Source organism: Lissotriton helveticus, chromosome 1_1 (assembly GCF_964261635.1).
Source record: "Lissotriton helveticus chromosome 1_1, aLisHel1.1, whole genome shotgun sequence".
NCBI classification, from domain to species: Eukaryota; Metazoa; Chordata; class Amphibia; order Caudata; family Salamandridae; genus Lissotriton; species Lissotriton helveticus.
In genome coordinates, this window is record NC_136057.1 from 1,620,925,645 (window position 1) to 1,620,997,733 (window position 72,089).

The 72,089-nt window shown below is 43.9% G+C and overlaps 4 long non-coding RNA genes across 4 annotated transcripts; 1 reads left to right on the forward strand and 3 right to left on the reverse strand.

Annotated features, from left to right (window-relative positions):
- Window positions 1–25,786: 25,786 nt before the first annotated feature.
- On the reverse strand, window positions 25,787–26,918 carry LOC144773759 (uncharacterized). Its single transcript, XR_013600058.1, has 3 exons — window positions 26,843–26,918; window positions 26,612–26,726; window positions 25,787–25,928 (listed from the first exon to the last, which is right to left on the reverse strand). It is a non-coding gene; the product is annotated as an uncharacterized LOC144773759 (long non-coding RNA).
- Window positions 26,919–31,360: 4,442 nt separating this feature from the next.
- On the reverse strand, window positions 31,361–32,493 carry LOC144773763 (uncharacterized). The gene is made up of 3 exons (XR_013600059.1): window positions 32,418–32,493; window positions 32,187–32,301; window positions 31,361–31,503 (listed from the first exon to the last, which is right to left on the reverse strand). It is a non-coding gene; the product is annotated as an uncharacterized LOC144773763 (long non-coding RNA).
- Window positions 32,494–36,936: 4,443 nt separating this feature from the next.
- Window positions 36,937–38,070, reverse strand: LOC144773767 (uncharacterized). Its single transcript, XR_013600060.1, has 3 exons — window positions 37,995–38,070; window positions 37,764–37,878; window positions 36,937–37,078 (listed from the first exon to the last, which is right to left on the reverse strand). It is a non-coding gene; the product is annotated as an uncharacterized LOC144773767 (long non-coding RNA).
- A 7,193-nt stretch (window positions 38,071–45,263) lies between these two features.
- LOC144773771 (uncharacterized) lies at window positions 45,264–46,397 on the forward strand. The gene is made up of 3 exons (XR_013600061.1): window positions 45,264–45,339; window positions 45,456–45,570; window positions 46,256–46,397. It is a non-coding gene; the product is annotated as an uncharacterized LOC144773771 (long non-coding RNA).
- The last annotated feature ends 25,692 nt before the right edge of the window (window positions 46,398–72,089 follow it).

Genomic DNA, 72,089 nt, shown 5'->3' on the forward strand with positions numbered 1-72,089 from the left:
AAGGTGCCTCCCGTTCGTTCTAGGGCACGGGAGTACAGGCATGGCGTCTACAAGAATGTGCTCATCCTACAAGAAAGAAAGATGCGACCTTGAGTTTCCTAAGTTAGAATCAATGGTCCTTTCATAGCCCAGGCCAGCCTCACAGGCTCTCTACACAGTAGAAGGTCATGTGTTTTCCTAACTAACGAAAGAGACACGGGGAAATGAAACCAAAATGGCGTTCGTTCAGTTTAGGCCCACTTCTTTATGTAGGCATAGTTCGAGTGTATTTACAAGTGGGTTTTCCTGTGGGTAGCATTAATATATTAGATACATTAAGCCAACATTATATAATATCGATTTTATATTCCTTCACCACCCCTACCCCTCCCCTAACTGGGTGATCCAGGCAGAGAGGTCAGATCGGGACGATCTCCAGGACACCATGCCTGGTCTGGGACTGAGAGACTGGCTCACAACAAAGACACCCCCCCAGGGGGGTCCCTGGCCAGAGGTGAGCTGAAGCAGCTGCCGGGGTGGGTGGAGAACAGTCAGATCCAGCTGCAGTGGGGGTGAGAACAGACGTGGGGGTGGCGAGCTTCCCCCTCGAGGTAAGGTGACATCAGCAGCGAGGGGTGTTGCGGTCCAAGGATACAGACCAGTGCGGCGTCACAAAAAGACTATGGAGTAAGACGAAGCACATGTCTGGCATTGTGGGGATATCTTAGATGGTTGACGCACGCCAGACTAAGGACATCAATGGGGCATATGAATGCTGTGAGGAACGGTGATAATGCTGAGTGCCCAAGAACCAAAAGACAGAACAGGAGCGCACCTCCACTGCTACTGCGCCTTCTCAATATCACATCCATTGAACAAACAGCACACCAAGTGACACACATTTAAATAGAACATAAGCTGGCTCACTAGCTTCCAGTAAGTAACTTCCGAACCACGTGCAACCAAAAGCGCCGACCAGTCCTGTGGTTGGTCCCGCGGCCAACCCTGCAGTAAGAAAGAAAAAAGCATAGACTGAGCTGGTTGAGAAGCTCCGTGGGGGCCCGGGGCTCTAGGAGCTCACAGAACAACTGAAAGCGTGGGGGGAGTACCAAGAACACAAGGGGAAAACGTGACAGGCCGCAGTGGCTACCTCTGCGACTACTGGCAGGCGACAGTGATTGTCCCTGGGTCCTGGCCACCCTGCACTACAAACTCACATGAGGTCCCACTCCAAGATGACAGGGGGAAGAACATGAAGAGCAGCCACTAAAAAAAACTGGATAAATTCACTCTTCCGAAAGAAGCAGAGGCCCAAGAAAGTCCCCGGGAGCACTTACCCCCCGAGTCCCCATCAATCCCCAATGAGGGTACACTATCCCTCCACGATATCATGGCAGCCATTCAAGGGTGCGAACGGCATTGGAGAGCCGGATAGACACAGTCACTATGGAGATCTCATTGATTCGAGCAGACCTACACAATATTGGGGCAAGAGTACAAGAAGTAGAGGACTCAACTAAGACTTTACTCCAAGACTCTCCAGCTCTCAAGGCTCAAGTGAAGAAAATGCAAGCACTCAACTCTAACCTATAGGCCAGACCGGGAGAACAAGAAGGTCGGTCGAGACGCAACAATGTCTGAATTCTAGGGGTCCCTGAACGGGCAGAGGGACCAGCAACTGATCTGTTAGTTGAAGAACTCGCCCTCAAGTATCTCCAGCCGAGGGGACTCTTAGAAATTCTTCTCATTGGAAAGGGTCCATCAAGTGCCAGGGGGTCAGACCCAACACGGGGCCCGCCTAGACCTATTCCAGTATGTCTCTTTCATTATAGAGATTGTGATGTGATACTCCACACAGCACGCACTGCTCCACCAGTCCTATTCGAAAATGTACATGTCACCTTCTTCCCAGACTTTACCCTAAAGACACAGAGGCTGAGATGCCGCTTCTTAGCAGTGAAGAAAGCACTAAGAGTTAAAGGGTTAAGTACTCAATGCTCTTTCCGGCACGCCTACGGATTGAATCAGAAGGTAAGGCTTGGTGTTTCACAACACCGAAGGCAGCGTGGGAGTGGCCTGAGGGCTGGAGGACAGTGGAGGGAGTCGGTGCTAAGGGATGCCGCGGGACACAAAGAAAAACAATGGCGATTCCTAAAGATTGATTCACAGATGATACCTCCCTTGGGGAGGAGGCTTAGGTGTATTCACTACCAATATCTTGTCTCTTGTTGGTGGGGCGAGGCAGGAGGGATGCCCTTTTGTGGACTAGCCAGAAATACATCCATACAAATTAACTCTTGCCTCCGCGGCATTCTCCTGGTTTACTATAATTAGATGGGGCTTCTGGCTCCGTGAGTAGATGCTGCAGGGCTGTATGACCGTTAACCGCACCAGCTGATTTCAAGCCACACTAATATTATAGCACTGTACTTGATTAAATCTATGTTTTAAAACCTCCTGCGAGATGCAGACAGTCGCCGTTGAGACATAACGTTTTTTGGACCCACTTTTAATCGGGTTGCATACATCTTTCTTGCATGTGTTACTCACCTGTATGATTAGCTGCCTTAGTCCCCGGTCAGTCACAGCGTGTGCCGATTGAACGGAGGGACGACAAAGGCAAAAACATCCCTTCCGGTTTGCCGATCGGAGGTTTGCAGCTGGTGCTCTAGTCCCCGATGTCTGCTCCTACCCTACATAAAACGGGGCAGAGCACGAATGGGCACAGCGGAGCGCGGGCAGTGCGCCGAAGGTGTGCAAAAGGCAAGCCCATATACTCCTGTCCGCGCCTGACTGCTGCCAGCTGCCAGGACCCCTGCACTTATTACCCCATCCCGGTATCTGGTTTTAGTATGGCTATTGGTGAGTAAATATTATGACACTAACAAAATACTCTAGTCAGGAGCTAAAAGGTTTAAACAACCCTTACCTTAGACCTCCAATCACACTAGACAAAGAAATCAACAAAGTTCAAGGTATGTCATGTTCATTAGAATCCTCTCTACCGAACAGAGTTCAACCTTCTCGAGGCCCTAACCATACTTTAATTTCCAACCCATTAAAGGCTATTTACTTTAACACACGCTCAGTCCCGAAACACTCAGTGGAGATATGGAGCCTCATTGATATGGAGGCACCATATATTTGCCTTGTCACAGAATCCTGGTTGCACGAGCACACCTCTGCTGATGTGCACACAGCCTTTCCACCACAATACATCATAACTAGAGTGGACATAATGGAGACAAGAGGAGGAGGTTTACTTATTGCCACTCTCGCTGGACTTACCATCACCTCGCTAGAAACCATTAACTCTGGCCAATTTGAGCTTTGTATTTCCAGGATAGAAGGACTAACTAAGGGCACCGGGAGAGGAGCTCTAATATACCAAACCCCTGGCCCAAAAAACGATTTCTCAGACAAATTATTTGAGATTATTGCTCCGCAAGTACTGGCTTCTGACATCTTTTTCTTAATAGGAGATTTCAATTATCATGCTGAGACATTACAGAACTCTGATACAGATCGGCTCATCACAAACATGAACACACTTGGATTAGCCCAACTGATAACAGGTCCCACCCACATTGCAGGGCACACGCTTGACCTCCTCTTTACAAACTCTCCAGACATCACAGTAGAATCTCCAATCCCACTGCTATGGACAGATCATTATTTACTAAAATTTGTCATCTCTGTAAATATGATCAAAGACAATCCTAGAAATGAACTAATATAGCGAAGGTCATGGGGCAAAGTCACTCCATATCTCTTTTAAAATATTTTAGTTTTTTCCACTCTAGCCAGGAGGAAGACATAAATCAGATGAATCACTGACAGTGACCTAACTAGTGAAGACCCTATTCACTGATCCAGTCCGGATCTTACTCGCAGCAGACACTACAGGCTCACGGCAGCAGGAGCAGCAGCCGCGGAGGCCGAAGGGCGGCGGCCGTGAATCGCGACCCGCGAATTACCCGCGAATTACGGCCCGGGTGCCTGGAAAGGCTTGTGGCTTGAGCATACCGTGACCAGGGTATCCGGGCTTGAAGCGGCAGGCCTGTGCACCACGGAACAACGGACCGGCGGACCCGCGGACCAGCGGACCGGAGGCGTTGGACCCGCGTCCCATGATCCGTGGCCAGGCGCCGGGGGAAGCAGCAAGTCTTTACCAGTTGCAGCAGCAGAATCAGAGGACGCGCAGTGCGGTGCGGCGACCGGTGGCATCTCCTGTGGGTCCTACGCTGAGTGGAGTGGAGAGCTGCTCGCAGGAGCAAGAGCGGTAAGAGGCAGTCAGCCACTTGGGGTCTAGGGGGGGCCGCGCCCGCCTGGTTGTTGGCTGCATCCCCCGCCCCACCCGCCTGCTCACCCATTGCCTGCTGCCGCCACAGTCACCTTCAAGCCCCGGCTCCATCCTCAGCCTCTGCCTCAGCCACTGCCATCCTCCAGCCCAAGCCCATTTCGAGCAGGGCACGAGAAAGCCGGGAGCAGGGAGGAACCGCAAGAGGCGCAAGAAGTGCGGTAGCGGCAGTGGTGGCAGGGGCTGCAGAGGTGCTGTAGTGCAAACCAGAGACTCCGGCCCGCACCCCTCCTGCTTCTTACCCACCGAGCAGACCTTCACCAGTCTGCGCCCTCGCTCTGGACCAGGCAGTGAGCAGGGGGCGGGGTGCCCAAGGAGCAGTGGTGCAGCGGTGGATCAGGGAAGCACAGATTGGCAGCCCTGCATTGCCGGTGTTTATAAGAGTCATTAAGTGACTGAATAGAGGCAGGGCGGCAGCTGAGACGAGCGCAGGAGACGCACAGACATTCTCAGTCGCCAGCCAGACCCTGCATAGCCCCTGCATAGCCCGACATTGCCAACTCTAGCGAGCAGGAGGCTTTGTTTTAGCAGGGGAGGGCGCTTTGCTGCAAGGGGCCACATGTGCAACCGGATTTGAAAAGCCTGACCACGGTCCCAGGCCATCAGCAAGAGGCCGGACCTATCTTACCAGCGAATTCACCAAACAAGGTATATAAATAAAACAAAAAAACAAACCACACTGCATCTTTCGGTCCTCAAGCAGGATTAAAGGAGGGTAATCCACCCGTTCTGGAAGTGAGGTCAGGGAAAACGCGTCAACCCGTTGAAAGAAAAATAAATAATAAAAAATCGAGGAAGCTAACCGCAGAAGCCATACTGCCTTTAGAAACAGGGAGTCCGCCAAGTCCTAGGGAGAGGTTGGTTTCTGCACCAACCCCCGAATCATCATTGAATCCCAGACGGAAAACTGGTCTTCTAAAATTCTTCTACTTAAAGCATCCAATTGCAGCGATTTACGAACCGACAGCCGAGGCTTGTAAATTACCAAGCCCCATTGTGCCACTTAATGCACTCTCCCCACGGTCCAATAGCCCGACGAACATGAACAGCGACCGTCGAGGGTCCGAACTTCCTCAATTGCAAACAGCATCCTTACCCAAGTTAAAATTGGCATTAGTCACAGCTCAAGTACATCATGCCAACACTCCCACAGTTGTAAGGGAAAAAATGGGAGGTGAAGTCATAAAGGTCACCACAGAGGATCCCCTCGCAAAGGAAAACTGCTTAAACCTGTGTAAAAATGTAACAACCGCAGAGTTAGTTGAACCTAATGACTACACAAAGGCAACCAAGGGCGCCAAGGAGGAAACTATACCACATAGCAAGTTAACCAATTCACTTTCACAAGAAGGGGACCCATGGCTCAAACCTCTTTTTCCTACAAACGACTCTCAACTTGAGGAACTTACTGAAAGGATAACTAAGTACATAGATTCCCAAGGGAGAGCCCCACAAACAGAGCCTGGTTTTATTGACCACCATTTGAGTTCTGGCATGGTGGTTTCCACCCCTCGCTGCTCTTCCTCAAAAAGAGTCCAACAAAAACTAGCCATAAATGACAGCATCATCTTGCCAACAAACCAACTTCATCCTAATAATTCAGCGCCGATTACTATTTCATCAGGGTGCACGCTGGACTCAGAATTTAAGGACTCGAGCAAATCCCAAAGAGACCAGCCCTCTATGTCATGGACTCAATCCCTGCTAAGCACCCTAGACCAAGCAATAAGGGTGTTGAATTATCAATCGGACAAAATGGTGGTACAGATTGATCTCATCAACTTAGTGGCGGGCCACATCTCGGGCATAAATGCAAAACTGGACTCACTGTCATCGCTCTTAACAAAGCGGGGGAAATCAGAGGAACATACTTGCTCCAGTAAACAACAGTGTAACTGTGGATGCGGAAGCATAATTGAAAAGTTAGCAAGCCTCCCGGACATCTTGACGGACATCCTAGGGGAGGTAAAACAAACCCGCAACAGTACCCAGGCGAAAGAATTTGAACTGAATCTGGACAAATCGCAAACAGAAAAGAGAAATCACACGAACGGGTTCTCAAGAAATAAAGCTATAACGGATCCAGAACAGATTTCAAGGGAAGCAGTTTTAGAAAGATCAGCCAAAGTAACGGACGTTACTCAGCTCACCCAACAGTCCACCATCGAGGACAAGCCAACAAAGAGACAAAGGAAAAAGGCCAGGAAGGCTAGACTAAAGTATAAAAAGCAACAAAACATAGATCCAGGCAACATCTTTCCCATGTTCAAAATGAATATCTCCCACGAAAACAAAGTTAAATCACCTAACACTTCACGATGTGGAGAGGCGAGACAAACCGGCCCTTCAGACAAAACAATTCTATCAATCTCTTTAAGGGAAAGGGGTTTGAGTTCTGGAGCCACTATCGCCCCCACCCATAAACACAACAACAAGAATCAATCCTCCACTACAGTTCATAACCATTCAAGGGAAACAAGTGCTGTCCTGACAACAAAAGAGCAAGAGCCGCGCCAAGGAAAAACGCAGCCTACAAACGTGGCTGGTTATGGCGGGTGCGTGCAAACAAAAACCAAACTAGCCCCGGTAGAAAAAACGGGTGTACAAAATGTGCCCAAAGAAGATACCAACCGAACCGGGGCCCAAAAGTAAGCAGCACGCAGCATACAACTACAACTCCAGAAAAAAACTCAAACGAAATATATGGAGAAACAGTAGCATCAGAATCCAAACCCGTCCTAATCCCCATGCGAGTTACAGTTGTTGAAAAAGAGCGCAGATGTACGCTACTCCAAAAGGAATCAATCCTGGTCCCAAAAAAGTTAAGTGACTCTGGATCATCAAACAAAACAAAATGCAATAAAATAGAGGTAGCGAAGGAAAGGCAAGAATAAGCCACCTCCACAACATGCGACAAAGAATTGCACAACTCTTTAGCTCCCAAAGTAGATTCACTACAAACGTCGAAAGAGATCCTTCATCATTCAGAATCCCTTGAGTTTAAACTAACTTTTATTCCCGAATATCCAACAAAGGGGACGCAGGATATTCTCAATCGAGGTAACCTGCTAAAATTGTTCAGGGAAATATCAGTATTGAAAGAGATAACCTCTAAGGACCTTTCAGTTGTCGAATTCCAACCAAACAGACACAATGCGGATGTTGAGGAAACCGTAACAACTTGGGCCTCAAAGGACCTGGTAGACAAGATATGTTCTGCAAGGCCCCAGTTCGAAATATGGGGCATATCCATTGCACGACACAAACAACCAAGGGACCCCTATCCCTTACAAGATAATACACGCAATCAAAAAATGAGAAACTGCAATAGAGGAAGTCAAAGCACATGCTTGCGAAGCGCCCGTGCTTCCTCGCCTGCAGCGCCAAGCACAAGGTCCAGGATCCTCTCGTCAGAAAACCTGCAAACAACTGGTCATCATGGCTTGGACAAAATAGATTGGTCTTGGATACCCTTGGCACTGTGCAACAAACCTACCTAACCCAGAGCCTAATTTGTCCTTGGCAATTCAAAACGGGAAGCCTCCTCAGAAGTTAAAAAGGCCACCAAATGTTGCGTTTTGTTCCTGGAATGTCCATGGCTTCCAAGAAATGGCTCACGACCACGAAACGCAAGCCTTTTTCCAACAACAAGACGTAATCCTGATTCAGGAGTCATGGAATCTAAAACCTATCTCAATCTCAGGATTTAAAGAACATTACATATTTGCTGAAAGATTTTCAACCTTCGGGCATCCCCGTGGCGGATTATCAACCTATGTAGCCCAAAAATATAATTGGGAAACAGAAGAGCTGAACGTGGGTCTTAACTGGGCCCAAGTTATCAGAATTTTTGAAACCCCGCCAACCAGAACTCAACAATGGCAACTTATAATAATCAATGTCTACATCCACCCTGATAGGAAGTCACAGAAAGAAAAACACGCAAACTTAATATCATTGATAAAAGTGATGCAAAGTACTTACAAGCGATGCCCACTGTTTATCTCTGGGGACTTCAACCAAGATCTCATTGGAAAAAACCGGGGGAAGGCAAAGACCGCATCAAGTAGCGGTGGACAAAAATTAACAACCACCTTAAGGGATCTAGGACTGTCAGTTTTGAATGGCAACACAAAGGGGGACAGGCCGGCAGGTATTACATACCTGTGCGGCAAGGCCCATTCAACAATTGACTATACAATTGTAAGTAAGGAGCTATTTGCCGGTATTGAATCATTTCAAATTGACCAACGCGTAGAAAGTGATCACTTTCCCCAAATAGCAAGACTGAACATCGCGCTCACCTTGGCACCAAGCCTGCCCTCTCTTCTACACCACGCAACAAAATTCAACTTAAAAAAACAAAAATGGCGCGGGGAATGGTTGGAAAAAATTCTGGACACTGTAAAATCCTTTTTGTCCAGGATATGGCCGCAAAAAGAGGAAGAATGTGTATCCAACTGGGAGCAACTGATTCAGGTTCTACTACAAAAGTTTCAAGCTAAGCTAGGGAACCAGCGTAATACAAACACCAAGAAGGACCCATGGTTCAACACGGACCTAAGATCAAAAAAAAGAAAGGTCGCCAAAGAGGTCCGAGCATTTGCTAGTAAAAAAAAAAGGGGGCTCGCAATAAACAAACGTTATCTGAAGGAAGCAAGGAGTACCTATAGGAAGTCACTGAGGGATGCGAAGTCCTCTTATAAGGAAACAATCTGGATCAAACTTCTAAGTGCGGGAAAACAGATAAACAGCCGGGACTTCTGGGGTATTATCAACGATCTAAATAAAGGGGCAATACTCCAACAGGAAGCAGGAGTCGGAGCGGAAACTTGGGCTCTCCATGTGCAAACCTTGTACTGTGACACAGGCACAGGCACCGTTAACGGCTCATGGGCGACACAGGTAAACGAAGAGGAAAAAAACGGAAATAAGAGTAAGGAATATAAAGAATTCGAGACCATGGAGGAACTTAAGGGGCCCACTGAATTGGTTGACTTAACCACCAAAAACGAACTGAGAAACATAATATCAAGACTGAAGACAGAAGGAGCAGCTGGCCCGAATGGGCTGCAAAATGCGATCTTCAAGCACAACCCGGTCCTGTGGTCAGAGACCTTAACGCCTCTTTTTAATCACGTATATAAACAAGCTGAGGTTCCTGCCTCCTGGAAAGGTAATATTATTCACCCAATATTTAAGCATGGAGACCAACGCAACCCCGCAAACTACAGGCTGATATCCTTAATAGATGTGGAGGCCAAGCTCTACGCCTCTTGCATTCTATCAGAGCTACAAGAGTGGATAGGACTCACAAACATAATTCCCAAGTTTCAAACAGGGTTCAGGCAAGGAATGGGAACGATAACGAACCTAACTTGTCTGTCACTCCTAATGGACACTGCGGTAACTAAGGGAGCTCGGCTGTACGCATGCTTTATTGATATCAAGTCCGCATTCGACCGGGTGAATAGAGAGCGCCTGTGGGGAAAGTTAAGGAGCTGGGGCTTGCCGAATCAACTTTTAAAGGCAATAGAAGTCCTATATAAAAACACTTGGGCTAGAGTGAAATTGGGTAATGGAGGCAGCACCACCTCGAGTATTTCAACACACCAAGGCCTCAAACAAGGTTGCGTGTTAGCCCCTACCCTTTTTTAACCTTTTCTTTTCTGATATCACAAGTGTCCTGCAATCGGCTGAATGTCATCCACCATTATTGGCCAATAACCCAATACATTTTTTACAATATGCAGATGACATCGTATTGCTGAGCAAAACACCTATCGGCCTACAAAGAGCAATAAATAATCTAACATCCTATTTGAAACGGGAAAGGCTGGAACTAAACAAAGAAAAAACAAAAGTTGTCCGGCTAGTAGATCCACAAAAGCTCAAGTACAAATGGATGGCGAATGGGGAAACGGTGGAAGAACAAGGGTCATACAAGTACCTTGGAATAGTAATATCACAAGGAGCAAAACATAAGGATCACAAAGTAGCAATGCAAGCCAAAGCTCAATCATTAATTTTCGCTTACCGTTTACTAAAAGCAAAAATGGATTGCCCTAATTACAAGCACCTATTAAAAGTTATGGCAGCCCAAATCATGCCCACCCTATCTTACGGTTTAGTTACTTGGTGCGGCAAGGAGGCGGATCTATTAAATGACCTACAGATTAAAATCTACAAAGCTGTTTTTAACCTCCCAAAATCCGCCTCAGCATCGCAAGTCAGGCTTGAATTTGGACTGCAAAATCAGAAATTCCGGAGCATGAGCGGCTTCGTGAAGCTCTGTCACAAACTACGCTGTGCAGACCCAGACACAATGGACTGGCTGAGCTGGGAAGAAATAAAAAAACAGGCGGACAGCGTATCCCCGAGCATCTGGGGATCGCATTTGAAATCCAGCGTGAAAGAGCTGGATCTGGAATTAGTATGGACAACGGGGTTGGACAAAGTAGGTTTAAGTAGATCAGCTAACGCAGCAGCAAAAAGGAAATCCTTTTTGGAGGACAAAAATACTCTTACAAAACGTCGGCATGGATGGACCATCATCAACTCCTTTACTGCATTAACACCTCAAGCTTATCTCTCATCTCATTTTAGCGGGTATTTAAAAAGAGCATTTACAGACTACCGGATGGGTCTTCATGTTTCGAAAGATTTATTACCATCCTGGAAACGCACACAACAGACGGAGCAATGCCGTCTTTGCGGTTACAAAACCGAAACTCTAGTCCATCTCTTATGTGTATGTCCAGCTCTTATGGCTCATAGGCGACGACATTTGAAACCCATTTTTAATGAGCTAAACATTCGATCAGGCAGGCACGCAGTAACAAGCTGGCTGGGAGGTTCCTCCATAATCCTGGCATGCCGGGGAGTCAAATTCCTGGCAGAGATGAGAAAATGCCTAAGTCAAGTCGAGCAGGGGAACACTGAGGAGCTATCCCATCGGAAGTTACAAATTGTAAAAACTCTTTAACACTCTGAGACGGCTTGAGACACCCGGGGCGAAAGTTAAAAAAAAAAAAAATTGTATTTTACATGATTATTTAGACGCTGAGCAGTAAGAAGACCTGGAAATTTTGTTTAGTAATGTTATTTTACCATGTGAAATTTGTAATAATTTTAATTAATTATGCAATAAATCTTTTTGACTTTGACACTGACAGAATAATGACCTGAAAATATCGACTTACACAAATATCGAAGCAGGAATATCGAAGGCAAGAATATCGACATCCTATCTACAAAATGGTAAGTACAAAAATATCGTAGTTAAAAATATAGTTTTTTTTCTGTTAAACAAAATGTGTAAAGTAAATTATACTTATAAATAAAATAAACATAGTTAAAATATTTAATAATGTTTAAAATGAATAAATAATACATATATAATAATACAACATTAATTAAACATATACATAAAATATATACTATATACTGACTTAATAATACGTTTTAATAATTATTATAATAATTTAGAAATACAAAGTAAATAATTATGTTTAATAAAATACAAAAATGATATATACTTTCAATATTGTTAAAACTAATTATATACTACATTTTCTAAAATAATCCCAAAATTATTAAATAGCTAAATAAATAGAACTACTATTCAAAGTCCAAAAAAACGACAGTAATGAAAACGTTGGATAGAGTAGGACATAAAATTACTATTCTCACTCCATAAAATGCAACAATAGGGAAAGTGTTGGATAGCGTAGAGGTAAAAATGACTATTCCCACTCCAGAGAGTGCAACAGTAGGAAAAGAGTTGGATAGCGTAGGGGTAAAAATGACTATTCCCACTCCAGAGAGTGCAACAGTAGGGAAAACATTGGATAGCGTTGGGGTGATAATTACTATACCCACTCCAGAAAGTGCAACAGTAGGGAAAGCGTTGGATAGCGTAGGGGTAAAAATTACTATTCCAACTCCAGAGAGTGCAACAGTAGAGAAAGCGTTGGATAGCGTAGAGGTAAAAATTGCTATTCCCACTCCAGATAGTCCAACAGTAGGGAAAGCATTGGGTAGCGTAGGAGTAAAAATGACTGTTCCCACTCCAGAGAGTGCAACGGTAGAGAAAGCGTTGGATAGAGTAGGGGTAAAAATTACTATTCCCCCTCCAGAGAGTGCAAGAGTAGGGAAAGCGTTGTATAGTGTAGGAGTAAAAATTAATATTCCCACTCCAGAGAGTGCAACAGTAGAGAAAGTGTTGGATAGCGTAAAGGTTAAAATTACTATTCCAACTCCAGAGAGTGCAACAGTAGAGAAAGAGTTGGATAGCGTAGGGGTAAAAATTACTATTCCAACTCCAAAGAGTGAAACAGTAGGGAAAGAGTTGGATAGCGTAGAGGTAAAAATTACTATTCCCACTCCAGAGAGTGCAACAGTAGGGAAAGCGTTGGATAGCGTAGGGGTAAAAATTACTATTCCAACTCCAGAGAGTGCCACAGTAGGGAAAGCGTTGGATAGAGTAAAGGTAAAAATTACTATTCCCACTCCAGAGAGTGCAACAGTAGGGAAAGTGTTGGATAGCTTAGGGGTAAAAATTACTATTCCAATTCCAGAGAGTGCACCAGTAGGGAAAGCGTTGGATAGCGTTGAGGTAAAAATTACTATTTACACTCCAGAGAGTGCACCAGTAGGGAAAATGTTGAATAGCGTAGGGGTACAAATTACTATTCCCACTCCAGAGAGTGCAACAGCAGGGAAAGCGTTGGATAGCGTATGGGTAATAATTACTATCCCCACTCCAGAAATTGCAACAGTAGGGAAAGCGTTGGATAGTGTAGGGGTAACAATTACTATTCCAACTCCAGAGAGTGCAAGAGTAGGAAAAGCGTTGGATAACGTAGAATGAAATATAACATACTTATAAATAATTTTAGTATTTAAAATAATTAATAATTTAATTTTTAAATCCCTCTACATCATTTATAAATACACATTAACAATTATTAAAACCATAATTATAATTGGATAATTAATTAACAATAAATACCAATAAATACTAATTAATAAATATTAGTTACCAAATAATAAATATTGAACAATAAAATATTTTTCATAAGAAAAAAAATATTGTTTGGTAAAAGTTGATTAACAATTTAAAAATATTAAACAATAAAATAGTTTTTGATACCAAAAATTACTTTTTTATTAAACCTTAATTACGAATTAATAAAAAAAGAATTACTAATTAATAACATTTTATTACCACGTAAAAATATGAATTACCAATTAAAAAAATAAATTACCAATTAAAACATTAATTACCAATTACAAACATGAATTTCCAATTAACAAATTTAATTACCAATTAAAATAATTAATTGGCAATTAAAATAATTAATTGCCAATTAATAATTAATTAAACATATAAGAATTAGCAATACCAATAAAGAAAAATAAATCATTACTCAATTACAATTAAATTTCTTCCCACCCAATTCCCCTATAAACCCAAAACCCGCTACATAACTTAAACGCAAACATTTATTTAAATAAATTTACAATTCCTAAAAAATAATAATCAATTTAGTAGGTTAAATTACTTCCCACCCTATTCCCCTATAAACCCACAACCCGCTCCGATACTAAAACATAAAATTGACTTAAAAATAACATTATTAATATATAAAAATAGTACACATAATTTAAAACAAGTAAAATGCTTAACAAAAAACATATAACACATACATAATAAATACATAATGAAATACATAACAATAATGCAAATATCGATATTAGTAACATCGAGATTAGTAACATCGATTTATTTGATATCGATATTACCAACTTCGATATTACTTACATCGATATAAAAAAAATCGATATTACTTACCTTAGGGTCGATATTCTGTCCAGCGATATTCTTGACCTGGATATTCTGTACCTTCGATATTTCCAACTCAATATTACTGTAGTTCAATATTTAGTACATCGATATTTTGACTGTGCACCAAATCAGATAGCAACCTCCCTTGATAAAGCAATAACAGCTGGATTAGACAAAATTGCCCCTCTTACCAGGGTCAAAGTCAAATCTAGAACCGCCCCATGGTTTATGGAGCAATTAAAGACAGCGAAGCTATCCGGCAGAACATCAGAGCGAAAATGGAGAAAAACCAGAGACTTAACCGATCGTGAATCAAATAAAAACATCCACCACAGTTATATGGAGGACATCAGACATGCGAAAAAATTGGTTCTCCTAAACAGAATAGATAAGGCGGCAAACTTGTGTAAGGAGCTCTATCAAATTCTAAAAGAATTTACAACACTTCCGACCCAGTCACTGACCTCCAACTCCCAAGAATGGACTGACTCTCTCTCCAAATTCTTTGATGACAAAATTATTGCCATCCATAACTCCTTCCCACCCCAAGTAAATAAAAAACACTCAGAAAATACGCTCAGTGTGTCTTCTGCCCCCTTCACATCTTGGCTGATTTTTCCGAGTGTAACATCGAAGCAGTGGGGAAAGTTATGCAGAAAATAAAATCAGGCTCACATACCGATTCTGTGCCACCAAAATTCTTCCCAATCATCGCACTGGTACTATTAGATAGTCTAAATGATCTATTTAACAGATCACTATCGCAGGCCGAGTTCCCGAAAGAATGGAAAGCTGCCAGGGTCAGGCCAATTTAGAAAAAACCTTCTGCCGATCCCAAACTCCTTCTAAACTATCGGCCCATCTCATTGCTCCCCTATTTTGGAAAGATGCTGGAATCTCTAGTAAATCAACAGCTCGTCACCTATCTCGAGAGCCATGGGCTACTGGATCCCTCTCAGTCTGGCTTCAGGGCTGCCCACAGCATGGAGACAGCAGTGGTCAAGTTAACAGATAACATCAGGTTAGCTTTGTACAAAGGTCAATCATCAATCCTGGTCCTGCTTGACCTATCCGCCACCCTTGGCGCCATCTCCCACAGCATTCTAGAACATCGGCTCTGGGAGATTGGTGCCAGGGGGAATGCCTTAAAATGGCTCAAGAGCTGACTAAAGATGGGAGTGCCACAGGGCTCCATTCACAGCCCTACTCGTTTCAATCCTTACATTACACCATTGGCCAAGGTGATCAGATCTTACGGCTTTGATGTTGTATCATACACAGATGATGCACAGATCTTGGTCACTCTTGGCCCCTGACCCAGCTGAAACAAAACTGTTTTTCAAAGAATGCATGTCCCACGTTGATAGGTGGATGAGCACAAATCGCCTTCAATTAAATGGAGGAAGGTCCGATAATTGTACTCTTTGGCATGCCTAGGAACACAAACACTGGTCCCATGACTAGTGGCCTCTTAACCATGGGCCCCTGTCCTACCCCAAAACAGACAGTTCGGAATCTGGGGTTCCTCATGGACAACAAACTATCAATGCAAAGTCAGATGAACCATGAAGTAGGCACCTGCTTTGGAACAATGCGTAGCCTACGAAAGGTTTTCAAATGGATCCCAACTGAGGCCAGAAAACCATTAGTCCAGGGACTAATAATGAACCATTTGGACTATGGAAACGCTTTGTTGTCCTCAATTAATGAAGACCTTCTCACTCGGCTTCAGACTCTACAGAACGCCGCGGCTAGGCTGGTTCTCAATCTTCCGCCTAGATCCTCTTCGGCCCCCAGCCTAAGATTTCTACACTGGCTTCCAATTAGAAAGAGGATTCAATTAAAAATCCTCTGTCTAGTACATAAAAACGTGTACGGATTCGGCCCGGCACATTGGTCCAAAATACTAAATTGGTACCAGCCTTGCAGGTCCCTGAGATCCTGTAATGAATCATTACTTACACCTTTCAGAATCCGAGCCGTCAGAAGCGGAGGAAGATCCTTTTCTTTTCTTGCCCCGACATTTTGGAACAAACTGCCCATAAATCTGCGCACAATCACTGATCACAATAGCTTTCGCAAGAAGCTAAAAACATGGCTGTTTGACAACTAATCAAGCAATCTTTCAGAGCTGTGTGCAAGCACCATGAGACTTCCGAGTGATATGTGTACTGAACAAATGTCCCTGATTTGATTTGATTTGATACTTTAATTGAAGCCCACAACTGACTCAAGCCAAAACTGACCTAGAAGAGGAGAGATATAATCAACCTTTACAGCACTAACTATGTATTCTCTGGCGATCAAACTGAGTGCCAACATGGGGAGGTTGGGAGAGTTGGATGGTAAGCCTCTGTTTCATATGTTTGTTAAGTTGGGATGGGCCGTCAGGCACTCTACTGAGTTGAGGGGGCGGGCAGTTGGGGGTCCATCATGCAGGGATGCAGGGTGGTGGGTGGATCTGGATCGGGAAGGGAGGGAGGGAGCTCAGATCTCTTTAATGGTTTTGTTTTATATGTTTGTATGTTCAATGAGACAAGGGGTAAATGTCCATCACCATGGTTCAAGTATGATAGTCAATACCTCTCGCTTGACAGTGACTTACTGGACAAAAAATCATGAAGAGCCGCAGAACAGGGTAAGAGTGGATTGAAAGAATACTAGTCACCACATGACAGGACAATCTCCAGCTGACCTTAGATGAATGACCTGGAATGTAAATGGGTTAGTAGATAAAGTCATAGTACTCCAATTTATTAAAAGACACTCCCCTGACATTGTTCTTTTGCAGGAAACCCATCTTATGGGTAACATGTGTAACGCCCAAAACCGATGGGGATACAAAATGAAAGTACATGCAGGTTACAAGTCGGGGTCAAAGGGTAGAGGGATTCTACTAGAGAAAGGACTCCCCCTCATAATCGATAAGACTTGGTCAGATAGACTGGGTAGATATGCAGTGCTCTCAGGGACTTGGGCAGGTGAGGTGATTAATATCCTTTCGAATTTATATGTCCCCAACTCTGAGGGACTTGACCCTGGTCGACTTGGGGGGGGACTTTATACTTGATCTCCTGCTGGGCCTTCTCTTAATGGGAGGTGACTTTAACATGTCACAATGTATTTTCTGGATCGCTTACCACCCAGGGTCACAAATCTCACCTGAACATGCCTAATGGAGTTTCTCTTCGCGCTAGGCCGGATTGATATCTGGAGATCACTATATCCCAACACACAGGAATACACCCTTTCCTCAGGGGCACATACTTAGAATAGACTTCTTAACATTCCCTGCTTTACATCTCCCACACTTCACGGATGTGAAACACTGGGCAAGAGGCATCTCCGATCACTCCTCCTATGGACAAGATACGGGGGGTATCCCACACCGCAAGGGCCCAATTGCATTTTAACCTTCAGTACATTAAAGTGCCAACAATAAGGAAAGGGTCCATTAAAGCCACTGAACACCACTTTCAAGAAAATACACATTCAGTCTTCGGCACAGGTACTTTGGGAAGCTTAAAAGTCAGTTGTCAGGACACAAATGAGAAAAGAGAGCAAAAGTGACAGAGCTTGGGCAAGACATCCTAGACCAATTAGTGTGGAATTACAATGAGAGCTTGCAGCATTCATTAAAATGTAAACAACAAGACTATATAGACTGGGCGACAGAGGAGACCAGGAACAAAATCACAGGATCTCAACACTGAGGGGTCGATTCCGATTCGGATAAAACCACTCCGAATAGCCGCATGGAGCATTTTTCCTGTACGAATCGTACCCTGCAACGTCCCCCGTATGTACCACGAAGTAAGATTCGTACCATGAGCAGGACTCCGTACGAATTGTACAGAGTCCATACGAATCAAATCCCCATACGAATATCCCTCGGAACCCGCTGTACACTACATCCGTACGGTTTGCTGCTTGTTTTTCCGACCCAGCAAGTACGAATCGTGTTGGGTACGCACCATACGATGCTTTTTTATGGGAGACGAAAACATCCGGAGAAGCAGAGTTCCCCTCGAAACAGGTACGGAACGCCCCCCCTCCCCGGGTACGGTGCGTACACCCCATGATTGAAGGAATACGCACCATACACCTGCGATCATGGGGTGTACGCACCGTACCCCATGTTTGCTGGGTGTACGGTGCGTACACCCTGCGATCGCGGGGTACGGTGCGTACACCCCATAATCGCCGGGGTACGGTGCATACCCCTGCGATCATGGGGTGTACGCACCGTACGGTGTGTATGTAAATGTGTGCTTTTCCGTACGAATCGCCCTTACCTGACGTGGACCGTACGAATTGCGTCCTCATCCCCCGGTCCAGATCGTACTCGCCGGTTCGTACTGCATGTTCACTATTCGTACGGAGAGGGCTCCGGATACGAATCGTACGGACAATTTTTTTCCCGAATCGGAATCGGCCCCTGAGTATATGAGCTTGGCGACAAAGCAGGAAAACTGATTCCCTGGTTCGACCAGTGCGATAGAGCAAATCGATAGGTTGCAGCCATCAGCTCGACTACCAGGGAAATCCTCCGAGATCCTCCAGAGATCGCTAAGGCCTTCGCCAATCATTACTCTCAGAACTATTCTGCATAACCGGTATCTTCGGAACATGACTCTCTGGAGTTCCTAGCAGATATGACCCCCAGAAGAAAATCAGCTACTTGATAGTGACCTCAATGAGGACGAAATAATTCAGGCGATTAGAGCCCTTAACTCAGGTAAGGCATTGGGTCCAAATGGTATACCAAATGAACTACACAAGCTCACAGCTCCTGCTACTGCATCACATCTGCTGGCAAAGTTTGATGAAAGCAGGACGCTTGGCAAGCTCCCCATAGATCAAAGGCTGGCCACTAGAGTAGTAATTCACAAGGAGGAGAAAGCACAGGATCAATGCATGTTTACCAACCTTTCTCATTGTTCAACACAGAAGCCAACATTTTAGCTAAGCTATTAGCCTTGAGATTTCTTACTATACACTCAGCTTTAGTTCATCCGGACCAATCTGGCTTTATGCCAGGTCGTAACACAGCATTGAATCTAAAACATGGATCACCCTGGGTCCAATATTAGCGAAACGCAATATAACCCATTTTAGGGGGCAGAGGCCCCACCAACCCTTTGAGACTATAGGTAGACATGGACTGGTGTATGATGGCAAAAAAATTAGTCTATGGGAATAGAGGGGTACATTCTGTCAAGACCTAAAGGGGTGAGGAAGGACCCTACCCGTCTGGAAGACCATCGCTGGGTGCTGGGGGATCACACCGTCAGTTTACTCCCGCCGCCGGTGCCACCACCAAGCCCGGCTTCTGTGGGGAGGAACTACGGTTCCCAGCGACCCCTGTGCCGGATCCCCGATGCCCACTTCCTGCCTTGCGCACCCGGAGGCGCATAAACCCTCGTGGCTCCCACTGAGGAGCGGGGACATTCTGTCAAGACCTGAGGGGTGAGGAAGGACCCTACCCGTCTGGAGGACCAACGTTGGGTGCTGGGGGGGGGTCACGCCGTCAGTTTACTCCCGCCGCCGGTGCCACCACCAAGCCCGGCCGCTGTGGGGAGGAACTACGGTTCCCAGCGACCCCTGCACCGGATCCCCGACGCCCACTTCCTGCCTTGCGCGCCCGGAGGCGCATAAACTCTCGTGGCTCCCACTGAGGAGCGGGGACATTCTGTCAAGACCTGAGGGGTGAGGAAGGACCCTACCCGTCTGGAGGACCATCGTTGGGTGCTGGGGGGGTCACGCCGTCAGTTTACTCCTGCCGCCGGTCCCACCACCAAGCCCGGCCGCTGTGGGGAGGAACTACGGTTCCCAGCACCCATGCGCCGGATCCCCGACACCCACTTCCTGCCTTGCGCGCCCGGAGGCGCATAAACTCTCGTGGCTCCCACTGAGGAGCGGGGACATTCTTTCAAGACCTGAGGGGTGAGGAAGGACCCTACCCGTCTGGAGGACCATCGTTGGGTGCTGGGGGGGTCACGCCGTCAGTTTACTCCCGCCGCCGGTGCCACCACCAAGCCCGGCCGCTGTGGGGAGGAACTAAGGTTCCCAGCACCCATGCGCCGGATCCCCGACGCCCACTTCCTGCCTTGCGTGCCCGGAGGCGCATAAACTCTCGTGGCTCCCACTGAGGAGCGGGGACATTCTTTCAAGACCTGAGGGGTGAGGAAGGACCCTACCCGTCTGGAGGACCATCGTTGGGTGCTGGGGGGGTCACGCCGTCAGTTTACTCCCGTCGCCGGTGCCACCACCAAGCCCGGCCGCTGTGGGGAGGAACTACGGTTCCCAGCGACCCCTGCGCCGGATCCCCGATGCCCACTTCCTGCCTTGCGCGCCCGGAGGCGCATAAACTCTCGTGGCTCCCTCCGTGTCGCGGACGCGCGCGGACGGCGCCGGGCGGAGCCCGGGCAGAGGGCGGGCCGTCTGCGGCCGTCAGGGGACGACAGAGGACAGGACAGGCCATATCCCTTGGTCGTTACCATGGGGAAACGCAAGCTATTGAGACAGGAACATGACTGTGAAGGTAAGAAAGCGAAGGTGGCTAAGAAACAGGATACGATAATCTCTTACCTAACCACTGCCGTGAGGGCTTTAAATGAGGACATTGCTATTGCTGGAAAGGAATTAGGCCTGGGTGCTACAGATACATCTCCCACCGTGTTAGACCAGGCTCTACCACCAGTTCGTGTCCTCCCTATCCCTCTTGAGCCTGCTGTTGTCATCATACACCCACCTCAGGCTCCCATACCCCCTCAAGAAACACAGTCTATGGATCAAGAGAATCCTGGACAAGCACCAGTTCAAGAGCATAGAGATCGTAAGGGGATGAAGGGAAACCTCAGGCACGTAAAGAAGGGCAGCAGGAATAATAAATCTACCCTGGATCCGGACCTACCTGATAGAGCTGAACTGAATACAAACGATACTTGGCTGATATAGTGGAGGGGATGTTTGAGTCTCGTTTGGAGCCGGCTCTCATAGCCATTGCCAAGGACATTGTGGATACCCTAAACTCCTGTGTACACAAACTATTGGACAAATGTAAACACATTGATAATTTCATAAAGGAGTATAAAGCAGATCCCTGTAGGCCAATGATCTTGAAGGATGGGGGGCCAAAACCTAAAACACTTTCTAGGCCGTGTGTAGTAAATGAAATACCTGGGGGGCAAATTTGTGAGGACAGAATTGGGCCCAGAGACTCACAGGTAATCATAGGTGGGCAGTCTGGTCCTCCTGTAATTGCACAACCTTACATAGGGGACCAGAAGACTAGTTTACCACCAACTACTCTCAGCAAACCTACTGTGAATAGGAACCATATTTTGAATCTTCCACCAGATGCGGCACCCTTAGTAGCTGTCCTAACTGGAATTCCTCCCCTGAAACCGGGAATGTAAGAAACTGATTATGATCTGTTGACTAGGGCACAAACATGGTGTTCCCAATTTTGTAGTGGTGGAGATGATATTTCTAAGAATATCATCTCAGCAAGGCGGACAGAGTGGGTAGGCAGGCGGCAAAAATGCTTACCAGGGGACTGTGTGGTTATTAATTTTAATTACCCCAATGTTGCGAACAGAATGTTTTGGGATGGGTCTGAACTCACGGGTACATGCATCAGGCCTTTACCACTGGGATACTTTTATCCACTCCAAACTGATATTCAGAACAATAGGTCGGCCCCCCGTCCCACCAGTGGTTGTACTATAGGGAGGTCTTATATAAACAATTGTTCCTACCAGGCTAGACAGGCTAACTTAAGAAAGGGGGGTTGGAATACAGTTCCCCTTAGTAAAAAATCATCCCCTGTCAATGATAGCAGTACACATATACCCTTAGAAAATAGATTTATTCCACTGACAAATATGGAAACAAATGACTGACTAGTTAATCATGACTCAATTAATGAGGATAGAAGACCGAGGTCAGGTAGCAGATGCTCACGAAAGATTTTAAGTTGGAACATTGCAGGTCTAAAAAATAAATGTAATGATGCATCATGGATTAATTTCATTCAAGGCCATGACATAATAGCCTTTCAAGAAACCTGGGACTTAGATAATAGCTTTTGCTTAGATGGCTTCTCCTCCTTTTTCGTGAAGGCTGTCCCAGGCTTGGGAGGTCGACCCAAGGGAGGATTGCACTTGCTGACCTCACTAGACCTGGTAGGATCATTTAAAAAGCTTGACTTTGCCTCTGATAATCTATTAATTGTGGAATGGGGTGGCCCCAACCACACCACTATTTTGTTAATTAATTTTTACAATGTTTTAGAGAGAGAAACACGTAACTTTCATCTCAGGGCCGTAGAGCGCTTCTTAGACGAATATAAAAGTCTGCATAGCACTTCATTCGAAACCGTGTTAATGGGAGATTTTAATATTCACCCTTGCAGATGGGATTGTCTGGCGGAACAGCAGATGGGCCCCGTTGGGTCCTCCGCCGTACATTTTGAACACACTCAACAGGGGGAAGCCCTGGAGGCACTGCTAGCCAGTTTTAACCTTTTTGAGGTAGATGGGTTTAGGGGTGAAGAGAGGATAGCGACATTCAAAGGGAGAGAGTCTGGTACCATCATTGATTATATATTTGTTTCAGTAGGCCTGATTTCTGTAGTTACCTCATACAAAGTTCAGGACTCGGCATATAGTGATCATAACCCCCTTATCCTGGAGTTGGATCTAGGAGATGTAATAATCAGACGAGATACCACTGGTATGACTACAAACACCCTGAAACTAAAAGATCAGTTCAGGAGGCTTAACTGGGCAAAGATAGTTCCTGACTCGTTTTTGTCAGAACTACTTATCAAGGCAGATTCAGATTTTGCGGTCTGCCTTGATATTACGGCTTGTGGAACCAACATCATTGAAGCCTTTATTTCCATCTGTAATAGGGTCAATCAGGACTTAAAAATCAAATCCAACGTTCTAGCATCTAACCACCCACGTTGGTTTGATGGTAACTGCTCCAAAGCACATAAAGCACTACTATATGCTCTGAAACAGAAACCAAGGAACAGGGAGGTTGTAATTAGGCTGAGGAGCGCTTATAAACAAGCTGTAGCTGCGAGGAAGAAGGCCATTAAAATTGCAGCATGGAATGATCTTAGTTCAATAGATACCCAGAAGGATAGCGGTAAATTCTGGGGCATAATTAACCATCCGTATTTCTCCAGTACAGAGAATGCTGCCCTGGACTGTGTGATTGCAGATGATCTATGGGTAGCTCATTTTAGTAAGATTTATGACAACGAGGATGTTACTACAATTACACCACCCGATCCCATACTCACACATAGTTCCCGACCGTTACAATTCGAATTGGCTGATGTTGAAAGGGCAATTGTGGACACATCAAAAAATAAAGCCCCGGGCCCTGACGGGGTCCCAGCAGACTTATACAGGACTCAACATACTCTATGGGCCAGGGTCCTTACAAATGTTTTTAATTCAGTTAGCACTAAAGGTTTCCCCCCATCCTGGTCTACATCAACTATAATACCGGTGTTCAAAAAAGGCCTGAGATGTGACCCCTCCTGTTACAGACCAATTTCCTTAATCAACTCTGCCGTTAAGATCTTGGGCAGAGTGATTCTTTCAAAACTGGAGGATTGTCTGAAAGATGGAGGGGTCCTCTCTAACCTTCAGTATGGGTTTCGTGCAAAAAGAGGCACATTAGACCAATGCCTCAATTTGCAGATGCTCATCAGTAAGTATACTCAGGCGAAGGATGGCATGCTCTATATGGGGTTCATGGACCTGTCATCGGCCTTCGACCTGGTAAATCGGGGGAAACTTTGGGAAATCCTGAAGAATCTGGGAATTGATATATCCTTGGTGAATTTTCTAGATACTCTTCACCGAGGATTGAAGGCGAACATCCGTGTTAACAGGGAAGGGGGGTGTACCCGCCACTTTGACTCTAAGTGGGGGGTAAGGCAGGGATGTATCCTGGCCCCTCTGCTTTTTACCTTCTACATAAATTCCCTAGATAAACATCTGGAAACAGCCACCCAGGATACCCCCCATGTGGGTAACTCTGCAGTTCCGGTCCTCCTCTATGCAGACGATGCAGTACTGCTGGCCCGCACAGGACTGGGGCTGCAGAGACTTTTAGATTCTTTTGGTGGCTTTATGGAATCATTAGATCTGAGGGTGAACAGTAAGAAATCCCATGTCATGGTGGTTGGAAAACGGTTAAAAACGCACAAAACACTGCCCTTTTCCTGCAATGGTGCAGTTCTATCTATTGTCCCAGTATTTACGTATCTTGGTGTCATTTTTGACTTAAAGGGAAGCTGGGCCCCTCAAATAAATGCGAAATGCTTAGCGGTCGCAAGATCATCCTCTGCCCTAATGGACTTTGCAAGGCGGTTGGGATCTAGGCCTATGGAGGCACTTTTATCTATTTATAAATCTAAATGCCTTTCTATAGCGCTGTATGGGGACTCACTATGGGGCTATCTGCAACAGGATAAATTACAAAAAATTGAGAACAAGTTTTTAAGGATCCTGTTAGCTGTCCCTCAATCCACGCCGGTGTTTACATTACATACTGAGTTGGGACTGAGCTACATCTCCGATCTCATACGCTTAGCCCCAATAATGTGTTGGGCTAAAACCTGGATAAACAAGGAGATTTCACTGAATCATGCTATTTTAAAAGATGTAATGGCACTTGAAAAAGCACATCAAATACCCTGGTTATCTTACATTAGAGATGTCTTTGCTAAATTGGGGCGGCATGAGCTTTATTATTCCCCGCATCTGTTGCAAAAAAGTGATTTGAAGTGGATAAAGATGAATTTTATGAGAATGGTTGCGCAAGAGCGGGAAAATGTGGAAATGAATAAACCTCTCGTCAGATTCAATTATGTTTTAAAGACTACTCCACATCTAGAACCATACCTCAGAATTGTATCAATACCACATCATCAACATCTCTTAATTAGATTTAGACTAAATATTGTTCTGCATACTCTGGGTATTTCATATGTGTGGGGGAAACCAGACCTTACACCCCCCTGTAGTTGTGATAAAGTCTCTCCCCAAACACTTTTGCATTTCATTATGTTTTGTCAGCACTATTCTGATATCAGGAAGCAACATCTAGTGCCACTGTTAAGAGAAGCAGGGTTTACCCAAGTCAAACCAGCACTGATGTTTTTACAACTGTTAAGCACTCCGAAAGTGATGTTTGGGGTTGCTAGCTTCCTGGTGGATGCTGTACGTAATAAGAACAAGAGAGTGGCATTTAGAGACTTGGAGAAGTGATCATATCCCTCTGTTAATGATTTTGGTATTTTTAATTTTTAGATATGCCCATTAACACTAATTGCTTTTGTGTAATCTTTATATGTTATATGCATAATACTGTATATTACTGTGTTAACAACAAGGACCCCCTGGTACGGATCAGTATCCTGGGACAGGGTAAACAATATATGTAAAATAACACTCCCAGGCATAAACTTAAACAGAAACACAATAGAGTAAACAAACAAACTAATAGAGTTTCAAAAAAAATACATTTTTAATTTGATTAAAAAAAAGCAATTAATAACAGTCAGTGCATTGATCAAAGTTAATAAAAGAATCCTAAACTAATACATATGGATTCACAAAGAGATTTTTAAAAGGAGGTTAGATGGTATCCGGTCGACGCGTTTCAACATAAAATTATGTCTTCATCAGGACATTTACCATCCAATTTCTGTAATAAAGATTATAACAAGATTTTACTAATTTATCTTCCTATCGTGAGATAATATTGCTCTACTAGTTTTAAGTTTGTTACAAATTTCTATTGGTTTAACACATTTTTGATATAATATATGATATACCGCTCCTTATATACACATCTTACACCTATGCATATGCAAGTTAATAGTCTATACATGCCAACAGCGAAGTACAATATATGAAATTTGTGCATTTCCAAGGGTATACAGTCAATCCCTAGTTAACTAACATCATTCTTGAATATATTTCTCTTTTTTTTAAATTTTAACATCAGAAAAAAGCGGAAAATTCCCCCTGCTTTTGAATTCAATGATTTAGCTCACTGGTTTAGCTCACTGGTTATTTTCCATGTTGTATAATACATTTAATCATTTCAATTGTCTTCGTTTGCGTGTGGCTTTTTGGCTCGAAAATGAACCCAGTTAAATTGTAATTTTTAAATTTAAAAAAGGTAGAAAGATAGAAAGAAAAAGATAAAAGGAGGTCGTAGCGATTTATGCATTTCTGCATTTCCTAAAATGAGGATGCATGTCATACTCGTTGTATCTCAGCTGATATCTTGAAGTTAATGCAGTACCTAAAAACATTTGCTGCACTCAAAGTACCTACGAGTATCTAGAACATGAATGGATTCGATGCATCTCATTCTCTTACCTAGAGATAGATTCACGTACAAAGGCACACACTCTTCTCTATTTTTCTGGCTGTATTACGGCTGTATAAGGGCTGTGTCATCAAACTCCAAACTTGGTATTTACTTAACAGTTATCTAAAAAGACAAATTAACATACGAGTAAGCCGTACGTCAACATTATGGTTTCCTTTAAAACTATTTATGAATCCAATAAGGGATTTTCACTAAGGAAGTTACATCTAGCCACTAACCTTGGATGTGTATTATTGATTTCATTGAGGCATTCATAACCTGGGTGTCTAAGTTTCAAACGGATAGTTTTAACCTATAAGTGAAAAACATATGTTTAAGTGTGTAACAATATTGGTTCGGGCTTCTTTTCAAATAACGACATATTTATAACTATCTTACCACTAAGAAAGTTTGTTTGATACATTCTTCTTCTGGGGTCTTTTATATCAATCTGGTACCGCGACTGTAAACTGATATGTTGAATAAAATCCTGACAATATAAAATGAGGGACCGGTCAGCGGAATTTATGTTACGCTACTAGTATGAACACACTACCTACGGCCATATTTCTAAATGTCACTTACCCAAATTAAACTGAGCGATGTTGATTCGAGGTACCGATTATATCAGGTGGTTAAGTTAAAAGGTCTATTCGGCGTAGGCGTGGGATGTTCTACTGCCGTACTCACAGAAATCCTAATGAGGAAGGGAGGAGCAGCCTATTAGTGACTCTGTTATATTATTCATTTTTGCAGGTTCACTTAAAGCGTGGCGGGGTAGACCTGGACAAGAAAATGCAAATCTTATCGAATAACATTCTCAAATGCCGATTGTTAGTCACCTAGTAAGCGAATGTACATGGACCCGGATGTGTATACATTACGCTTTTAATCATACCGCTTACCTATTTTTAATTGCGCGCTGTTCCCAAGCGTAGCCGTTTCCCACTCGTGGTCCGGTTCTTAAGTATGCGGCGGTTGAGTCTTGATATCTCTTTTTTATATATAGTGACAAGCGCTCGTTACTCCTATTGGTAAAGGTGGAGATTCTTAGTATTTACCAAAGAGAAGTCTAAAGTCAAGCCGGTTTTAAACTAAACAACCTACGCGGTCGCTTACCTGGACAGTTACACGAGGGTACAAATGGTGCCGGAACCTGCCGGTCGGTCAGGTATTCAAGAAAGAGCAGCCCTGATTTGCAGTTCAGACATTCTTTTATAAGGGCGATTATCATTGGTTTTCGTCACACCTAGATTCTTAAAGGGGAAAGCCTTATTTACAAGTAGCATATTATACGAGTGATCCGTGGCAGTTATCATAGAATTGTATTCTGCCAAGGCAAATCATTATTGAGGCCATGGCTGAAGGTCTTTAGAGAAAAGATCCAAAAAACTTCTCGTTTTTTTCTTATTTTCTCTCCTCCCTTCGTATTTGGTGTCTGGATCTTTTCCAATATGCGCCACCGTATTTCTGATGGGGCATGTTTGAATTCTATGAAATGCGAGACAAGCGGGGCAGTCAGTTTCTGAGTATTAATCGCTGACCTGTGCTCGGTTAGCCGGGTTTTAATTTTTCTTGAGGTCTCGCCCACATATCCTAAATTACAAGGGCATACGAGCAAATAAATAACATTGCTGGTATTACATGTCCATAGATCATTTGCTGTAATATTATATCCATTCAATTGAAAATTCTGACCTGATACGATGCCATCACAGGATTGACAGGAGCCACATCTTGAAGTACCCTTCACAGGGTTTGCACCCTGTATAGATTTCTGTACAAATGGGGGTCTTTCAAGGGTACCAGAATATCTGGATCTCACCACAAGATCTTTTAGATTCTTGTTTCTCCGATGTGCATACATCGGTTTCTTAAGCTTGGGTGTAGATGACTCAAGATTAAGTAAATGCCAATTGGCATTCACTATCTGTCTGATAGTTGCGTTTAGTGTTGAGTGTCGCGTGACACACACTAATTTTGATTCATGGACTGCATTTTTTGGTCTTAAGAGCGCATCCCGGTCGTAATATCTAGCCCTCTTGTAGGCCTCACGTACTAATCGGCGGGGGTACCCTCTGTCCAGGAATTTTTGCTTCATCTTTTCTGATTGCCTATCATAGTCTTTAATATCAGTACAATTTCGTCTCACCCTCAGGAACTGGGAGAATGGAATTCCATCCTTCTGACTCCTAGGGTGATAACTCGAGAAGTGGAGCAAGGTGTTTCTTGATGTGGGCTTAGAGTATAGGTCCACTTCCAGTGCATTGTTTTTGTTCTGGATATATATATCCAGGAATTCAACCTTGGCGGTGTCAACGTGGGCAGTAAAGCGAAGATTTTCGTCCGCAAGATTGAGCCACTCCAAGAATTCTCCCAAGGTCTGTTCCCCACTGGTCCAGATAAAAAAGATGTCATCAATGAACCTAGACCAGTGGGAAACAGACTCATGAAAGGGGGCTATCTCATTATATATGTTCCGTGCCTCAAACAGGGCCATATATATATTTGCTATGGAAGGGGCCATGGCTGCCCCCATGCTTACGCCCTTGATTTGCTGATACATATGGTCTCCAAATTGGAAGACATTTTCCTGCAATACTATTGAAAGACAATCATAGACAAACTGCTTGTTACACGGAATTTGGTGAAGATCTATGAACCACATGGTGGCATCTAATGCCCCTCTCTGTGGGATGTTACTATATAATGCTTCAACATCAAGCGTGACTAATAAGTCCCTATTTCCAATAAATTTGAGGTTTTCTACCTTCGCAATCATTTCTCCCGTATCTTTGATATACGATGGGGAGAGTGATACATAGGGTCTCAGTATATTGTCTACATATTTAGAAAGAGCTTCCGTTGGAGTGCCAATTGTGGAGACTATGGGTCTGTAGGGTGGATTCTGTTGATCTTTGTGCATTTTAGGGAGGCCATAAATGCATGCTAGTTTCCCCTGTGATTTGTTTAAAAATTCATACTCTTTTTTATTTATTATTTTCTCATCCAATGCTCTCTTTGTTATCTGCTGAATCTTCCTCACTACCCTGTCTATCGGATTAGTTGTGACTTCTCTATAGAACAAAGAGTCGTTCAGCATATTTAGCATATTCTCCTCATATGTAGTGGAGTCAATGAGGACAATGCCCCCTCCCTTATCACTGCCTTTTATTATCAGTGATTTATTGTTCTTTAAATTAAGCAAAGAATCATGTTCCTCTTTAGAGATATTATATTTTGATTTGGGAACATATCTAAGGGCTAATTCTAGTTTTGCTAAAACAACTTTTTCAAACATCGCCACCTCCGGACCAAGTTGGTCCAGTGATGGTGTGAATGTGGAAGGCAGGGCTACAATGTTATTAGTAGTATTGTCATGGTCTAATTCTGTTCTGTCCATAAAGAATTTATTCAGTCTTATTTTTCTGAAAAAGGAGTGTATATCTTGATATAGTTCAAATAAGTCAACATTCGCATGTGGGACAAATGTTAAACCTTTTGAAAGTAAAGATATATCTGGTGGTTCCAACTGATGTTTGGAGAGATTGAAAATCGGTATCACATCCACTGTCTCTGATATTGCCTGCTGCGGGTTTCCAGATAATGCTGGGGCTGTGCTTCCATGGGGTGTTGATATGTTTGATGTCCACGGGATGACGGTTGAAAGCGCACTCTCTGCCGTCCCCGTTTCGCTCCTCGGTCCCCTAAAAAAGGTTGGCGTAAAATTCTTCGGCCATTTTGAGGATTATAGTGGTCGTCCTCATGATAGTTTTGTTCGTTTTCAGATTCCGGGTCCGAGGAGTCAGAGAAATTATTTATTCTCTGTTGATTATAGTTTCCTTCCCCTTGCTGATTATCTGGTTTATAGAAGCTATCTCCTAAATATGGATATGCTCGTTCTAAAGTATAAAATCTCTTGTCCTTTGTGAATTTGTCTTGTTTTCTCTTAGTGAGATATTCAGCAAAGGATAGGATATCTTTATTCAGGGATTCAAGTTGCTTCTCAGCATCTGTTATCACTGTGGAGGTTTTTATCTTACTTTCTAGTTCTTCTATTTCTTTTTTTATATCTGAAGCTAACTCTTTCGAGGTGGAAATAATAAGAATCATTAAGTCCCTAGAGCACCTACTAGCTATCATGCTCCACTTGTGTAGAAATGATTTTATGTCCACAAATAGACCCGGGATATTCCTAACCCGTAATCCTAACGGAATGATAGCAGCTTTTAAATAATTCAACATGAATTCTCCATGCGCTTCAATTCTTATTAATTTCTTTTTCAGATTAGGTAGTTTCACTAGATCACTATTGCTTTGTGGTTTTAACATGAAGTTCGAGCCAGTTGGTACAGTGGTACCGACCAAGAAGGCAAAATCCTCATCCGAGAAACCAAATGTTTCCATATGAGCCATTTGGATTCTGAAGGTGAAGATGATGATAGGGACAGTAGGAAGAAAAAGACAGAGCGATAGAAGGAAATAATTCAAAGGTGCATAGGTGTATATCTAGCGGTAAATTAATACACAGGTGAATGAGCCGGTCCCACACGGATAACCGTGGGTAATACTGTGTTAACAACAAGGACCCCCTGGTACGGATCAGTATCCTGGGACAGGGTAAACAATATATGTAAAATAACACTCCCAGGCATAAACTTAAACAGAAACACAATAGAGTAAACAAACAAACTAATAGAGTTTCAAAAAATATACATTTTTAATTTGATTTAAAAAAAGCAATTAATAACAGTCAGTGCATTGATCAAAGTTAATAAAAGAATCCTAAACTAATACATATGGATTCACAAAGAGATTTTTAAAAGGAGGTTAGATGGTATCCGGTCGACGCGTTTCAACATAAAATTATGTCTTCATCAGGACATTTACCATCCAATTTCTGTAAAAAAGATTATAACAAGATTTTACTAATTTATCTTCCTATTGTGAGATAATATTGCTCTACTAGTTTTAAGTTTGTTACAAATTTCTATTGGTTTAACACATTTTTGATATAATATATGATATACCGCTCCTTATATACACATCTTACACCTATGCATATGCAAGTTAATAGTCTATACATGCCAACAGCGAAGTACAATATATGAAATTTGTGCATTTCCAAGGGTATACAGTCAATCCCTAGTTAACTAACATCATTCTTGAATATATTTCTCTTTTTTTAAAATTTTAACATCAGAAAAAAGCGGAAAATTCCCCCTGCTTTTGAATTCAATGATTTAGCTCACTGGTTTAGCTCACTGGTTATTTTCCATGTTGTATAATACATTTAATCATTTCAATTGTCTTCGTTTGCGTGTGGCTTTTTGGCTCGAAAATGAACCCAGTTAAATTGTAATTTTTAAATTTAAAAAAGGTAGAAAGATAGAAAGAAAAAGATAAAAGGAGGTCGTAGCGATTTATGCATTTCTGCATTTCCTAAAATGAGGATGCATGTCATACTCGTTGTATCTCAGCTGATATCTTGAAGTTAATGCAGTACCTAAAAACATTTGCTGCACTCAAAGTACCTACGAGTATCTAGAACATGAATGGATTCGATGCATCTCATTCTCTTACCTAGAGATAGATTCACGTACAAAGGCACACACTCTTCTCTATTTTTCTGGCTGTATTACGGCTGTATAAGGGCTGTGTCATCAAACTCCAAACTTGGTATTTACTTAACAGTTATCTAAAAAGACAAATTAACATACGAGTAAGCCGTACGTCAACATTATGGTTTCCTTTAAAACTATTTATGAATCCAATAAGGGATTTTCACTAAGGAAGTTACATCTAGCCACTAACCTTGGATGTGTATTATTGATTTCATTGAGGCATTCATAACCTGGGTGTCTAAGTTTCAAACGGATAGTTTTAACCTATAAGTGAAAAACATATGTTTAAGTGTGTAACAATATTGGTTCGGGCTTCTTTTCAAATAACGACATATTTATAACTATCTTACCACTAAGAAAGTTTGTTTGATACATTCTTCTTCTGGGGTCTTTTATATCAATCTGGTACCGCGACTGTAAACTGATATGTTGAATAAAATCCTGACAATATAAAATGAGGGACCGGTCAGCGGAATTTATGTTACGCTACTAGTATGAACACACTACCTACGGCCATATTTCTAAATGTCACTTACCCAAATTAAACTGAGCGATGTTGATTCGAGGTACCGATTATATCAGGTGGTTAAGTTAAAAGGTCTATTCGGCGTAGGCGTGGGATGTTCTACTGCCGTACTCACAGAAATCCTAATGAGGAAGGGAGGAGCAGCCTATTAGTGACTCTGTTATATTATTCATTTTTGCAGGTTCACTTAAAGCGTGGCGGGGTAGACCTGGACAAGAAAATGCAAATCTTATCGAATAACATTCTCAAATGCCGATTGTTAGTCACCTAGTAAGCGAATGTACATGGACCCGGATGTGTATACATTACGCTTTTAATCATACCGCTTACCTATTTTTAATTGCGCGCTGTTCCCAAGCGTAGCCGTTTCCCACTCGTGGTCCGGTTCTTAAGTATGCGGCGGTTGAGTCTTGATATCTCTTTTTTATATATAGTGACAAGCGCTCGTTACTCCTATTGGTAAAGGTGGAGATTCTTAGTATTTACCAAAGAGAAGTCTAAAGTCAAGCCGGTTTTAAACTAAACAACCTACGCGGTCGCTTACCTGGACAGTTACACGAGGGTACAAATGGTGCCGGAACCTGCCGGTCGGTCAGGTATTCAAGAAAGAGCAGCCCTGATTTGCAGTTCAGACATTCTTTTATAAGGGCGATTATCATTGGTTTTCGTCACACCTAGATTCTTAAAGGGGAAAGCCTTATTTACAAGTAGCATATTATACGAGTGATCCGTGGCAGTTATCATAGAATTGTATTCTGCCAAGGCAAATCATTATTGAGGCCATGGCTGAAGGTCTTTAGAGAAATGATCCGAAAAACTTCTCGTTTTTTTCTTATTTTCTCTCCTCCCTTCGTATTTGGTGTCTGGATCTTTTCCAATATGCGCCACCGTATTTCTGATGGGGCATGTTTGAATTCTATGAAATGCGAGACAAGCGGGGCAGTCAGTTTCTGAGTATTAATCGCTGACCTGTGCTCGGTTAGCCGGGTTTTAATTTTTCTTGAGGTCTCGCCCACATATCCTAAATTACAAGGGCATACGAGCAAATAAATAACATTGCTGGTATTACATGTCCATAGATCATTTGCTGTAATATTATATCCATTCAATTGAAAATTCTGACCTGATACGATGCCATCACAGGATTGACAGGAGCCACATCTTGAAGTACCCTTCACAGGGTTTGCACCCTGTATAGATTTCTGTACAAATGGGGGTCTTTCAAGGGTACCAGAATATCTGGATCTCACCACAAGATCTTTTAGATTCTTGTTTCTCCGATGTGCATACATCGGTTTCTTAAGCTTGGGTGTAGATGACTCAAGATTAAGTAAATGCCAATTGGCATTCACTATCTGTCTGATAGTTGCGTTTAGTGTTGAGTGTCGCGTGACACACACTAATTTTGATTCATGGACTGCATTTTTTGGTCTTAAGAGCGCATCCCGGTCGTGATATCTAGCCCTCTTGTAGGCCTCACGTACTAATCGGCGGGGGTACCCTCTGTCCAGGAATTTTTGCTTCATCTTTTCTGATTGCCTATCATAGTCTTTAATATCAGTACAATTTCGTCTCACCCTCAGGAACTGGGAGAATGGAATTCCATCCTTCTGACTCCTAGGGTGATAACTCGAGAAGTGGAGCAAGGTGTTTCTTGATGTGGGCTTAGAGTATAGGTCCACTTCCAGTGCATTGTTTTTGTTCTGGATATATATATCCAGGAATTCAACCTTGGCGGTGTCAACGTGGGCAGTAAAGCGAAGATTTTCGTCCGCAAGATTGAGCCACTCCAAGAATTCTCCCAAGGTCTGTTCCCCACTGGTCCAGATAAAAAAGATGTCATCAATGAACCTAGACCAGTGGGAAACAGACTCATGAAAGGGGGCTATCTCATTATATATGTTCCGTGCCTCAAACAGGGCCATATATATATTTGCTATGGAAGGGGCCATGGCTGCCCCCATGCTTACGCCCTTGATTTGCTGATACATATGGTCTCCAAATTGGAAGACATTTTCCTGCAATACTATTGAAAGACAATCATAGACAAACTGCTTGTTACACGGAATTTGGTGAAGATCTATGAACCACATGGTGGCATCTAATGCCCCTCTCTGTGGGATGTTACTATATAATGCTTCAACATCAAGCGTGACTAATAAGTCCCTATTTCCAATAAATTTGAGGTTTTCTACCTTCGCAATCATTTCTCCCGTATCTTTGATATACGATGGGGAGAGTGATACATAGGGTCTCAGTATATTGTCTACATATTTAGAAAGAGCTTCCGTTGGAGTGCCAATTGTGGAGACTATGGGTCTGTAGGGTGGATTCTGTTGATCTTTGTGCATTTTAGGGAGGCCATAAATGCATGCTAGTTTCCCCTGTGATTTGTTTAAAAATTCATACTCTTTTTTATTTATTATTTTCTCATCCAATGCTCTCTTTGTTATCTGCTGAATCTTCCTCACTACCCTGTCTATCGGATTAGTTGTGACTTCTCTATAGAACAAAGAGTCGTTCAGCATATTTAGCATATTCTCCTCATATGTAGTGGAGTCAATGAGGACAATGCCCCCTCCCTTATCACTGCCTTTTATTATCAGTGATTTATTGTTCTTTAAATTAAGCAAAGAATCATGTTCCTCTTTAGAGATATTATATTTTGATTTGGGAACATATCTAAGGGCTAATTCTAGTTTTGCTAAAACAACTTTTTCAAACATCGCCACCTCCGGACCAAGTTGGTCCAGTGATGGTGTGAATGTGGAAGGCAGGGCTACAATGTTATTAGTAGTATTGTCATGGTCTAATTCTGTTCTGTCCATAAAGAATTTATTCAGTCTTATTTTTCTGAAAAAGGAGTGTATATCTTGATATAGTTCAAATAAGTCAACATTCGCATGTGGGACAAATGTTAAACCTTTTGAAAGTAAAGATATATCTGGTGGTTCCAACTGATGTTTGGAGAGATTGAAAATCGGTATCACATCCACTGTCTCTGATATTGCCTGCTGCGGGTTTCCAGATAATGCTGGGGCTGTGCTTCCATGGGGTGTTGATATGTTTGATGTCCACGGGATGACGGTTGAAAGCGCACTCTCTGCCGTCCCCGTTTCGCTCCTCGGTACCCTAAAAAAGGTTGGCGTAAAATTCTTCGGCCATTTTGAGGATTATAGTGGTCGTCCTCATGATAGTTTTGTTCGTTTTCAGATTCCGGGTCCGAGGAGTCAGAGAAATTATTTATTCTCTGTTGATTATAGTTTCCTTCCCCTTGCTGATTATCTGGTTTATAGAAGCTATCTCCTAAATATGGATATGCTCGTTCTAAAGTATAAAATCTCTTGTCCTTTGTGAATTTGTCTTGTTTTCTCTTAGTGAGATATTCAGCAAAGGATAGGATATCTTTATTCAGGGATTCAAGTTGCTTCTCAGCATCTGTTATCACTGTGGAGGTTTTTATCTTACTTTCTAGTTCTTCTATTTCTTTTTTTATATCTGAAGCTAACTCTTTCGAGGTGGAAATAATAAGAATCATTAAGTCTCTAGAGCACCTACTAGCTATCATGCTCCACTTGTGTAGAAATGATTTTATGTCCACAAATAGACCCGGGATATTCCTAACCCGTAATCCTAACGGAATGATAGCAGCTTTTAAATAATTCAACATGAATTCTCCATGCGCTTCAATTCTTATTAATTTCTTTTTCAGATTAGGTAGTTTCACTAGATCACTATTGCTTTGTGGTTTTAACATGAAGTTCGAGCCAGTTGGTACAGTGGTACCGACCAAGAAGGCAAAATCCTCATCCGAGAAACCAAATGTTTCCATATGAGCCATTTGGATTCTGAAGGTGAAGATGATGATAGGGACAGTAGGAAGAAAAAGACAGAGCGATAGAAGGAAATAATTCAAAGGTGCATAGGTGTATATCTAGCGGTAAATTAATACACAGGTGAATGAGCCGGTCCCACACGGATAACCGTGGGTAATACTGTGTTAACAACAAGGACCCCCTGGTACGGATCAGTATCCTGGGACAGGGTAAACAATATATGTAAAATAACACTCCCAGGCATAAACTTAAACAGAAACACAATAGAGTAAACAAACAAACTAATAGAGTTTCAAAAAATATACATTTTTAATTTGATTTAAAAAAAGCAATTAATAACAGTCAGTGCATTGATCAAAGTTAATAAAAGAATCCTAAACTAATACATATGGATTCACAAAGAGATTTTTAAAAGGAGGTTAGATGGTATCCGGTCGACGCGTTTCAACATAAAATTATGTCTTCATCAGGACATTTACCATCCAATTTCTGTAAAAAAGATTATAACAAGATTTTACTAATTTATCTTCCTATTGTGAGATAATATTGCTCTACTAGTTTTAAGTTTGTTACAAATTTCTATTGGTTTAACACATTTTTGATATAATATATGATATACCGCTCCTTATATACACATGTCTTACACCTATGCATATGCAAGTTAATAGTCTATACATGCCAACAGCGAAGTACAATATATGAAATTTGTGCATTTCCAAGGGTATACAGTCAATCCCTAGTTAACTAACATCATTCTTGAATATATTTCTCTTTTTTTAAAATTTTAACATCAGAAAAAAGCGGAAAATTCCCCCTGCTTTTGAATTCAATGATTTAGCTCACTGGTTTAGCTCACTGGTTATTTTCCATGTTGTATAATACATTTAATCATTTCAATTGTCTTCGTTTGCGTGTGGCTTTTTGGCTCGAAAATGAACCCAGTTAAATTGTAATTTTTAAATTTAAAAAAGGTAGAAAGATAGAAAGAAAAAGATAAAAGGAGGTCGTAGCGATTTATGCATTTCTGCATTTCCTAAAATGAGGATGCATGTCATACTCGTTGTATCTCAGCTGATATCTTGAAGTTAATGCAGTACCTAAAAACATTTGCTGCACTCAAAGTACCTACGAGTATCTAGAACATGAATGGATTCGATGCATCTCATTCTCTTACCTAGAGATAGATTCACGTACAAAGGCACACACTCTTCTCTATTTTTCTGGCTGTATTACGGCTGTATAAGGGCTGTGTCATCAAACTCCAAACTTGGTATTTACTTAACAGTTATCTAAAAAGACAAATTAACATACGAGTAAGCCGTACGTCAACATTATGGTTTCCTTTAAAACTATTTATGAATCCAATAAGGGATTTTCACTAAGGAAGTTACATCTAGCCACTAACCTTGGATGTGTATTATTGATTTCATTGAGGCATTCATAACCTGGGTGTCTAAGTTTCAAACGGATAGTTTTAACCTATAAGTGAAAAACATATGTTTAAGTGTGTAACAATATTGGTTCGGGCTTCTTTTCAAATAACGACATATTTATAACTATCTTACCACTAAGAAAGTTTGTTTGATACATTCTTCTTCTGGGGTCTTTTATATCAATCTGGTACCGCGACTGTAAACTGATATGTTGAATAAAATCCTGACAATATAAAATGAGGGACCGGTCAGCGGAATTTATGTTACGCTACTAGTATGAACACACTACCTACGGCCATATTTCTAAATGTCACTTACCCAAATTAAACTGAGCGATGTTGATTCGAGGTACCGATTATATCAGGTGGTTAAGTTAAAAGGTCTATTCGGCGTAGGCGTGGGATGTTCTACTGCCGTACTCACAGAAATCCTAATGAGAAAGGGAGGAGCAGCCTATTAGTGACTCTGTTATATTATTCATTTTTGCAGGTTCACTTAAAGCGTGGCGGGGTAGACCTGGACATGAAAATGCAAATCTTATCGAATAACATTCTCAAATGCCGATTGTTAGTCACCTAGTAAGCGAATGTACATGGACCCGGATGTGTATACATTACGCTTTTAATCATACCGCTTACCTATTTTTAATGGCGCGCTGTTCCCAAGCGTAGCCGTTTCCCACTCGTGGTCCGGTTCTTAAGTATGCGGCGGTTGAGTCTTGATATCTCTTTTTTATATATAGTGACAAGCGCTCGTTACTCCTATTGGTAAAGGTGGAGATTCTTAGTATTTACCAAAGAGAAGTCTAAAGTCAAGCCGGTTTTAAACTAAACAACCTACGCGGTCGCTTACCTGGACAGTTAAGCGACCGCGTAGGTTGTTTAGTTTAAAACCGGCTTGACTTTAGACTTCTCTTTGGTAAATACTAAGAATCTCCACCTTTACCAATAGGAGTAACGAGCGCTTGTCACTATATATAAAAAAGAGATATCAAGACTCAACCGCCGCATACTTAAGAACCGGACCACGAGTGGGAAACGGCTACGCTTGGGAACAGCGCGCAATTAAAAATAGGTAAGCGGTATGATTAAAAGCGTAATGTATACACATCCGGGTCCATGTACATTCGCTTACTAGGTGACTAACAATCGGCATTTGAGAATGTTATTCGATAAGATTTGCATTTTCTTGTCCAGGTCTACCCCGCCACGCTTTAAGTGAACCTGCAAAAATGAATAATATAACAGAGTCACTAATAGGCTGCTCCTCCCTTCATCATTAGGATTTCTGTGAGTACGGCAGTAGAACATCCCACGCCTACGCCGAATAGACCTTTTAACTTAACCACCTGATATAATCGGTACCTCGAATCAACATCGCTCAGTTTAATTTGGGTAAGTGACATTTAGAAATATGGCCGTAGGTAGTGTGTTCATACTAGTAGCGTAACATAAATTCCGCTGACCGGTCCCTCATTTTATATTGTCAGGATTTTATTCAACATATCAGTTTACAGTCGCGGTACCAGATTGATATAAAAGACCCCAGAAGAAGAATGTATCAAACAAACTTTCTTAGTGGTAAGATAGTTATAAATATGTCGTTATTTGAAAAGAAGCCCGAACCAATATTGTTACACACTTAAACATATGTTTTTCACTTATAGGTTAAAACTATCCGTTTGAAACTTAGACACCCAGGTTATGAATGCCTCAATGAAATCAATAATACACATCCAAGGTTAGTGGCTAGATGTAACTTCCTTAGTGAAAATCCCTTATTGGATTCATAAATAGTTTTAAAGGAAACCATAATGTTGACGTACGGCTTACTCGTATGTTAATTTGTCTTTTTAGATAACTGTTAAGTAAATACCAAGTTTGGAGTTTGATGACACAGCCCTTATACAGCCGTAATACAGCCAGAAAAATAGAGAAGAGCGTGTGCCTTTGTACGTGAATCTATCTCTAGGTAAGAGAATGAGATGCATCGAATCCATTCATGTTCTAGATACTCGTAGGTACTTTGAGTGCAGCAAATGTTTTTAGGTACTGCATTAACTTCAAGATATCAGCTGAGATACAACGAGTATGACATGCATCCTCATTTTAGGAAATGCAGAAATGCATAAATCGCTACGACCTCCTTTTATCTTTTTCTTTCTATCTTTCTACCTTTTTTAAATTTAAAAATTACAATTTAACTGGGTTCATTTTCGAGCCAAAAAGCCACACGCAAACGAAGACAATTGAAATGATTAAATGTATTATACAACATGGAAAATAACCAGTGAGCTAAACCAGTGAGCTAAATCATTGAATTCAAAAGCAGGGGGAATTTTCCGCTTTTTTCTGATGTTAAAATTTTAAAAAAAGAGAAATATATTCAAGAATGATGTTAGTTAACTAGGGATTGACTGTATACCCTTGGAAATGCACAAATTTCATATATTGTACTTCGCTGTTGGCATGTATAGACTATTAACTTGCATATGCATAGGTGTAAGACATGTGTATATAAGGAGCGGTATATCATATATTATATCAAAAATGTGTTAAACCAATAGAAATTTGTAACAAACTTAAAACTAGTAGAGCAATATTATCTCACGATAGAAAGATAAATTAGTAAAATCTTGTTATAATCTTTTTTACAGAAATTGGATGGCAAATGTCCTGATGAAGACATAATTTTATGTTGAAACGCGTCGACCGGATACCATCTAACCTCCTTTTAAAAATCTCTTTGTGAATCCATATGTATTAGTTTAGGATTCTTTTATTAACTTTGATCAATGCACTGACTGTTATTAATTGCTTTTTTTTAATCAAATTAAAAATGTATATTTTTTGAAACTCTATTAGTTTGTTTGTTTACTCTATTGTGTTTCTGTTTAAGTTTATGCCTGGGAGTGTTATTTTACATATATTGTTTACCCTGTCCCAGGATACTGATCCGTACCAGGGGGTCCTTGTTGTTAACACAGTATTACCCACGGTTATCCGTGTGGGACCGGCTCATTCACCTGTGTATTAATTTACCGCTAGATATACACCTATGCACCTTTGAATTATTTCCTTCTATCGCTCTGTCTTTTTCTTCCTACTGTCCCTATCATCATCTTCACCTTCAGAATCCAAATGGCTCATATGGAAACATTTGGTTTCTCGGATGAGGATTTTGCCTTCTTGGTCGGTACCACTGTACCAACTGGCTCGAACTTCATGTTAAAACCACAAAGCAATAGTGATCTAGTGAAACTATCTAATCTGAAAAAGAAATTAATAAGAATTGAAGCGCATGGAGAATTCATGTTGAATTATTTAAAAGCTGCTATCATTCCGTTAGGATTACGGGTTAAGAATATCCCGGGTCTATTTGTGGACATAAAATCATTTCTACACAAGTGGAGCATGATAGCTAGTAGGTGCTCTAGGGACCTAATGATTCTTATTATTTCCACCTCGAAAGAGTTAGCTTCAGATATAAAAAAAGAAATAGAAGAACTAGAAAATAAGATAAAAACCTCCACAGTGATAACAGATGCTGAGAAGCAACTTGAATCCCTGAATAAAGATATCCTATCCTTTGCTGAATATCTCACTAAGAGAAAACAAGACAAATTCACAAAGGACAAGAGATTTTATACTTGAGAACGAGCATATCCATATTTAGGAGATAGCTTCTATAAACCAGATAATCAGCAAGGGGAAGGAAACTATAATCAACAGAGAATAAATAATTTCTCTGACTCCTCGGACCCGGAATCTGAAAACGAACAAAACTATCATGAGGACGACCACTATAATCCTCAAAATGGCCGAAGAAATTTACGCCAACCTTTTTTAGGGTACCGAGGAGCGAAACGGGGACGGCAGAGAGTGCGCTTTCAACCGTCATCCCATGGACATCAAACATATCAACACCCCATGGAAGCACAGCCCCAGCATTATCTGGAAACCCGCAGCAGGCAATATCAGAGACAGTGGATGTGATACCGATTTTCAATCTCTCCAAATATCAGTTGGAACCACCAGATATATCTTTACTTTCAAAAGGTTTAACATGTGTCCCACATGCGAATGTTGACTTATTTGAACTATATCAAGATATACACTCCTTTTTCAGAAAAATAAGACTGAATAAATTATTTATGGACAGAACAGAATTAGACCATGACAATACTACTAATAACATTGTAGCCCTGCCTTCCACATTCACACCATCACTGGACCAACTTGGTCCGGAGGTGGCGATGTTTGAAAAAGTTGTTTTAGCAAAACTAGAATTAGCCCTTAGATATGTTCCCAAATCAAAATATAATATCTCTAAAGAGGAACATGATTCTTTGCTTAATTTAAAGAACAATAAATCACTGATAATAAAAGGCAGTGATAAGGGAGGGGGCATTGTCCTCATTGACTCCACTACATATGAGGAGAATATGCTAAATATGCTGAACGACTCTTTGTTCTATAGAGAAGTCACAACTAATCCGATAGACAGGGTAGTGAGGAAGATTCAGCAGATAACAAAGAGAGCATTGGATGAGAAAATAATAAATAAAAAAGAGTATGAATTTTTAAACAAATCACAGGGGAAACTAGCATGCATTTATGGCCTCCCTAAAATGCACAAAGATCAACAGAATCCACCCTACAGACCCATAGTCTCCACAATTGGCACTCCAACGGAAGCTCTTTCTAAATATGTAGACAATATACTGAGACCCTATGTATCACTCTCCCCATCGTATATCAAAGATACGGGAGAAATGATTGCGAAGGTAGAAAACCTCAAATTTATTGGAAATAGGGACTTATTAGTCACGCTTGATGTTGAAGCATTATATAGTAACATCCCACAGAGAGGGGCATTAGATGCCACCATGTGGTTCATAGATCTTCACCAAATTCCGTGTAACAAGCAGTTTGTCTATGATTGTCTTTCAATAGTATTGCAGGAAAATGTCTTCCAATTTGGAGACCATATGTATCAGCAAATCAAGGGCGTAAGCATGGGGGCAGCCATGGCCCCTTCCATAGCAAATATATATATGGCCCTGTTTGAGGCACGGAACATATATAATGAGATAGCCCCCTTTCATGAGTCTGTTTCCCACTGGTCTAGGTTCATTGATGACATCTTTTTTATCTGGACCAGTGGGGAACAGACCTTGGGAGAATTCTTGGAGTGGCTCAATCTTGCGGACGAAAATCTTCGCTTTACTGCCCACGTTGACACCGCCAAGGTTGAATTCCTGGATATATATATCCAGAACAAAAACAATGCACTGGAAGTGGACCTATACTCTAAGCCCACATCAAGAAACACCTTGCTCCACTTCTCGAGTTATCACCCTAGGAGTCAGAAGGATGGAATTCCATTCTCCCAGTTCCTGAGGGTGAGACGAAATTGTACTGATATTAAAGACTATGATAGGCAATCAGAAAAGATGAAGCAAAAATTCCTGGACAGAGGGTACCCCCGCCGATTAGTACGTGAGGCCTGCAAGAGGGCTAGATATTACGACCGGGATGCGCTCTTAAGACCAAAAAATGCAGTCCATGAATCAAAATTAGTGTGTGTCACGCGACACTCAACACTAAACGCAACTATCAGACAGATAGTGAATGCCAATTGGCATTTACTTAATCTTGAGTCATCTACACCCAAGCTTAAGAAACCGATGTATGCACATCGGAGAAACAAGAATCTAAAAGATCTTGTGGTGAGATTCAGATATTCTGGTACCCTTGAAAGACCCCCATTTGTACAGAAATCTATACAGGGTGCAAACCCTGTGAAGGGTACTTCAAGATGTGGCTCCTGTCAATCCTGTGATGGCATCGTATCAGGTCAGAATTTTCAATTGAATGGATATAATATTACAGCAAATGATCTATGGACATGTAATACCAGCAATGTTATTTATTTGCTCGTATGCCCTTGTAATTTAGGATATGTGGGCGAGACCTCAAGAAAAATTAAAACCCGGCTAACCGAGCACAGGTCAGCGATTAATACTCAGAAACTGACTGCCCCGCTTGTCTCGCATTTCATAGAATTCAAACATGCCCCATCAGAAATACGGTGGCGCATATTGGAAAAGATCCAGACACCAAATACGAAGGGAGGAGAGAAAATAAGAAAAAAACGAGAAGTTTTTTGGATCTTTTCTCTAAAGACCTTCAGCCATGGCCTCAATAATGATTTGCCTTGGCAGAATACAATTCTATGATAACTGCCACGGATCACTCGTATAATATGCTACTTGTAAATAAGGCTTTCCCCTTTAAGAATCTAGGTGTGACGAAAACCAATGATAATCGCCCTTATAAAAGAATGTCTGAACTGCAAATCAGGGCTGCTCTTTCTTGAATACCTGACCGACCGGCAGGTTCCGGCACCATTTGTACCCTCGTGTAACTGTCCAGGTAAGCGACCGCGTAGGTTGTTTAGTTTAAAACCGGCTTGACTGTAGACTTCTCTTTGGTAAATACTAAGAATCTCCACCTTTACCAATAGGAGTAACGAGCGCTTGTCACTATATATAAAAAAGAGATATCAAGACTCAACCGCCGCATACTTAAGAACCGGACCACGAGTGGGAAACGGCTACGCTTGGGAACAGCGCGCAATTAAAAATAGGTAAGCGGTATGATTAAAAGCGTAATGTATACACATCCGGGTCCATGTACATTCGCTTACTAGGTGACTAACAATCGGCATTTGAGAATGTTATTCGATAAGATTTGCATTTTCTTGTCCAGGTCTACCCCGCCACGCTTTAAGTGAACCTGCAAAAATGAATAATATAACAGAGTCACTAATAGGCTTCTCCTCCCTTTCTCATTAGGATTTCTGTAAGTACGGCAGTAGAACATCCCACGCCTACGCCGAATAGACCTTTTAACTTAACCACCTGATATAATCGGTACCTCGAATCAACATCGCTCAGTTTAATTTGGGTAAGTGACATTTAGAAATATGGCCGTAGGTAGTGTGTTCATACTAGTAGCGTAACATAAATTCCGCTGACCGGTCCCTCATTTTATATTGTCAGGATTTTATTCAACATATCAGTTTACAGTCGCGGTACCAGATTGATATAAAAGACCCCAGAAGAAGAATGTATCAAACAAACTTTCTTAGTGGTAAGATAGTTATAAATATGTCGTTATTTGAAAAGAAGCCCGAACCAATATTGTTACACACTTAAACATATGTTTTTCACTTATAGGTTAAAACTATCCGTTTGAAACTTAGACACCCAGGTTATGAATGCCTCAATGAAATCAATAATACACATCCAAGGTTAGTGGCTAGATGTAACTTCCTTAGTGAAAATCCCTTATTGGATTCATAAATAGTTTTAAAGGAAACCATAATGTTGACGTACGGCTTACTCGTATGTTAATTTGTCTTTTTAGATAACTGTTAAGTAAATACCAAGTTTGGAGTTTGATGACACAGCCCTTATACAGCCGTAATACAGCCAGAAAAATAGAGAAGAGTGTGTGCCTTTGTACGTGAATCTATCTCTAGGTAAGAGAATGAGATGCATCGAATCCATTCATGTTCTAGATACTCGTAGGTACTTTGAGTGCAGCAAATGTTTTTAGGTACTGCATTAACTTCAAGATATCAGCTGAGATACAACGAGTATGACATGCATCCTCATTTTAGGAAATGCAGAAATGCAGAAATCGCTACGACCTCCTTTTATCTTTTTCTTTCTATCTTTCTACCTTTTTTAAATTTAAAAATTACAATTTAACTGGGTTCATTTTCGAGCCAAAAAGCCACACGCAAACGAAGACAATTGAAATGATTAAATGTATTATACAACATGGAAAATAACCAGTGAGCTAAACCAGTGAGCTAAATCATTGAATTCAAAAGCAGGGGGAATTTTCCGCTTTTTTCTGATGTTAAAATTTTAAAAAAAGAGAAATATATTCAAGAATGATGTTAGTTAACTAGGGATTGACTGTATACCCTTGGAAATGCACAAATTTCATATATTGTACTTCGCTGTTGGCATGTATAGACTATTAACTTGCATATGCATAGGTGTAAGACATGTGTATATAAGGAGCGGTATATCATATATTATATCAAAAATGTGTTAAACCAATAGAAATTTGTAACAAACTTAAAACTAGTAGAGCAATATTATCTCACGATAGGAAGATAAATTAGTAAAATCTTGTTATAATCTTTTTTACAGAAATTGGATGGTAAATGTCCTGATGAAGACATAATTTTATGTTGAAACGCGTCGACCGGATACCATCTAACCTCCTTTTAAAAATCTCTTTGTGAATCCATATGTATTAGTTTAGGATTCTTTTATTAACTTTGATCAATGCACTGACTGTTATAAATTGCTTTTTTTTAATCAAATTAAAAATGTATATTTTTTGAAACTCTATTAGTTTGTTTGTTTACTCTATTGTGTTTCTGTTTAAGTTTATGCCTGGGAGTGTTATTTTACATATAATACTGTATATTAATCATGATAATATTTTAATGTTTTTAATATTTTTGTATAATGTACTTCTGTGACTGCTTTTATGATTTTTATTAATCGAAATAAAGTGCTATTGACTTGAATAGAGAGTGCCCAAGGAAACGGAATGCATATAGATGGGAATGCATGCACTGCTCCCATGGGAGGGACAATACATCCCCTGACTAATCCAGAAAATGACTAAAAGGTGTCCCAGATCAGAAGACGTTGAGAAAGTTACCCACTAGTTCCCGGCGGGCTGAGGTTAAAGAATATAATATTGTTTCAATTTATTGTCATGCATTACATAATTGAGATGCAATGCTTGTTTCACTGCTTTGTCTTAGTAAAAATGAAATTTAAAAAAATCTTGAATTGCACAAAAACCTATAAAAACCTGCATACAAAATTTTGGTAACTTATCCAGAGAGCTCTGAAGAGAAAAGATGAGTGAATGTGCGCTGCGACTTTGTCACAGAACAGTGTCAACTAGCCACTATGCAAGATGAGCGTGAAAAAAGATAAAAGATTATTATTAGTTGCTTTCAAATGAAATCACTATAAAAAAATTAAACACTTTTTTCTTTTTTGCATTCACCCATTTGTTTGCAGTGTGAATATACTTTAAATACTAGAACATTTCTAAGACAATTGTTTGGGACAAGCCACCTCAAAAAACAGAAAACCAATTACACATGCCATCAGAAATCATATCTCAGGAAAACCAATAGGAATAGAAAATCCAGTGTATTAGAGAAACTGGTATGTATCAATGTAAAGCCATTTGAAATTCTCATCCTTAGGGAAAACCACTTCAGAAGAAACTAACACGAATTAAAAAAAAACACATATCTTAAATAATAAAATCATGGGAAAAACAAGGGCCCCCATTAGGATGACGGGCCCTCACGGTACAAGGGACCCCCCTCCATAAGGGTGGGGGTACCGTGGGGGCTATTAGGATGCGCCCGCCACAGTGGCGGGCACATCCCGTATTCTTAACATTGTGGCGGGTGGTGCTGAAAGCACCGCCCGCCGCAATGCTAAGAATACATCTTGTGCATTTCAAAGCACAACGTGCCACGTTGTTCTTTGAAAGGCAGTGGGGTACCATAGGTACTCCCCATGTGCACCCCCCCCCCCGGAGTCCATGGGGTCCAGCAACGGGCCCCCAAAGCAGACTGACTCCGCATGCCTTGCCGCCACGGAAAGTCATCCAAAACAGCACATTGTAATATGCAAGGCGGCCGGGGCGGAAAGGCGGCAGACGGTCTTTCCATCCGCCACGGACCCCCAGCCATTCTAATACGGCGGGGGTCATTTCTGTAGGGATGGCGGGCAGATCGCCCCCGCCTGGCCGGCGGAGGCTCACAAAGGATTTAGAAAAAGGATGCATATAAACATATTTTCCATTTTACAGGACAATAAGGAATGTTTAAGCACTATCAAGGAAAAGACCAATTGACCAAGTACAGAGGACAATTTAAGTGCAGTCTGGCAAAACAAAAAAAGATAAACAATAACCGAACAAAGGGAAAACACATAAACAGTACTGAACACATGTATTTCTTTTTTACTAATCTAAATATAAATATAGCTAATAAATAAAGAATATGACCCCAGCAAATATGTCATCTCAAATGGGGCAATCAATAATTGAAACATATGGGTCCTTGTTAGAACTGGCTATTTCTGGTAGGCTAAGGCTGACGCCAAAGCCAGGCACAAACCACCATTCTAGTCAGGGCAAGGGAGTCACACGCCAAGATAACCCCTGCTCACCCCCTTGGTAGCTTGGCACGAGCAGTAAGGCTAAACTCTGAGGCAATGTGTAAAGTATTTGCGCCAGCACACAATAGCAACAACATCCTAGGCACACCACAAAAGGAACTCCACACAAGGTTATATAAAAATACCTTCTGTATTGTCAAAACACATCAGATAGAAATCACACATGTACATTGTGCCAACTGGCACGGGCAATATTCACAAGGGATTATTTACAAGACAGGGCCACATGGGCCACTGTCAGAATCAACACTTTTAGAAATAGAAATACTGTCAGAAATTAGAATACAAGGATATAAAATCACTGTAGCACACATTAGCAAATATAGCACACAACCAGTAACTACTGGTAACAGGTAAGAACCACCTACACAACCCTAACCACTTTAGGAGAATGTCACGCAGGGGACCAGGACCTCACTAAGACCACCTGTACTGGAAAGAGCAACCACCTAAGAATAAAATACATTTAGGGGTATCAGCAAGAACACCTTACACATGATGCATCATAAACACATTCAGAGGTGTAGGGAAAAGGTAAACACATGATGCATAAAAACACATTCAGCGGTGTAATAACAAGGCACATGGTGCATCAAAAACACATTCAGAGGTGCAGGGAAGGAAAAACACATGATGCATAAACCAACACATTCAGAGGTGTAAAATCAAGGAAGACACATGATGCATAAAAACATTCAGAGGTGCCAGAACATAAGTCAATAGCGCAAAAGCACATGATGCCCAAAAACATTCAGAGGTGTAAGATCAAGGTGCGTAATCATATTAAATGCATTACATTTCCTAGCACCACATCACATTGCGCAAAACTCACATTAGGCAATTACCATCACATAGATAATCACATTGCGCCTAAATAAAATCACATACCAGCCCCCATCTAATAAAGGGACTAAAGAGCCCTGTGTCCAGAAAGTCAGGGCGCGCTGCCAATGCAGCGCCAGTCAGGGGTGTGCCACTGGCGCAAAACCTAAACGGTGCAGGTGCCCACTACTTGCTGGGCACCTGGGATCAGTCACAAGGGCCTAAACGCTGCTGCTGGCACTAAGTGCTGCGCAGCTGTGAAACAAAACTGCGACAGGGGCTGTCACTAGCCCCTATAATAAATCTGCGAACTCTGTTGGAGCCCCACAGGCTCTGAACTGTGCACGTTGGAGCCACACAGGCTCTGGACATCACACTTATCCCAAACGTTGGAGTCACACAGGCTCTTAAACAATTATGGCCCATGGAGTCCTCAGGCTCTGAAAACAATGGCACCTCGAGCCTCGCTGGGCTCGTAAATCGAATATGGGCGGGAGCCTCTCGGGGCCCGAACACAAAATGGCCCGCCGTTGGAGCCTTGCAGGGCTCAAAACAAACAATGGCCCTGAGCCTCTCTGGCTCTTAAACAATTCTGAACAAAGTGTGGGCTCCTCTGGGCCCGGACTGCAATACACCTTGTTGGAGCGGCCCACTGACACACGGGGCCGCTCTGGTGAAGTCCCTTACATCGGCACCGCAATGAACTGCCCCCAACCGTTGGAGTCCTGCTCGGGGGACTCTACATGTGGAAATGCCCCCAGAGCCTCGCGGGCTCCCAAGATCCAAATGTGGCCCCTTCGTTGAAGCGGCCCCCTATCAGGCGGGGGCCGCTCAAGAACTAATGTGGCCACTCTCCCGGGGACACTCACCGGGACTCTCGCTGGGGCTCCTCTTGGTGCTCTCTCCTCCCCCGCCCTCCTCCCCGGCAGCGTTACTCACCAGCTGCCTCTCCGGGAAGGGGGGTTGCACCACGCTTCACCCGGTCCCCCATCTCGGGACCGGGACCTCGGAAGGTGGAGCCCTAGTGGCTCCAGGCTCATTCCTCGGCCGGGCTCCCTCATGGCGGCCTCTGCAGACACCCGTGAGCCAGCCAATGGCAGTGCGGCTCCCGGGACGAGCCTCTGACGACGCTGACGCCTCAGCCAATCGTCGCTATCCGCCAATGGGAGTGCAGATGCTTCGGTCTCTCTCCGCGATCCCCGGCCAAGGGGTCTGATGATTGTAGGCCCCGGGCAGCGGCAGAGAAAAGCGTAACAAGGCAAATAAAGTGCTCTCAAGCGCTGAAGGTAATTCGCAGCGCTCCCCAGCGCTGAAGATCCAGAAAAAGCGCCCTCAAGCGCTAGAAGGGGAAAATAAAGCGCTCCCAGCGCTATAGGCAACCAAAGGTCACCAGTCCAGCACAAGTACAAGTAAAGCGCCCCTCAGGCACTAGTGATCCAACAGTCCTTTACAAAGTCCTTCAGGGGTCCAGGAAAAGTCCATCAGATATCCAGGGGCTGGGCAGGGCCCAGGGATTCCCCTGGGCCCAAGCAGCAGCACGCCCCTGGTAGGATTCAAGTCAGAAACAAGAACATTTTGGAAGGGGACACAGCCCCTTTTTATACAGAGAAATCCTTTGTCTAGGAGGGTGCAGGCAGTGTGAGAACCAGCTAGAACTGGTTATAGGGAATTCCTTTGACTGACCAGGCTAGGGACATCAGACGCACCCCAGGGGGTGGAGCCAGCATTGTGTGGGGAAAACCCAGCCTCACTCAGGACCCTCAGACCAGACAGTCAATCCACAAGCAGGCCCAGGCTCACTCCTCCCCTCACAGCAGCATGCTAAACACTCCATTCACCACCGGGGCAGACCCTCCCAGACTCTTGGAGCCAGGCTCACCAGCCAGCCTCAGCCAATCACACGCCAGACACAAATTACACAAATATGCCAACTTCTAAAAGTGGCACTTCTACACTAGACACAATCATGCCGCATACATCATTACGCAGCATTAAATCTCACGAGTTCGCACATACCAAACTCGACCCTGCACTCCCCACACATCAGGAACTACCATGGGCATACATATTCCCCATTCATTCCTATGGGAGGGCAGGTCACTCACCACACATACACAGAGAGCTCACGCACTTTACACTGTACCACAGTGAAAAAGTGCGCAAAGGCCTAAAATCACCAACACCAGGTCACAGAAACAGGCTAGGAAAAAGCAAAAAGTTTCGGGGTGAACCTGCCAAAAAGGGCCAGGTCCAACACAACCCCCTTCCAGCCAAAACGAAGGGTAGACCAATCACTCCACTGATGGGCTTCCTTGCTTTGGGCGACAAAACACGGACACGGGCCCGCACGGCAGGGACACCCTCCAGTTTTTCGCCACTGTGAACCCACATGTATTTCTCTCAACAAGAGCTCTGTGGCACAACTAGGATACCCCACTGGTACTCTCTAGTCATCCATGGCCAGGACCAGGCCCTAGGCCATCCAAATGTCACAGGTCCTAACCACTTCACAGAGTGGGGGGCAGTGACCCCTGGCACACAATAGCCATTCTCCTCTCTCCCTCTCAGTTTAGCTACAACTACCATGGATCCTTCAACCTAGGTACCACACCCTCAGGCTGACCAGAGGTCACGGGCAAGAATGCCCCACCCTACCTCTACTTCTGGGTTTCCGGAACCCTCACAGGGAAGCACTCACCAGAACACAATTCTCCTACCAGATCAGGACCTCACTCCATCACTGGTCTACCACCTGGAAATTATTCCACTTCTGAGGTACAAAGCACACAGCACAGTTCCTCTTCAAGCAGGTGGGGGGACACAGGACACAGCAAAGTCCCCTTAACTCCACTTTAGCGGAAACAACAAACTGCAGGTGAGCCCCAGATCACACAGCAAGGGCAGCCCCCTCAGTCTCTTCAGCTGATCCACTTTGGCAGAGATTCCTTCTTGACCTGGAAGTTTCCTAATCTCCCAACCTAGGATCTAAACTCTCAGGTTGCACCGGCGTCAGAAGTACACCGTCCCTCTGAACCCCCTTCCAGAGTTCTGCACCCTCCACTTAGGAGTGGTACTACCCAACACCAGGACCGCCGGAGTTCTGGTTACAGACACTCCCCGTCCTCTAGACACAGGAAGATCCTCCTCAAATGACCTGTAAGTACAGCCTAGGCCCCTGACCTGGCGCTCCCTTAGGGAACCCTTCAGGCCCTGAGACAGGGTTTAGGGCCAACGTGGGACACACCGTCCCACACTCACTCCGCCTCCACTGAGACAGGACGTGAGCCCCTACACCCCTACCATCCTACTGGGACCTAACTGGGCTACACATGAACCTCTTCCCCTACACAGGATCATCAGATACACAAGCCACTACTTTTAGAATCACTCCCTAATGCCTCTGCAAGACATCTAGCACACCGCCAGACATCCACCTTCTTGTCCAGTGCCTCTGCAGGACCTCCTGCACACCACCAGAGGTACACCTCCTATGCAAGCTCCTTTAAAAAAAACAACTCACACCAACTCCTCCAGTTCAACACAACCACTCATCCACACACTCCCCTTCCAGACTGGTGAGACAGTTCCTCACTGCCCCTGACTCTCAACCTGTACCCCTCTTACTGAGCACCAGGCACCATACTCTGGGAACTGGGAATGGGACTTCACACACTGGATACATTTTAGTTACCACCACTGGATCCTACCATACTGGGGAATCCAGACACACACACTACACTCAGGGGATAACCACCCTCCCGAGCTAGCCCTTTCTCCTTCACACTCCCTCTCTTCCATCTACCCACACAGGGACAGGAACAGGGATTGGGCACTGGACCCAGCAAGGGATTCCTTATCTATGGGAACCTCCCCCTCTACTGGCGTCCCGCCCTGTCATTTTCTCTCATCTGCCACTAAACATAAAGCACAGGAACACCATTTGAAAATGAAACTTCTTGAGGAAAAACAAAATCAAAAAACAATAATCCCAAACATGTGACTATCTAAAAAAAATGCTGAGTTTTGTAATGTAGCCAGTTGTCACTGTGGTACTGCGCAAACACAAGTCCTAATCCGCACCGCTGACCAACAATGTTAGAACTGGCTATTTCTGGTAGGCTAAGGCTGACGCCAAAGCAAGGCAGAAACCACCATTCTAGTCAGGGCAAGGGAGTCACACGCCAAGATAACCCCTGCTCACCCCCTTGGTAGCTTGGCACGAGCAGTAAGGCTAAACTCGGAGGCAATGTGTAAAGCATTTGCGCCAGCACACAACAGCAACAACATCCTAGGCACACCACAAAAGGAACTCCACACAAGGTTATATAAAAATAACTTCTGTATTGTCAAAACACATCAGATAGAAATCACACATGTACATTTTGCCAACTCGCACTGGCAATATTCACAAGGGATTATTTACAAGACAGGGCCACATGGGCCACTGTCAGAATCAACACTTTTAGAAATAGATATACTGTCAGAAATTAGAATACAAGGATATAAAATCACCTTAGCACAAATTAGCAAATATAGCACACAACCAGTAACTACTGGTAACAGGTAAGTACCACCTACGCAACCCTAAACACTTTAGGAGAATGTCACGCAGGGGACCAGGACCTCACTAGGACCACCTGTACTGGAAAGAACAACCACCTAAGAATAAAATACATTTAGGGGTATCAGCAAGAACACCTTACACATGATGCATCATAAACACATTCAGAGGTGTAGGGAAAAGGTAAACACATGATGCATAAAAACACATTCAGCGGTGTAATAACAAGGCACATGATGCATCAAAAACACATTCAGAGGTGCAGGGAAGGAAAAACACATGATGCATAAACCAACACATTCAGAGGTGTAAAATCAAGGAAGACACATGATGCATAAAAACATTCAGAGGTGCCAGAACATAACTCAATAGCGCAAAAGCACATGATGCCCAAAAACATTCAGAGGTGTAAGATCAAGGTGCGTAATCATATTAAATGCATTACATTTCCTAGCACCACATCACATTGCGCAAAACTCCCATTAGGCAATTACCATCACATAGATAATCACATTGCGCCTAAATAAAATCACATACCAGCCCCCATCTAATAAAGGGACTAAATATCCCTGTGTCCAGAATGTCAGGGCGCGCTGCCAATGCAGCGCCAGTCAGGGGAGCGCCACTGGCACAAAACCTAAACGGTGCAGGTGCTCACTACTTGCTGGGCACCTGGGATCAGTCACAAGGGCCTAAATGCTGCAGCTGGCACTAAGTGCTGCGCAGCTGTGAAACAAAACTGCGACAGGGGCTGTCACTAGCCCCTATAATAAATCTGCGCCCTCTGTTGGAGCCCCACAGGCTCTGAACTGCGCACGTTGGAGCCACACAGGCTCTGGACATCACACGTGTCCCAAACGTTGGAGTCACACAGGCTCTTAAACAATTATGGCCCATGGAGTCCTCAGGCTCTGAAAACAATGGCACCTCGAGCCTCGCAGGGCTCATAAATCGAATATGGGCGGGAGCCTCTCGGGCCCGAACACAAAATGGCCCGCCGTTGGAGCCTTGAAGGGCTCAAAACAAACAATGGCCCTGAGCTCTCTGGCTCTTAAACAATTCTGAACAAAGTGTGGGCCCCTCTGGGCCCGGACTGCAATACACCTCGTTGGAGCGGCCCACTGACACACGGGGCCGCTCTGGTGCAGTCCCTTACATCGGCACCGCAAAGAACTGCCCCCAACCGTTGGAGTCCTGCTCGGGGGACTCTACATGTGGAAATGCCCCTAGAACCTCGCGGGCTCCCAAGATCCAAATGTGGCCCCTTCGTTGGAGCGGCCCCCTATCAGGCTGGGGCCGCTCAAGAACCAATGCGGCCGCGCTCCCGGGGACACTCACCGGGACTCTCGCTGGGGCTCCTCTTGGTGCTCTCTCCTCCCCCGCCCTCCTCCCCGGCAGCGCTACTCACCAGCTGCCTCTCCGGGAAGGGGGGTTGCACCACGCTTCACCCGTTCCCCCATCTCGGGACCGGGACTTCGGAAGGTGGAGCCCTCATGGCTCCAGGCTCATTCCTCGGCCGGGCTCCCTCATGGCCGCCTCTGCAGACAGCCGGGAGTCAGTCAATGGCAGTGCGGCTCCCGGGACGTGCCTCTGACGACGCTGACGCCTCAGCCAATCGCTGCGTGGCTCTGCCGATGACGCGGCGGGGCTGGGGCCAATCCCAGCGCGGCGTCACTGAGGGGCTCGTCGCTCTCCGCCAATGGGAGTGCAGATGCTTCGGTCTCTCTCCGCGATCCCCGGCCAAGGGCTCTGATGATTGTAGGCCCCGGGCAGCGGCAGAGAAAAGCGTAATAAGGCAAATAAAGCGCTCTCAAGCGCTGAAGGTAATTCGCAGCGCTCCCCAGCACTGAAGATCCAGAAAAAGCGCCCTCAAGCGCTAGAAGGGGAAAATAAAGCGCTCCCAGCGCTATAGGCAACCAAAGGTCACCAGTCCAGCACAAGTACAAGTAAAGCGCCCCTCAGGCACTAGTGATCCAACAGTCCTTGACAAAGTTCTTTAGGGGTTCAGGACAAGTCCATCAGATATCCAGGGGCTGGGCAGGGCCCAGGGATTCCCTTCGGCCCAAGCAGCAGCACGCCCCTGGTAGGATTCAAGTCAGAAACAAGAACATTTTGGAAGGGGACACAGCCCCTTTTTATACAGAGAAATCCTTTGTCATGCAGGGTGCAGGCAGTGTGAGAACCAGCTAGAACTGGGTATAGGGAATTCCTTTGACTGACCAGGCTAGGGACATCAGACGCACCCCAGGGGGTGGAGCCAGAATTGTGTGGGGAAAACCCAGCCTCACTCAGGACCCTCAGACCAGACGGTCAATCCACAAGCAGGCCCAGGCTCACTCCCCCCTCACAGCAGCATGCTAAACACTCCATTCACCACCGGGGCAGACCCTCCCAGACTCTTGGAGCCAGGCTCACCAGCCAGCCTCAGCCAATCACACGCAAGACACAAATTACACAAATATGCCAACTTCTAAAAGTGGCACTTCTACACTAGACACAATCATGCCGCATACATCATTACGCAGCATTAAATCTCACGAGTTCGCACATACCAAACTCGACCCTCCACTCCCCACACATCAGGAACTACCATGGGCATACATATTCCCCATTCATTCCTATGGGAGGGCAGGTCACTCACCACACATACACAGAGAGCTCATGCACTTTACACTGTACCACAGTGAAAAAGTGCGCAAAGGCCTAAAATCACCAACACCAGGTCACAGAAACAGGCTAGGAAAAAGCAAAAAGTTTCAGGGTGAACCTGCCAAAAAGGGCCAGGTCCAACAGTCCTTATATTGTAAGATAAGGCAGGGGCAGAGTGGTTACTCTCAGGGACTTTCTAGAAAGAGCCACAGAGCATAACCACTCAACCGCTGCAATTGACTCATTGGTTAGAGAAACATTTGAACACATGAAGGCACTAGGCAGGACTTTTACTAAGCCCTTTGGTACAGTGTTAGTGGCGGTGATACAGTATGTCCTTATGCATGTTGCTGGACAAATGCCTGTCATTTCAATGTGAGGAGACTTACTAACAGAAAGACAGGCAATTCGAGATCTTCCTCCATAACCTATAACTGCTGCTGATATAACTATTCCGGACGAACGAACACAGATGACTTCTCATGAACCCATTCTCCTCTATGAGAATAATAATCCCCGAAAACAAATTCTAATAATTGGTATTCTATATAACACTGGTAATCTGGATGAATTATGGAAATTTAAAACTACACCCAATCAATTCACAGAAATATTCACTGTGCTTGCTAAAATAAATACTGCTAACATTTTGCTAATATACTGATAGTTTTCAGACAAGAAATTGTTAAATATAATTAATTTTAAACTGTGATTAAAGAACAAACTAAATATAAAAGACCTAGGAAAATTATAACTGACGTCAAATTGGAAATTTTTACTGTGATACAAACCTTGACACCCAGATGCAGGGATGTTCTCTCTGCTTTTTATGCATCCGGTCTTTTGGAGGAACATAAGAAAAACATCCCTTATAGGAGATTTCATGACCAATAGTAAACTGTGGTTTCAAATAAAAAACACGATTTTCTTTAGCCTTTGTGCATCCTTCACGAGAAGATTATTTTTACTGTGTAAATATACAATATTGTTATTTTTTTTTTAAAATTATATCTAAGCAGCTGAAGTCAGGGGGGAATTCCACATTTTCATATTCAGTCGTGGAATTCCTTCTTGACCTGTTTAGCGGGAGGTGCAAAAACTAATAATGCCATTAAGGTTTGGCATAATACTTTTTCTTCTCCTATAAGTCACTCAAACCCCACTTTCTACCATTTTCCTGAAATAAAAAAAAGGAACACATTTTCCAGTAAAAGTTTCTAGACATGCTGGCGTGAGTGTCTTCACAAAGGCACGTATGTACAGTCTACTAATCAACCCTAACATGGCATCCATTTTAATAACCCAGAAGATGAATATCTGTTAGCAAGAGAACATTCTTACTTTTCTGTCCATTTCCCTCTCATATACCTTTCTTTCTCTTTCTGTATTTCTCCTCTGCCATGTTTTCCTCCTTTGTCAACTTTCTGTCTGATGTGTCTCTAACTCTCTCCCAGCTCTTTCCCTCGCATCCTCATTCTTCTCTGCATTTTACAGTCCCTATCAGCTCACAGCAGTTTCCATGTCTCTCTTTCAAGTGTCTGTTTCCTACCTACTTTTCCCTTTATACTCTTCTATCAAACATCTCCCACTCTCTTAAAGCAGTTTCTTTATGTAGTCCCTTTCATGTGTCCTACCTACAACTGTCTTTTTCACCTGATTCACTTTAATACCTTGTGTTGGTACGGAAAAGTCCTCTGCATGGTAGCCCTACCCTGAGTGCCCCCACTGCATGGATATCTTGACGCCTGGTACTATATTTTGGTCATGGACAAACACAGATCATGCATGTGCGTAATTGACCTAGGACAGGGTAATGAAGTCTTGTTAGTCCAGAAGGGGAGCACTAAGTGTTACCTTCATGGTGGTAGATTACTGCTGCCCTTGACAGTAGTTAGCACGAGTGCAGTGGTGGCAGCGTACCCAATTTTTGTTTCATAAAAGCCAGTGGTATGAACACATATTTTAACTTTGTCACTGGAATGCAGCCTACCAGCCCACTCATGTAAAGTACCACTGCTGTGTACTTAACTCACCCTTGGACTACATGATGACACATGGAGCGGCTGACAGCGTGTGATACTTGCGTGTGCGAACTGCATTGTAAGTGTGCCTGTGCATGGTACATAGCATGGAGGCATTTCGGAAGCCCCGTGCCTGGAAAGGCTAGTTGGAGGTGAGGACTGAAATCCCAGAAAGGAGATCTGGATTGCTGACATTCTTGAGGTTGGGGTGGTAACATGCACACTGGAGAAAGTGGAGCAGAGCATCCTCTGTTCACATCAAAAAGTCTCTGATTTAAGAAAGAGTTGCTGATCAGTTGTGCCTGTGTACATTGTCAGGCTAGACAGTGGATCTCTTAAGGTTGGCACTATAGGACCACCAAGGAATCATAATAGAGGGGAAGGCTTAAGCCTTTGAGCCTTTTGTGAGGCATATATCAGTGGAGGCTGAAAAGCCAGGTGTGATCCATGGTTACTCCTGCGGTCTGTGTTGGAGGTCCTTCAGAATTGAAGACGCTCCTGCTTTTGCAGACGATCCTTTTGACAAAGGAAAAGACAGAGGAGAGGGCACCTCAACAAATTCAACACCCCCAACACGAATTTCAAAGGACCAGACACTAAATAATATTGGCATCTGGATATGGACTACAAAAGTGGGAGCATGAGTCCCACAAGTGGTTCATCACATTGAAAGGCGATCACCAAGACTTTGAGCTGCTGCAACAAGGTTTGGGGATCAAGGTCTCCTAGTCTCCCTGATGAGTGAGAGGGAGTCAAGACCCCGGAAGTCAAGACCATTTGCCCTGAGCCTGCTCCACCAACCTTCTACCTGCCGGTCATGACCCAAGGACCCAGTAGGAGGAGTAGAGTGGCCCATGGACACCGTAGGAGGAGGAGGAGAGTGCCTGGAGGGATTGAGCCCCATTGGGGACCGTTTCAAGTGGATCCCAGTGACTGAAGTGTGAAATGTCTGGCCCGGTCTTGTGTGTTGCAGGAGTGCAAGCTGGCTGGCAGCACATGCAAAGTTGGTAAACCATGTATGCCAGGTGGGAGCAGTCACCATTGCTTGAGTAATTCGGCAACAAAAGTGTGCCAAGTAGTGAGCAACATGAAGTTTAGGACTGTCATCTTTTTGTGTGCCAGGTGGGGGCTACCATGAAGTTTAGGGCTGTCGTCCTTGCCTGAGTACCTCGGCTACTCCCATATGCTAAATTGGGGCCACCATGAAGATCAGAGCCATGGCTCTTGTGGTGTAGTTAGTCAGCAACAATAATAAGCCAGGTGGGGACACTGTGCAATTTAGGGTATTAACCTGGAACATCGTGCCTGAGGAAGGATCAACCAAGAGAGACCTGATCTAGAGACCCCCACCTGAGTTAACACCTACTGAAAGGCAAGAAAGCCATTGAGTAAATGTCAGACACTGCTGAAGGTCATCCGGAGACTGTGGCAGGCTTGATGCATCTACAGACATGCCTCGGTCCTCCCTGAACTTGTCTGCTGCACCATGTTGAGTAAGATTGTTTTAAGTCATCAGGCTTTCCTAAGACTTGTACAAAGTTAGCAATAGTGCTGATCAAATTGACTCATAAGGAGCGGAACAAGACTGTGTCTCATGGTGTCTAACATGGGACACATCTGAAAGTTGCCTCCACTATCAAATGGAGAGTATTCATTCTTAGAAAGGAAGGTGTGTGTTGGGGATACTGCCCAGGATGACGCTAGTGTGCTGATCTCAAGAGACTACGGAAATTCTTTAGTGCCTGTTCATATATTTTGTGTGCTTGTACTAAATGCTACCTTTATCACGAAAGTGAGTATTTGACTGAACAATCACTTCTTGGGGTTACTATTCATTCTTTAACTCTGTGTCTATGTTTGCTTTGCGCCAACATCCACCTGAGATGCAGTGGACTGTGGACCAACACTCTCACTGAGAGTCAAGTGCTGAAGGAGTAGTCCCTGGCCCAGCAGTTCAGAATCAATAGTAATTTGGGCCCGGTGACACCAGGAATAAAATGCCATAAACCCTGTGGTTGGGCAGAGTGACCCCAGCCTGCCCCGTGGCGCTCTGAAAGGGGTTGTGACCCCTTGCTATCCTTTAGCTGTCTCTTCCCCTCTCTTTGCTCTCTCTTTCTAAGCTATATATCTGCTTATGACACTTATCTCTATATCTGCCCTTCTGTCACATATCCTTCTCACACATCTCCTGTGCATATCACAAAGCTGTCTCCACCTGTCAGTTCAGGTCATTTCTCCACCTGTCTCTCACACTTGTCTTATCACTTCACCTCCCCTTCGCTCACACATGCCTTCCATGTATCTCTGTACTGCGTTCCCCCCTCTTTGCTGCCTACCTAGAATTTTTTTCCACACTTGTCTCCTCCCTTTCTCTCATGCAGCTATGCCTCTTCTCTCTTTCACAACTGTCTGTACCACCATGTTCTCGTTCACAAGCCTGTCTCTCTATCACATCTGCCTAACTCTAATATCTTCCTCTTCCTCTATTCTGTCCTTTCTCCTTCCCTCTCTTGTACCTCACTCATCCTCTGTTACATTTTCCTCTCCACTCACATGCTCAATGAGGAGACACAAAGGGACACCTTTTTGCTGGGGCCTTCTCCACTCGTAACAATTAATTTGTTTGCAAATTTGTTAACAATGCTTTCTGCTCCGGGAAGACAAAGTGCTGGCTCATCCCACAAAGAAGGTTGTAGTCAGGCAGTGGCATATACTGTCCCACCAGTAGAGGGCACCTGTCCTCAATGTGAACTGAAACATGCAGCATGCAACCTGGAGGCCAGGCTCGGCCAAAGGGTCCAAAATAAAGGTGCTCTGGACCACTCGTAGGCACACCCATTGATAGTACAATGTTGTCCTGTGTTGTTATTATAGACCATGATGCTAGGCTCTTGCTAAAGGTGCCTGTGCACCTCTACATTGGCGATAAGACTTCGGAGGGAGGGGGACAAGCCAGACCGAGACCAATTTGTGTGTGAAAAAGGCTGCTTTATTGAAACAGGTGCATATAACAAATTCCAAACCTGGCAACTGCCTTACAATATTAAAACCTCACTATACATTAAATAACTTACCCCTGACCCCCCGCCCCAACGATCCCCCACCCTGGCATTTACATAAACGACAACATGACCCCGTATTGCAGTTAAAATGTATGCACAACCATAGGATCCCAAATCTCATATCTGTTTTCTGAAACTGCAACTACCAAACATCTACCCTGAAAGTTAGGCTACCTGACTACCTTTTGTTGCTCACAAACTTCCAACACTTAACCAACAAGCACTGGCATTGCCAGTAGGTCTCGTAGAATGCAGTGCATCCTTCTTGCTGTAGTAGGGCGATTGGGTGGCTGTTGGTAATTAGAGAGTGGTCGGAGGGAAGCCGGATGGGGGCAGGAGAGCTGAGATAGCGTGTTAGGGAAGGAGAAGCCGCAGAGCGCACGCTGGGCGAAGCCCTTTGATGTGCTGTGCGGCCGTGAATGCCAGCGTGTTAGGGGAGGAGAAGCCGCAGAGCGCACCCTGGGCGAAGCCCTTTGATGTGCTGTGCGGCCGTGAATGCGCGTGCTTGTTTGCTTACGTGATTCACGTGAACTTAAAGAAAACCGCACAAACTAAACCCTTGGTTTCACGATTGTTTTCAGCACTTGAATTCTCGCTCCCTCAATGCGCTTGCGCGCATTGATAGGTCACGAGACCTAAAAACCTCTGCCAACCTTGGCCACTTTTCAAAACCCCGGGAACCAGGAACAATGCAAGGCAGATCTTCTGCCTTCCCCTTTTTTCTGCCCCCCTTCCTATTAGGACTCTATTCTCCTGAGGGACTATGAACCTTTAGGAACATCTCCGTGTTAAGCTTACGTCCCACCCCGTCCACCGCTCCTAGGTTGAGCGCCCCACGCTAAACTTTCCTGAAACAAACTCAGACCAGTTACAAAACCGCTCGCCCACTGTTGTTTAATCAATGCAAAGTCCCTCTCCAGACCTCACATTAACACAATGCCTTTCCCATTACATCAATCATGTTCTCCCAAGTGTATAACCAACTTATCTGGACACCTATTACCCACCATCAAGCTGTTCAATCCCGGGATCGCTTTTTCAAGTACCTGCCCCATTTTACGAAAAACAATCCTTAAAAAAATCTTTCAGTTAAATGAGATTCTGTCCAAAATACTCTTGCGGGTTTGGCGGTGAACCCATTTTATGAAAAAGTGCCCACTACCCAAATAGTCATTTCCTTAGAAATAATGGGGGGGAGCCACCGAACCTTAAACGAGAAAGTCTATGTGAGCTCATACATTGTTAACTACAGCGCAAAGCCCCAGTCATTGCTTCGCAAGTAGCATTTATAGAATCCTGATGACCCAAGCCCCCAGCAGCATGATGACACTCCTTTACCACCCACTATTGTTGACCTCTTATGCCGCCCCAATCCCGAAAGAGTAAGTCCCAAAGTCCATGCTGTCGATGCCAAGCTCTGCCAAAGCTTACCTCAATACTGCCAGCAGATGAAAGGCAGGGACTCTGTTCCCCATTGGCCTGTTTAAAAAACAAATACTCCATGCCCTATGGACGCTGCCCGCCAGCGCACTTTCCAAATGCAAGAACAAGTGAACAAAGGGGAAGATGCCTGCAGCGCAACCCCATTTCCTAGATCTCTCTGATCTAGCTTTTACTTCCTCAACCCAATACGCACACTGACTTACGAACTGTGACATCCTCCCAGCGATCCCCCAACCCTTTTGTCCCCCAATAATTCTGATACCCGAAATGCCTAAAAACAATAGACCAGCAATGTGAAAACAAACAGTTCTCAAAACTATCTGTGCAGATTTTTGCAATATCTGAATCCCCCTGCCCAACAACCGCCACAACAAGGGTTTCCTAACCTGCCTCATCTGTTCTCATTCCTGTGACCATCCTTCTAGCCTACTCGTTCCCCGTTTACCTGCCAATAGCACATAACCCCACAGCAACTTTCCCACCAAGGCAAACCCACTAATTTCCTTGCAATCGTGAATTTGTATAAACCCTTATCAATCATATCGCATTCAGTGCTGCCTACGTACTACAACTGAAATGGCATGGCGTCGGAGTTCTGTCGGCGTCCTTGGCTAGCCCATGAAATCTCCCACTCTGCGAACAAGACAAAGCATCCGCTATGTCATTATCCACACCTGTGACGTGCAGTGCCTGGAACGTCCTGTCATGGCACAAACAAACTAAGGCAAACACTTTTAACATCTTCAGCCCTGCTCGTCCCTTGCTTACTGGCGGTTCACTATTTCCACAACCGCCATGATGCCTATTCAAAATAGAACTTTCCTGTGTCCTAGCTGAAACCCCCACAATGTCACTGCCACTACCAAAGGGAACAAATCTAGTAATGCAATATCCCTACCTTCATCTCTCCCTTGCACAGGCCACGGCTCTGAGCACCACCTCCCCTGCTAAAACAGGCCAAAAACCCTTACTGCCTGCCACATCAGAGAAAAAATCTGTACCCCACATCAAATTTTCCTCCCTTGCAAGTTGAATGTCATTAAAAGACGTAAACATGCCCTCCACTTTCTCAAATTCTCTTTTACTCCTAATGGCAATCTCACGTAATGATGAGGTGGCTTTTGTCCCACCAATGCCCATCCCACTGTCCTACAGAAAGTCCTCCCTACTCTCACTACCTGCCTGCGCAGTGTAAATGACCTAGCAAGACCTATCTCTCCTTGCCTATCCCCTTCCCTGGAGCCATCATATCAAGCAATTCCAGCCTATGTGTTTCTTGTCCTGCGATAAGCGTGCCTGGGTTACCTGAATCTCTGTCTATTCCTAGAGACGACTGTGCCGTGCTGGAACCCAACATCTTTTTGCGTACCAAAGGCACCCTCAATTCTCCCATCAGCTCTTAGAAGTTTCCCAGGGCATCCTACCACTCCGTGGAGCCTGCGAAGCCCACAAAGTAAAATTGACCAGATAATGTGTCGCCAGCTTGTGGCCCGTGCCTTTTGTAATCAACCACTGTAGTAAGGTGCTACACCACTCCAATAATGCGCCTGACCCAGAGCAGCCCAACGATAATGCTTTATCAATGTACCCTTTCCCATTCAAATGGATGCCTAGAAGATCCCAATCATCTGTGTGGACTGGAAACAAACGGAAAGTTCTTTTTTTTATGTGCCATTTTGCCATTTTTGCTGTTGCGCCCGCAGTCACCACAAGTGACATAGTCACGTCAACCACTGTAGACAAGTGCCAAAACCCTCAAATAATGTACATGACATAGAACAGCCCATCGGTAATGTTTTATCCACATACCATTTCCCATGGCAATCAATGCCCAGAAGGTCCCAATCACCTGGATGGACTGGAAGCAAACAGAAAAAAAAATGTTATGTCTTATTTTGCTATTTTCGCCGTTGCGTCCGTGGTCACCACAAGTGACATGGCCACGCCAATCACGGTCTAAAGGTGCTAAAAAAACTCAAATAGTTTGCATGACATATGACAGCCCAGTGGTAATGCTTTATCCACTTTTCATTGAAATGTATTTCCAGAAGATTCCTCTGGCTGAACTGGAATCAAACTGAAAGCTGATTTTATGTCGAATATTCCCATTTTTGTACCGTTGAACCCGCGGTCACCATAAGTGACATGGCCAAGTCACCCACTGTAGAAAAGTGCTAAAACACTCAAAGAATGAGCATGACATAGAACCACCCATTGGCCATGCTTTATCAACGTACCATTTCCCATTTAAATGGATGCCCAGAAAAACCCAGTCATTTGGATGGACTGGAAGCAAACGGAAAGTTGATTTTATGTCGCATTTTCTTTTTGTGCCGTTGCGCCCGCCGTCACCTCAAGTGACATGGCCATGTCAACTGTTGCGTGTGAAACGTTAACCTTCTTTTCATCAATAAAAACATTCCCCAAATTCCCATCTGGCCATGATAAATGTTGTATATTCCTGCATTGACCTGGCTCCTTTTCTGGCGCTACCCCAATGGGTGACACAATCAAGTTCTCAATGGGACAATCGTTGGAAGACCCCGCCATTCCCCCTTCCCTCACTTCTCTGTCTATCTTTTACTTGCACTGCTTCTCTATGTTGTTTCCCTAATCCACCAGCGCCCCTGCAACATGCCACTGTTGTTGGCCCTCTGAACGGGTCCCTCCATGGTACCACTGTTGGCCACCGTGCTGATGACCACCCCCAGCCCAATACAGTTAACCAATGCATACCTCCACCCTCCCTTTGACACTTGTGTCGAAACTTGAAGAATTCATGAGTTCGCACTCCTTCGTTGACAACCCCACAGGACCCTCCTAATCCTGCCTGCACTTCCCATCCCTCCCCAGCCCATGCAAACCCACCCCCTGTCATTGGCGCTTTCTTGATCACGTCCAATACATGAATATTGCCACGCAGTGCTCAAGATAATTATCGCACCACCCACTTGCATAGATCAAACACAGCCATCCCAATTTCTATGATCAAAGGCAGCCTCGGCCGCTTGGCCAATTCATCCTCTTCCTCTTCCTCTTTTAGCACCTTCTTTAGAAAGTACCTCCTTATGTAATAATTCCCGCAGTTCAACGTATTTACCGTTCTATATTCATTATTTGGTTGCCAGCAGTTAATTCTTTACCCTCTTTACTGTCGAGTTTATCCTTTTTTACGGAAGACACTGTCTCCCCTTTCTCTAATCGCTCTGTGCTTTTATGCCCTTCTGCTTTAATTTTCTGTCTTACATTCTTCGGCGGTGCCTACTCCTACAGCTAAAACGTACCTACCCTTCCTCAGCCTAGCCTCCTCCCCTTTTATTACGTCCCCCACCCTATCCCAATCAACACCATCACTGACTTCCCAGTCAGCCTTTGTAATTACCTGGCTCCCAGGAGCCTCCCCTTGTTGCAGCCGTCCGCCTCGCCAGTGCCGCGGATACATCCAATTTGTCTGGCCTCTCCATTGGCCCGATGCCCTTCTTGCCACTTGTAAAATACTATGAGACACATTACTCTGTCCGCCCCCCTCCTTACTTCTTCATCCCTCAATTTGCCTTCTGAAGGTGCTCTGCATCAAAGTCCTTACACCCTCGGCCTGCTACACACCTGATGGCCCCAATTGGGCCCCCTTCTCGTGCCATAAGGGGTGCTGATTGCACCCTCCGGTATTCTCGGAAGTCCCTTGACAGTTTAATCCTGTACTGCTTGTGCCCTGTGGACCGCTGAGGTCTGTCGGGTATTGGGACCAGCGAGACTGCTCAGGGCCTACCTATGCCGGCCACAACGGGGTCCCCCAATGGTAATGGGTGTTCCGCTAGAGGCTCCGCCCTCCCTTCTCCCCGGCGCCCGCAAGCTGTTCACAGCTCTGCCGAGTCTGGTCCTCTGTGGTGCTCCTCTGCCTGACAGTTAAATGACTGATCTGGTGTGCTGGGCCTACGCAACCCTCCTCCCTGTTCGCGTCTTTGTTTCATGTCTACCTGAAGTACTCTCAGCCCCCCTACGCCCCACTTTGAATTGACCCCCCCATCCTCCCCTTCACTCCAGTCCAATGCGGCCGCCACTCCTGCTCGTGACTGGTCCTTCCCAGCGCCTGTCCCCAAGTACCCACCACCCTGCTTGACTCTGCCCCCTTTTTGGACCCCTGTTACCCTTTCTATCAAGGCACCTTCCCCTCTCCCTAAACCCCTGCCCCCCCTACCTTCCCCTATCCAGGCCTTTTACCTCCTCGTTCCAGGAGGTAAAAATATATCCAACTCGTCCCCATGACCGTCTAACCCCCTCAGGTTCCACCTCCCCGGGGACCTTTACCCCATCCCTCTCTGCACAGGACCACTCCCATACCCAACATCAGGGGCTAAAAGCAAATAGCTGCCATTCTAAGGATACCCACCCTCCCCTATTACTAACTCCCACCTTTTCAGGGTGTACTAACTCATCCTCTAACAAACATACTACATACCCACTCATTCTTCCATATATTCACTTGTGTACATATATGTAAGCACTTCAAATCTGTATCCCGAGGGTCTTTATACTTCATTTGTGCCACTGTAACTCTGCACTCCTATACAGCCCAGTCTGAACACCAAAGCTTTTTCATTCTGTAATATTGTAACCATTTTACACAGCTGTAGCAAGTCTTAGCTAAGGCAATACCTCTCACTGACCACAGGAACACACTCTGACATCAAGAGAGAGGCCAATAACTGACCAAAAAGCATTGGAAAAGCTAATCATTCTCTCTTTTGATACCGATTGACTTAGCCAATTGCCTTTGGCAGTGCTGTCCAATATCAGGCAGCTGTGAAGCATAGCCAAAATAAAAAAAAACAGAAGGCATGCACGCACCAGCAGAATGAAGTGGACGCTCTTTGATTTAATTTTTTTACTTACCAACCCAAAATGGCAGACATCACTTGAATCAGTGTATAAAAAAAAGTTTAAAAAAATTAGCAGGAGAGCACCATTTAAAAGAGAGGGACAGCAGGCGTTGGCAGGGGTGGTGACTGGTAATGGAGGAGTAGTTGCGTGGTGGAAGGAGAAAAACAGCACACTGGAGGTTGTGGGGAGGAGCACATGGGGAGAAAACACCAAAGATGTATACAGGTGACAAAGAACATGGAGGAGGAAGCACACATGGAAGAGAGAGAGAATGTCAAGAGTTGAGGAGTACATGGGTGAGAGGGAGCTACACAGAGTGGGAGGTAGGAGAGAAGCATACATGGGAGACAGCTGGAAAACACATGCACGTGGGTGCTTAAGTAAAAAAAAAGAGAGCAACACACAGGGGAGATAAACAGACGGATGAGAGAGGGCAACAAGGAACAGGAGGGAGGAGAGAAGCACATAAGTGAGACAGCTGAAAAACATATGCACTCTTGTGGCGTTCATAAGCAAAAAGAAAATAAAGAAGGTGCACAGGACACAAATAAAGAGGATGTGATCCAGGAGAGGGGCACTCTCACAATGGATAATGCAAGCCAATAAATAAAAGCAAGAAAATGAGAGTGACAAGCCAATCAATGGTAAGCAAAAGGCAGGCTTAAAGCCATTGTATGGTCTTGGTAAACTGCCAACCTGTCTGGTAGGCTCCACCTATAATTGTTCCCTTTAATTGTGATAAGATGATTATGAAAATGTAATGAATTACACATTATGAATTGTAAGTGTGAAACCATGCATAAGAATTAGGAGTTGTTGTTTTTTCTGTTTTTGTTGGTATTAGTCACCGTCTGGTCTCATTTTATGTAATGTCTAATTTGTATTGTTCACTATGTGAAGTCAGTTGCAAATATTTGCTTTTGAATAATATGTAATTCCTTATTGATATTATTACATATCTTTCTCTTTATAAACTTTCAGAAAACAAAGGCATTTTTGAGAAAATAATACGGGTAAATAAAAACCGGATTGAACAAAATTAATGTTTGTTGATCTTTCCAGAGTTAAAAAATATGCTGGAAGTAATGTGACGGTTCAGGTAATTATTTGTGTCTTGTTACAATAAGGAAAAGGCATCATCACTGAGCAAAGGACCATGACCTGCCAGCAGGAGAGCAGTCTATCCACAACTACACGAACTACACATGAACAGCAAAAGGAGCCATCCGATTGACCATAGAAATGTATACTGACCAGCACGATAGATCGATCTCTTTCACTTGACCAGAGAAATGTGTGCACAACCAGAGAGAGATGATTCTCACTGACTAACTAAACATATTTTAACAGCAAGTAAATGCATCTCCCACTCTCTATAAATACATACATAAAGAGCAGCCGTGATTCTTCTCACTGACTATGGAAAGAATAACTCACAGCAACATAGGAGCTCCTCAATTACTGTGGATGCATTTTCACTGATCATTAGCGATAGCAATATACCTACAGTGACAGGTATAGAAATGCCACCCATTGATTACAATACCATGAATGATGCACATGAGAGGTATTAAACAAGCATTTACATTGCAACGGTCTCGCCTTTGCAAAAGTTAGAGCTAATGGCATTGTAAATGACAATGCCATTTATTTATCGGTTTTCAAAACCAACCCATAAATAAAAATGTTGTCATTTACAATGCCAATAGCTCTAACTTTTGAAAAGGCGAGACTGTTGCATTGTAAATGCTTGTTTACCACTGGTCTGCTGCCTCAAATATGTTCTAGGCTTATTTTGTGAAAAGGGGGAGAGGGATAAAGAGGGAGAGAGAAAAAAGTGAGAGAGAGAAGGGAAAAGAGGATGGGGAGGAGAGAGGTGAGAAGAGGGAGAGGGAGGCGGGGGAGAAGGGAAGAAAAGGGAGGAGAGAAAGAGGAGAGGAAGAGATGAGAAGGGAAGAAGAGCGAGGAGGAGAGGAAGAAGAGGGAGGAGGAAAAAAGGGAGATGGAAAAATAGGAAGGAGGGGAGAAGAGGAACAGGAAGGAGTGAGGACAGGAAGAGAGAGGCGGGTTAAAGCCACACTACTGAAATTAAAAAATCTCGCCTGCGCGACACTGCTGTGCAGTGAACGCCAGGCTTCGACCTAAAAAGGAAGGCCAAGAAAAACTCGCCACTGAGGCCTTGAGGTTGACTGCACAGAGCTGGATTACACCCTTAGTCAGATTGAAAGAAAAGCCCAGGACAGGAATCACTATCTAACACCCTTAAATAAATACGGTTGAGTGCACAAAGCAAACATACAATCCTGTAGCTGTTTAGGGTACACAAAAGATACATAGCCTTTAAAGTGAACAAAAATGTGGTTAACAAAAACGGCACAGAGCTCCTCAAATGAATACCGTTTGAGTATACCAAGGCTATTAAAAAAAATTGCAAATGAATTTTCGTCTGAAGACAGTCACTAGGGTGAGTGGATGTTTTTATTCTTTGTACTCTCTAAATCTAGGATACACAGACCCCAATGACACACAAGGTTTAGAGAGCACAAAAGTCTGGACTCCCAACATCTCTGTAGTCAGAGGTTCAAGAGACTACAATATGAAATCAAAATCCAGTAAATGTTTCATATGGATTGATTACTCAAACCATCATTCTAGGGTGTTGGTCAGTCTTTTAAACGACACATCTACAGAAAGCCAGTCACTGCACAAACTGCTGTCGTACTCTGGGATATCTTTTTAACCTATTGTCCCAAAACCAACCATCCTCAACTCAAGAACAAGGTGACTCTTATTAAAGTAGCTAACGAAGTGGTTCAACATTTAAATTCTAGAAATAAATTGGTACTAAAGAAACACTTTAATTATTATTCCAAAGCTACTAAACACTCAGATCGTATCCAGTATTCCGCTTCACACCTATTTCCTACATGCAATACTTCACAGATTGTCAAAAGCAAAGCCTGTAGTTCTCCACATCATAGCCATCCAGCCCCGGATTCTCAAGGTAGACTCCTTCACGCAGCTTTGTAAACTAATTTGTTGGCCTTTGGGGAATACAAGTCAGTACTCTAATAAGCTCTACCCCTCAAGTCTGATTTAGCAGCTATTTACGGTTACGTAGTTATAGAACAGCTTTTACATAGAAGAAAACCTATGCTTCTCGCCATAGATAGGTTTCATTTCCCAAGCAAGGAACTAGATTCAGAAGAACTGGGCCAGTGCAAAGAGCAGTACACCCTACCCTGCCTAGGGCAAAGTAGTGTCCCTAGCCTCAGCAGTTCCCAGACGTTCACCAGAACAGGAGCATCCCTAGACCACCAACCACTACCCTGGGCTATAGCAGTGACCTACTTCTACCGCCAGAGTTACGAGCCACGGTGCGATAGCACCACCTCCAACCTCATCCACTCCTCTCCTCAGGCTCCATGATGAGTGTCCATAAGGGAGAAGGTGCAGCAGACAACTCTTAAAAGTTGTGGGAACACGGTTTGATTAAGCTCCGCTCTCAGACACTGAAGTGCTGCAATCCTTCACGAGGACACCTGTACCATCCCAAGATGCAGCAGTCAGCGATTTCCTTTTTGTAGCGGTCACACCCTGAACTAGATGAGCAGAACCTACTGGTTCCTGAGCCTGCAGCACTGGGCACGTCCCAGTGGGCAGCTGTGAGGAGCACCCTCTCTAATCAAGCCTGTGTGTGCCAGTCAGCCACCTATCGCTCGCACCCACTTCGCTCCAACACTCCACTCTTCACAAGCCTTGCCTTCAGCCTTCCATCAGCTAAGCTTCATCCAAATCAACACATCCGCTGAAGAAAAAGAGACATTTAAATAGCTATGTCCCGAGACATAATGCAAAGTCAAGTGTTTGTCACCAACCGCTGGCGAAGAGCCCATGCTGCCAAAACCCCACCAACTACCAAGGCAGGACCAGAAGTGTGACAGACCACAAGCCCCCCCAAGACCTGGACACTTCTCATCTACACATCGGGCCCTACACTTCTCCCAGCTCATCTCTGGGCCTGCACATGCAGCTGCCATGACGAGAAGACAATCTTGCCTCTGGTTACTGTCCTGCGCCCAGATAACTGCGCCTTCTGGTGGGACCACCAGGGCGAGAGGAACCTTTGCTGAGAGAACAAGCAGTGAGGAGCACACCACTGTGCATCCCCGAGGACCCCCCAAATACGATAGGATCGCCCTAGTGCAAGCAGTGGCGCAAGCAGCACCTAGTAACCCCCCAAAACCACACGTCACTCTAGTGGAAGCAGTGGGGCGCACACCCAATGTGAAGCATCGAAGATCCCCCACCCCCCAAATACA